Consider the following 72,089-nt stretch of genomic DNA (forward strand, 5'->3'; position numbering starts at 1 on the left):
AGTGACAGCGTTCATTGCCCTTTACAATGCACAGACAGGCCGGATACAGCTTCCCATTGTCTGAATCGTATGCTGATTTGCTGAACCTGCTTCAAAATACGTGATGTTTTTGGTGCATCGACACTACAGCAAAAAGGAAAACTGAAACATCTCTAAAAGTGACATGGATCAGATGAAAAAATGGAATTCTTGAAATTTAAATATTTTTTGTATGATTTCCAGGTCAGTGGGCATACAACGCACTGTTGTTCAAAATAGTCATGCCGCTCCGCGATGTGCGCATTGGGGGCGTCAAATTGACGTCAGTTTGCGAATCACGTGCAGTGCAGTCACGTGTCGGCACGCGGTGGTGAAATTAGGAACCTGTTGACAGGAGAATTATAAGTAGCTGCATTTTACAAATACCGAACATTAATACACAGTTTCTTCTATCAAAGGGCTGAAACAAGAAAGCTTGGATGTGAAGAGAATTTATTAAGACAAAACATTTATTGCAACTATTTATTGCACCCAGTGCCTCTTAGGCAGCACCAGCGGAATGTTTGGTGCAGGTTAAACCAGTGCATTGTCAATTTATAACGCGTTGCTGCAAAACGCCACGGCGTTGTTTCACGTTGGACGCTATTTACATGCAATCACATTATGCAGGATTCTCCAGAAAACATTCGGACCTCGGATAACACATCAGTTTTTGCTCATCTCAATCACAAGCCCCCCGCAAATCTGATCCCAGTGTGAAATAACGCTGTTTGGTGCAAGTGCGTTCTGTACTGAATCTCCCGTCCTCGCCTTTACTTTTCGCAGCGATACGTGGTGCGTGGAGCTCAGCTACCGACACGGGAAGGTGAAGGTTGTGATCTGAACCTGTCTGTTGGGAGATGAAATGGGGGTACCCACCACCTATGTGATGCTGTGAATGCTTACAGCGAGACTAGAGACCATGGTCTCATGCCTTGTTTCTGCGTAGGCCTAGACGTAAGAAGTGTTGTGAGGTAACATCCACATATGTAAGGCAGTGCATGCTTACAGCGAGATTAGAGACATTGCTGACAATTCGGAGCCCTGTACCGCTTTAACATTGCCGTTTGACTGGAGCCATGTACCGCTTTAACACTGCCGTTTGACTGGAGCTCTGTACCGCTTTAACACTGCCGTTTGACTGGAGCCCTGTACCCCTTTAACACTGCCGACTGACAGGGCACCTGTTCCCCTTTTACAATGCAACTGACCGGAGCCCTGTCCAGATCTCTGCCGTCCTCCCTTTAACACTGCCGACTGACCATATCCATGTCCCCTTTAACACTGCCGACTGACCAGATCTCTGCCGTCCTCCCTTTAACACTGCCGACTGGCCAGATCTCTGCCATTCTCCCCTTAACACTGCCGACTGACCATATCCATGTCCCCTTTAACACTGCCGACTGACCAGATCTCTGCCATCCTCCCCTTAACACTGCCGACTGACCATATTCCTGTCACCTTTAACACTGCCGACTGACCAGATCTCTGCCGTTTCCCCTTTAACATTGCCGACTGACCAGATCTCCGCCGTCCCCACTTTAACACTGCACGACTGACCATATTCCTGTCCCCTTTAACACTGCCGACTGACCAGATCTCTGCCGTTTCCCCTTTAACATTGCCGACTGACCAGATCTCTGCCGTCCCCACTTTAACACTGCCGACTGACCATATTCCTGTCCCCTTTAACACTGCGGACTGAACAGATCTCTGCCGTCCCCACTTTAACACTGCCGACTGACCAGATCTCCGCCGTCCACATTTTAACACTGCCAACTGACTAGATCTCTGTCCTCCTTTAACACTACCGACTGACCGAATTCCAACCCCCTTCTTAACAATATCTAATGATAAAATAGATACGTCTTAGAACGAGTGAGATTTTGAATCGCAATTAGCAGTATTGACCGGAGCCCAGTCGCATTTAGCAACAATGTCGCCATATATCATTGTAACCAGACTCAATTCTTCTACAGCACCACCCAGGGATCTATTTAGTGAGTCTCTTCATCTCAACCGATGTCCGTGTTGTGGACTCCAACATTGAATATTGAAGAACTATTTTAGGAAATATGACAGTTGATGATTCCTCTTATGATACAGGTACTCTAAACTACGGTTATAACGAACTAGTTTTAGTTCGTTATAACCGTAGTACGCATAAATGCATATATACAACAAATATACAGCAAATGGCCGGGACCAAAAAATAAGTTCGTTATATCTGTAAGTTCGTTATAAGCGTGTTCGTTATAAACGTATTTTACTGTACAACGTTTGAGTTCGAACCAGACACAGCGTCTAGACTCCCCCTCCCCGACTCCCCCTGATTCTGGGATATCCTCATAACTTTGCATTCTTACAACGTGTAACAAGATAATTTTCAGCTGTAATTTTACAACCACTTACACATGGTGTAGGGGCGGTCGGGTAGCCCAGTGGTTAAAGCGTTCGCTCGTCACGCCGAAGAACCGGGTTCGATTCCCGACATGGGTACAATGTGTGAAGCCAATTTCTGGTGTCCCCCTCCGTGAATACCCCACTCAGACAGAGTATACTGACTCAGAGCCGACCAGTCCTTGTTTAGCCCCTTAATGCCGAGCGCCAGGCAGGGAAACAAGAAGAACCAGCTTTTAACGTCTTTTGGTATGAGGCGGCCGGGGATGGAACCCGAGACTTTCCGCTCTACGGGCGGACGTTCTACCACTAGACCACGGAGGCGGTCTATATGAGAAAGAATATGAGGAACATAACAAATACTTCTAATTGTGCAACAGTCAGAAACTGATGTACATGGTATGTTGCAAGGATAGTATTTCATGCCAAACAAATGGGACTTACCAAACAGTTTGGACCACTGAGCGTGAGGTCTGTACTTAGGGTACATTCTGGGAAATGCTTCTTTCGCCCAGTCCCCGAAGAAGGAGAGGTTGTACTCGGCGAGGGAGTCACTCCCGCACTTGCCATTGCCGCGCTTCGCCCGTCGCCCTCGGCGACAGTCCACCACCGACAACACCACGAACACACATACTAGCGTCTTCACGTAATCCAAACTCAGTGAACACTTCATCGTCAGTGACTTGCACTAGGTTTCGCCATAGGGTAGCAATACGTCACTTGGGTCACTGTTCAGTGGGGCCAGAATTGCAGTCGTGTGGTTTATATAGAGCGGACTTAACGGCAGGGCTCCATTCCATTGGTCTGTTCTGGTTTCGTGTTTTTTACTCGCTGTACTGGAGGTGTGCGTTTGATTTTTCACAAACGGTACATCATTGTCACGTGATAAGGCAGATACGACCAGCGAGCGCGGGAAGCAGCGGTGATCTCGTGCCGAGTGTTTTGATCACGTGGTCAGGTTGACCTCGCTGAGCTCTCGCAAAGACGGGAATCTTGTCTTGGCCTGGGTATCTCGATGTATTGTTTGCACTGATGCTGAGGCCATGGAAGCTTGATTACCATATGCAGTAGAGACGCCTCGAGGATGGTGGTGATTACATCGTCTACACCTCCATCCACTGCATCACGGTTACGTGGCTACCAAGGTACGAATGAACCCACCTCATTGTCTGAAGTGAGTGAGTGAATTGCGTTCACGTCACTTTGATTTGTTGGTTTGTTGGTTAACGCCGCACTCAGCAATATTCCAGTTCTATGTCAGCGGAATGTAAATAATCGAGTCTTGGTCAGACAACCAGTGACTGACATCATTAGCATCGATCTCCGCAATTTGGATACGATGACATGCATCAACCATGTCAGCGAGCCAGACCACCCGATCCCGCAAGACGCCTCTAACGACAAGCATAGTCGCATCTTACGACAAGCATGGGTTGATGATGTGCCATTCTAACCAGGATCTTCACGGGTTCTCGACGCTTTGAAAAGTATTTGAGTTATAATGTAGAAGGAAGGCCCACATTGACGCAGTAGGAAGACAGACGTTTACCTTGTAAACCGTCTCCGTGGTCTAGTGGTAGAGCGTCTGTCCGGAGAGGGGAAGGTCGGTGGTTCGATCCCCGGCAGCGTCATATCAAAATATGGTACTTGTTGATACCCTTCCTGTGTCTGAGTGGGATATCCATGGGACCACAGTGTGCAAGGAAGCAAATCTTACAAGGAGAGCAGGGGTCCTTATTTACCGCGGCACGTCCACGGGGCTAGACTGTACCATGTTGAGCGTTGAATACCATTTACGCTAAAAGATAATCGTATAGTTTGAGACGTTAGGTAAGTCATAAAGAACATGTTACGAAGTAAGCATCGTGCACCCCCCTCCACCTCCCACACCAAACAGTAACACCACAGCCACCACGCCCCCCCCCCCCCAACTTAAAAAACCCAAACCCCAACAACAAAAAAACTCCAAAATACCCCCCACCCCACCCCCCAAAAAAACCCATAGAAAACAAACCCACACAAACAAACCCAAACCCCCCACAGAAACAAAACATATATGAAAAAATAAATTCAAGCAGTGTCTCGAAATATGTGTGATTGTCATGACCAAAGTAACAATTTTGACAGAAGAACTTTCAAGATCATCATGTATCTCCTAATGTTTAGACAGAATGTGTTCTCGGTCACTGCTTCAAGATATCCAACATTTGTCATCTTTTCTCAGGGAAAAATATTTTTGAATAACAAGTGACCGACGTCTTGGTAGTCTTACACAGACGTGTTGAGCGACCTCGACTAACCTTGCCCAGGCTGCCAGCTGGCTCGATGAGAATCCCCCTTTAAGATATCATACACACGACAAGCAAGAGAAAAAAAACCAGGTGGGCACTTGAAAGTTCACAATACCATACAAGCATACGTCGATCCTTTCGTCCGAAACATGGAATCTGATAGCACTGCATAAATATTGTTCAACATAGGCCAGGGAGTTTACCTGGGTTTCACAATTTATCGCTGACCAATAATCTTTCGTGACCCTTCTCTTGTGTTCTCCTGGCAGACATACAAGAAAATATTGATGTAAGGGAACAGTAGTTTCTGAGGGGAGGGGCGGAGATTTTTCTCCCATGACTGTACAAAAGCAGTGACCCTCCCAAACGCTTTATTTTTTTTACGATCTTTCGAAACATTGTGTAGTGACAGCATTTTAAATACTATTTTCTTTTTAATTTTTAAAAATATATTGCATTGTTGATATATTCGGACAGTTTGACTAAATTATTCTTCCGATATGCATAAACTTGTACATTGTATGTTGTTTTTTTTAGAGGCAATCGACATTGGCGCGATCTTGGCTTATTTTTGGCGTGGTACACAGAATTCATGTACACACTGGCACAAGAACGTAACCTCTTGAGCAAGCGAAAGACACACATGCATAATTAAGGCATTTCTTCGTTTATTGTTACGTGAAAAAGTTTTATTTTTACAAAAAACTATCGTTTATTTATTCAAGGTAACCAGTTTGGAAGTCGGACGTTATTTAACACTGTGACGTTAAATTTATGTCCACATTGTTAGCAAGCTTGTAGCGACGGTGGGGGTAGAGTTAGTTCAATGTAAGCAATGCGATTGTTAGCCGTACATATTCGCCACGCATGTCAATGGATTTGATTAATTCCAACCTCTGTAAAGTAAGGGGCTCAGCGCACGTGGATGTTTTGTATGAAACACACATATCGTCATGAATCGAGCAAATATCGCCGCTTGTGCGGCACTCGGAAGGGTACACTTATGCTTGTAGTGACACTGACGCACTGGTGTTTTGTGTGAAGAGCACGTCTAACGCTGCCCCAGTCTTTTGATGGGGGGCACCATGGATGTGACAATCCCCCCAGGGGAACACTAAATGTTTGTACAAACTAATGTGTAGGGGGGTCAGGACGGGAGGGGTGAGATTTATCCGGGTATTCCGTTCATCAAGTCCACCCGCAAAATGTTAAGACGTGCTTTTTTTCGTTCAGTTTGCCATAAAAACAACCAGATTTACATTATTGAGCTAAGTACATGTGTATTTGAAACTAACTCCCTCGGAACAGGGGGTTTGAGTCAACAGTGAAACATAAATCAGAATGCTTAAAATTAGTCCCAGAAAATTTACTGATGCTAGCTGCCGTTTTTATTCAATTTGCAATTATTTCGTGATAAATGGAAAATTGATTACTGACTTACACCTAGATGTGTATTTCAGATCTGACGCTGATAATGATAAAACTTGAAGCCGGGCTGTTTATTTCGTTAAAAACCGTGTGGATTCTGGGTTAGAATTGGTCCTTAGCAACCTATGCTGGTCATTCAAGAGGTGCCTCAATGGATCGGGTGGTCAGGCTCGCTAACTTGATGGATGGCGTGTTCGTTTCTCACAATATCAATCACCTGATTGACTGGATTATTTAAAGAATGTCACATAGCTGGAGCATTGCAGAGAGCGTCGTTAACTATGGTATTATGAACCATAAATACTACTCATAAGAAGTTAAGGACCACCTGATTCTTTCATATTATTATAGTAATCTATCATGGCATTACATATTAACTATAGTAATATGAAAGAATCGGGTGGTCCTTAACTTCTTTTGAGGAATATACACGACGTGGACAGACGGACAGCTCAGTCTGTTCGCTTCCGTTGTTTAGGGTGTTTCAGTGGGTTGTCATGCACAGAGCACGGTATAAATCATCGTCGATTATCCAGGGAATTATATCTCCATTCGATTACGTTAAATGCCCTGGACCCCGTTCCACAAAGCGATCGTAGCGCAGAAAGTAGTAAGTCTATGTTAAACTATGGGAGTAACGATCACCTTATCGCTACAGTAGCTTTGCGGAACGGACCACTGGACCTATTCACTACCATAGCTTTGTTTCGTCACCGCCTGTATCTCGCTTATTTCTAGCAAAGAATTTCTTTCGCTCGGGACAGTAATTTGATTGGACGGCTATTGTTACCGACGAGTCATACGAATGGGGCCCAAAACAAATTGATGGCAATAGAGTACAGAGAAGTTATCATAATAGGATGGAGATAGAATACACTGGTTAATCGAGGATGGGTATGAATCTTGGGTTGCTTTTTGACCAGTTTCGTAAAAATATGATAGATGTTCTTTATACAAGTGTTTTTCATGTTTATAGGTTTCTTTCATTCCATTCACGTCAATGGAGCTTATAACAATAATTACGTTAATCCGGACAAAAGCATCCTCAGGCAATCTTTCGAAATAACAAGTATCCGGACAAACGGAATTGTGGTTATCGAGTAATGTCATGTTGTATTTAGACAACAGACACCAGTGATATTGTGGTTATCGAGTAATGTCATGTTGTATTTAGACAACAGACACCAGTCGGAAGGCGGGGGTCTTGGAACTAACGGGATCAGGGCTAACGGTGGAACTAACGGGATCAGGGCTAACGGTGGGGCTAACGGGATCAGGGCTAACGGTGGAACTAACGGGATCAGGTTTAACGGTGGGGCTAACGGGATCAGGGCTAACGATGGAACTAACGGGACCAGGGCTAACGGTGGAACTAACGGGATCAGGGCTAACGGTGGAACTAACGGGATCAGGGCTAACGGTTGAACTAACGGGATCAGGGCTAACGGTGGGGCTAACGGGATCAGTGCTACCGGTGGGGCTAACGGGATCAGGGCTAATGGTGCGGCCAACGGGATCAGGGCTAACGGCATCAGGGCTAACGGTAGGGCTAACGGGATCGGAACTAGCAAGCCTCCGCTGTTTACTGTTCAGTCAACGGACTGACGTATTCATGCTTAAGGAAATTTGGGGTTTCATGCTAACTAATCAAATGGTTATACAAAATACTTATATTCGCAAAGAAGCTAATTTTTTTAGACAAACGCCTTTGAAAAGCTTTCATTGACTGCAAGTGGGGATCACAAAATTGACAAATTGCCCCCAGACTTTCATGACTCATTCCCGATTGTCAAGAAACATGCTATACACTGTGTATTTTCTCAGTGCAATTTTAACGGTGAGACATGCACATAATGAATATAACATGCTCTTGGTGCACATGCTACTTGGTCGACAACTGTTTCTAATAGTGTCAAACACCTGTGTACGTCTGGCGATCACGGGATGGAATATCAATAAACACAACAGCTTTGTTTGTTTGTTGTTTAACGCCTTACTCAGCAATATTCCAGCGATATGACGGCGGTCATAAATAAAATTAATAATCGAGTCTGGACCAGTCTAGTGATTGATATCATGAGCAGCGATCTACGCATTTGGGTCACGATGACCTGCATCAACCAAGTCAGCGAATCTGACTAGTAGTACCCAATCCCGTTAGTCGCCTCTTACCACAAACAAGGACTCCAGAAGACCAATTCTAACCCGGATCTTCACGGGAACACGATCAGGTGACGATGCCCTTATTGTCCTTGACCTTCTTTCGAGCAAGGGAAATAATCGAACAACACACAGGTGTTGAAATTGGACAATATTAACTATTCTTTCTCTTGTTAACATAAATATAACCCAAAATGACCGATCAGGTGGCTGTTTCATCCCGATCACCATTGTTTATGTGAATCAGTCGTGAGGAAATGCTGACGTGACTTGGGGCCAGCGCTCCACGATAGTTTCACCGGAAATGAGCTTCATTCGATAGGGAAGTAGGGCTCTGTACCACCCATTACATCCACACACACCCGGAAATAGCCGCCCGCTCGCTGAGCATGCCGGGATAGGTCCAGACCTATGTTCCTAAAACAGATATACACAGTGTTCTTTCGTGTCCTTGTAGACTAGCACAATAAACCACGACATTATGTATACAAACACGGCGCTAAAAACAGAACACGTACATGTAGACAATGGCGTTTGCCAATCACGGAACCTTTTCCTGAAATCTCCCTCTTCTCGCTCGATCACATGTGAAAGGTTTTGCACTGGATGTGTTATAAGTTGTCTATTTTTGTATCTGGTCTCTTGAAAGGGTCTTTGAGGTGGAGTGGGTGACGTATGCGAGAAAATGGCTTCCTCTGGGATCAAAGTAAATATATATAACACGGAGAATAATACCACTTACGTTTGGGATTTGTTTTTGTTGTTTGAAAAAAGAACCATGTTGTTTGCACGTTTCCAGATGCTGGTGTGAAGTGTTGAGACTGGGTACCTGTCTGTGTTCAGCGTGCAGCCCCCGAGGCAGCTCTTGAAGAGACTGTCGCTCGTCCCCTGTTTCTAACAGTCGACTCAAATGAGGATCGGATGGTTACATTGTGTGATCATTGTACCGTTTCACAAAGCGATCTTAGCATTAAAATGGTTGTAACACCCATTCATTAACATGAAATTACGACATTCATAGCGCTAAGATCGCTTTGTCGAACTCTGGTCCCCGTGTCACAAAGCGATCTTAGCATTAAAGTGGTTGTAACACTCATTCATTAACATGGAATTACGACATTCATAACGCTAAGATCGCTTTGTCGAACTCTTGTCCCCGTTTCACAAAGCGATCTTAGCATTAAAGTGGTTGTAACACCCATTCATTAACATGGAATTACGACATTCATAGCACTAAGATAGCTTTGTCGAACTCTGGTCCCCGTTTCACAAAGCGATCTTAGCATTAAAGTGGTTTTAACACCCATTCATTAACATGAAATTACGACATTCGTAGCGCTAAGATCGCTTTGTCGAACACTGGCCCCCGTTTTACAAAGCGATCGTTATCGTAACTCAACAACCATTTTAGCGCTATTTAGTTTAGTGGAACGGGGCCCAGGGCTTTGCGCTATGATGATCGTAACTCCCATTCTTTAACGCAGGCTTACTACAATCATAGCACTAAGATCGCTTTGTGGAACGGGCCACAGGACTGTTTCGCGATCTTAGCGCTACAAGTGTCGTTATTCTATGTTAATGAGCAGGACCCTTGGCGCACATTGTAATCTTCCGATACAATACTTTTACACAAACACACGAATGGCAAGATGGCTTTGGTGACCCCTTGGCCCCCATTCACTAAGCGATCGTAGCACTACGACTGGCCTAACTCTCACACATTAACATAGAATTACGACTGTCGTAGCGCTAAGATCGCTTTATGGAAGGGTCATGGGAGATTGTGTATCGTGGCACGTAGACAACGTGCTGTCGCTTCATCAATCACCGGTTTGCCTCACCTAGACTCGACTAATTAGATGCTGTGCCGCGATTAACTACATTCACTCACTCACTTGTCTGTAGGTAGATAGGGAGGCGACTAACGGGATCGGGAGGTCAGGTTCGCTGACTTGGTTGATGCCTGTCATCTCAATTGCGTAGATCGATGCTCTTGATGTCAATCACTGGATTGTCTGGTCCAGACTCGATTATTTACAGACCGTCGTCATATAGCTGGAATATTGCTGAGTTCGGCGTTAAACAAGAAACAAACAAACAAACAAGACATGGATAATAGAGTTGTATCTCTTAGCCGTGAAACGATCCCCTTGTTCTTATAAAATATTGAACCCATCATTTCATTGAGGACTTTCCTCTCACATTAAGCTTACACTTGGCCATTTTATGATCGAAAGTATTGTTCAATACTGCGTTAAACCGTACTCACTAGCTCGCTCTCCTGTTCGATAACCAAAGACAAAAGATAGGATATCGAACTCGTGTGGTGGATGATAGGGCTGGGACGAGTCCAGATGTGCTATCCGGGTACCCACCCCCCTTTTACGAAACCGTACCCAGGTAACCATGGCTCCGGGTAGTCCTGTGAGTACCAACCCGACCCGAGTACCCGAGCCCTAGTGGATGACCTAAATGACTACACTTCGGAAGGCATGGCCACAATGGCAGCTGAGAAGGGATAGATAATACATGCGACCACCTTGCAAGACCAACTCTTAGCTGCCAGATTGTATACATTCGTGCCCCCAGTCATACCCCATCGACGTTGACCGCATCTTCCCGAGGCAAGAGAGTCAACTGACTTTAAAAGTCCAGTTTCCACTCTTGCCGAACAATGCTGGAATTCCTAGCTGGATCGTGGCGCCACCAGGGGCTATTACAAGTTATGTCCCTTCTATGCCTCTCCTATGGACCAATCAGATTCCACCTCTCGTATTACTTGCATTTGCTTCAGACAAAACGACGGCGCCCAGTCAAGACGATCTGATCGATAATCAAGATCTATATATTGTGATAAAACGAGTCTTACATCGCGAAGTGCATCAAATCACGTGAGCACCTTGATTAAAAACATGAAAAGATTTAGAAAATATCTGTTAGCGGTGCACATGCTTTGCAAATCCTCCAATCGACCGGGGGCGGTCGGGTAGCCTAGTGGTTAAAGCGTTCGCTCGTCACGCCGAAGACCCAGGTTCGATTTCCGACATGGGTACAATGTGTGAAGCCAATTTGTGGTGTCCCCCGCCGTGATATTGCTGGAATATTGCTAAAAGCGGCGTAAAACCATACTCACTCACTCACTCACTCCAATCGACCGAAATCTGCATGACAGTTTAGGAACCGGATTTCGATTTCGGAGCGCGATTTTGATTGGACAATGCATAGACTCGTTAGTCCAGCCAAAATGTAACTCCATAATACCAGCCTAGTTTGGCAAGGGTGGAAACTGGACTTTTATAGTCAGTTAACTCCCTTGCCTCGGGGAGATGCGTTGGCCGCTGCTCCAAAGAGAACAAGGTGTGACTAAGCATAGTCATAGAGTTTGGTTTAACGCCGCTTTGAATAAGTACATTAGGGCGTGTCAGCTTCATGTGTGAGGAAAGCCCAAAGTTTACACAGACCCTAGAACTTTACCACTTTAGAGAAACGCGAAGCATCGAGTAGTAAAATAATCTCATTTCTACGTCCTTCGGGGGACCGAGCGAACTAAGTCTTGCATTAAATGGCAACACTCGACACCATCAGTCCTCGCCAGCTGTGCACATGATCGTATGTATGAAGACATAATTACATTTCTTAATACAGTAAACTACGGTTATAACGAACACGCCTATAACGAACTGACGGATATAACGAACTTACTTTTTGGTCCCGACTACGTGCTGTAGTCATGCTGTATATGTACTAAGTTTTATAACGAACTACGGTTATAACGAACTAAAATTAGTAGTCCCTTTAGTTCGTTATAACCGTAGTTTACTGTATGTACAGATTGCTGTTCACACTGCACACGGTGAATGTTTTAGTGAGGTTGGTGTCAGCCGTCATTTTACGGCCAAGATGATGAATATTTATCTGTAATACTACCTGAAGAAAATTCCTCCGTCATCCCCTAGTAAATGTATAGTGAGTGATTGGGTGGGTTTGACGCCGCGCTCAACTGTATCCACCCATTGAATGGGTTGTTTGGGATCGGGGATTACACCTTCTGTAGTAGTGTTACTATGAGAATAAAACAAATCTGGCTCATAGAATTTATTTGTTCAAATTTACATTTAACAAACATTTGCCATATGGGAGCAGGGGTTGAAGGAGCTTGTCGAAACAGAGAATAATAAAGTTAACTTAATTTAGTTTAGGATAGGCTTGAAAAGTAGTTTGTTTACTCTATTTTCGAATTTTTAAGTATAACGTGCAGCCCCAAATAAACTTAGCTGATCTTAAGTTTCGCTGAACTTTTAACACACCTCCTTAAACATTAGAAAAATGGACCACGTTGTTTGCACGTTTCCAGATGCCAGTGTGAAGTCTTGATATTGATAATCTGTTGCATACAAGGTCTTGCCCCCGGGGCAGCACTTAAATAATAAGTCCCTAGTACCCAATAGAGGATCGGATGGTTACAATGTATGACCATGGCCCGTCCCACAAAGCGATCTTAGTGCTAAAATGGTTGAAACTCCCATTCATTAACACAGAATTACGACAGTCATAGCGCTAGGATCGTTTTGTAGAACGGGACCATATATATCGTCACACATAGAAAACGTGCCAATAACACCAGTAATGTGAGATGAGAAACTTACGATCGTTTATTTGTTTGTTTGTTTATTTGTTGTTTAACGCCTCTCAGCAATATTCCGGCTATAAGACGGTGGTTTGTAAATAATCGAGTCTGGACCAGACAATCCAGTGATGGATATCATGAGCATCGATCCAACCAATTGGGATACGATGACATGCATCAACCACGTCAATGAGTCTGACCACCCGATCCCGTTTGTCGCCTCTTACGACAAGAATAGTCGCCTTTTGTGGCCAACTTGGGCTGCTGAAGACCGATCTTCACGTGTTAACGATCGTGGTACTATGAAACAATAACACAACTATATTTCACAGCTGAGAGTTGTGTCAAGGGAGATCTATAGGAGATCTGTACAGGAGCAAGACTCATTCTTCTCAGCACAATCACAGTCATAATATATTGAATTGACAGTACTTGATGAAGGACTTGGGTCGATACTACGGGCGAGTGCCAATACCATTCCAGCTACCCAGTTCTTCAGCCATTGTGAGAATTCAGACTTCTTGGGACTAGCTGTGTCCAGCATCATGTACCTCAACGAGTTTTTGGTTCTTCTTTCAAAGTAAAAACCATTCTGAAATCAAATATTAAGAAGAATATCCAAGTCCTCTAGTATTCCGAAAGACGAAATAATTCTAGTCTTAGTGAGTGAGTATGGTTTTACGCCGCTTTAAGCAATATTCGAGCAATATCACGGCGGGGGACACTCGAAAAGGGCTCCACGCATTGTACCCATGCCGGGAATCGAACCCGGGTCTTCGGTGTGACGGGCGAACGCTTAAACCACTAGGCTACCCGACCGCCCCTCCAGCCTCAGTAAAAGTAGTATCCGAATTGCGGTGTCGATGGGGTCACCTAGTAGTTAAAGCGTCGTCTCGTCACGTCGGGTTCGATTTCCGAAACAGTCCTGTGGCCCATTCCACAAAGCGATCTTAGTGTTATGATTGTCGCAAGCCTATGTTAAGGTATGGGAGTTCCGATCATCTTAGCGTTAAGATCGCTTTGTGGAACGGGGCCCTGGTCCCCTTCCGAGGCATGGCCGAACTAATCCCGTCCCACGGAATGACCGCACTTGGTTGAGTACAAACCTGCTACCTAACACAATGGTATATTTCAAGGTTTCACCTTAAAAAACTAGTCGTATTCAAATGCTTATTCGAAATAAAAACAGAGAATACATCGACAGTTCATCCAGCCAGATGGTTTTGCTTGAGCCGAGCACTGAACCTGTTTATTTGTTGACATACGACTCGTATTGATGATGTTGCAGACCGCGGCGCCGCCACCACCCCATGTGCTGATTAATGGCAAATAGACCCAGACAGGGAATTACACCACGATGTAACAAGTTTATTTTCCATTGCCTAATGTGTTACTGGGTAATAAAGGTTGCTGCATGAATAAACATTGACTTGCCGGCCCGCCATTCTCTCACCTGGTCTTACTCACCTCAGCGCCACCTAGTGCGAAGTTTTCGTATTATTTGAAATAACATTTTAAGATGTTTCAATATTGATAAAATGTGTCTAAATAACTGTTAGTTTCACGCCCACTCGGAAGGTTTGGCTTTGAGCCATTGTTTGATTCGGAGGCCACATTAGAGAATGAAAACTTAAATCTATGTGTTTAGCACGAACGTGAGTTCAATTTTAATCCCAGACACGGAAACACGTTTTTAACCAGCAATCGTGCCGTGTTTTTTAAAGCAGTGATCACACCAACACGTATTTGGCAAGGAAGGTATATTTTTCTGTGTTATCGGGTGTGTATTAATTAACCTTTCGTTTCATCGTTTAAGCAAGATTAATTTTGTAGACGCGATAACAGTTCAATTCAAAGCTGGTGCTTCATGTCCAAATGACGTCTTTATATCTTATGGGAACGTCATGTTTCCTTTTGTTTTGAAAAACCCAAATATTTAAGTTGTAAAGGATCTCGGTTGATAACATATATACCTACGTCAAAGGCGACATATGGAGTGTAACTGTTGACACACGAACCGGATACATTTCCCAGAGTGACCAAGAGGAATTAAGTGTTCTGTAATAAAACTTAGCATCACCAGACGACATGCAGCCTCTTTGTGAAAGGTCTCGCGTGTAGCGTGACGTCACATACAATCACGCGTGAGGATCACGTGACTGACATCTATGCTCTAATTACTCAAGCCGACGTGCGCGATGGAGTAGCATTAAAGATCATATTCACCGTATCGGATATTGCACGATGGTTTTACTGAATGAAAAACAGGTTTTAAATGTCAACAGCTACTTTGCTTTTTTCCGTTTGACATAACACAGGGGGTGTAATTTTTGCATCGGTAGTGCAGGTAATGTCATATCGATGTGTACCTGGAGTGAACCTTGAGTGTACCGAGCCAAGACGATAATGACATCCAGGGTTGAAGGGCAAGCAGGATGCCGCAGCCGCGATTCGGAGGCTGGGGAAAGATGGAAAGTGATTTTTAGTTTTGGGTCGTTGTTGGTGGTGGTATTGCGTGTGCGTGTGCGTGCGTGTTCTAACATTAGAACCGATGCCAAAGCTGTGTTTAAGGTCTTAATGAAGTGACAAAGTGATATTTTGGGTTTGATTGTGATAATATTTCTTCAGGTACGTTCTAGGATTCTTACAATATGTCCCCTGTGTTGGAAGTGTATCGTATGAGTCATGTATAATGGAGAGATGGCTTGGTTGCGTGGCCCCAATGCGCCCACCAATGCTCTTGCTATTAACCATTGGTTTGTCTTGTCCAAGCTCGACAATGTGTCATTACAGATGATGCAGACTACATGCATTGTATCATAAATAGTCAAATTGGCAAAAATATGTTAAATGAAAGTTGCAATGCACGGCATCAATTAAAATAGAATTATATGCTTTTCAAAATAACAAGTTCACAACGGAATTAAATACCACCAACCTCGCTGTGTTTTGGAAGCTATGGATAGTAGTTATATAAATAGATATACATAATTATCTAATTCACAATAATAGCTGCTTGATACTAATTTGTGTTTATTCGTTAACTTGGGATGATTTCAATGCTTCACTTATACCCAGCTCATCCACGCATTGTCCGTAGTGCAAGAGCGTAATACAAACCACGTGATCATCTGCATCCAATCAGCGGCGCTATCAAAAACAAATCTGTAATGTTATTCAACGTGTGTGCTTGACTGACCTTTACCTGTGCTGTTATTGCAAACATATCCCTGACTGGGACTGGAAAACAAGTGAACGACCTCTGTGTGTTCTTGCGAGATCTCACGAGATTCAACGAGTTGATACAATACCGCTTCAGTCCCAGCATCAAAAGCACGGCGGCCGAGGGTCCAGGTGCGTTCAAGGTCGATATAGGGTAGCCTAGCGGTTAAAGCGCTCGCTCGTCCCACCTAAGACCCAGGTTCCATTCTACATCTGTGCAGTATTAAACCCATTCGTGATGTCCCCCGCCATGATATTGCTGGAACATGACTACAAAAGACAGAATAACACACCTACTCACTCACTTGCGCGTACGAAGCGTAGAAAAGTTTATATGGCTCTCGTCATGCAGTATAATCACTTATTTCATATTGGAAAGGGGCGGTGAAGCCCATTTTTGGGGGTTTCCCCGGCCGTGATATTGCTGGAATATTGCCATACTAAATCAATCATACTCAAAAGCCCATGTTCGCTGTGCAGAGTTGCGTTCCTTGGCATGACAGGATCCACTGACTGGGATCGAATCCTAGGTTCCCTGATTATGATCCTTGGTTTGTTCCCGTTGTGGTCAGATGCAGCGCTTTGGGTTTTCATCTACATATCAATGGCAGCATTCGCTATTTGGATTACAGATTACGAAAGTCTTTCGTTCTTGCTGTGACTTTAAGCTTATAATGAAAACAACCAATCTAATTAGGTGAGTGGGTGAGGGAGTTGAGTCATACGCCGGTGTTAGCAATATTCAAGCAATACCACAAATAGGCTTCGCACATTGTACCACTGTGGCTAATCAAACCCGGGCCTTCGGCGTGACGAGCGAACGCTTTAACCATAAGGCTACCCCACCTAATTAGGCGAATATAGGACTGGAAGACGCCCTATGGCTATTTATTCCATTCCTTCTTTTCGTGTTTTCACTTATGTTTACAGTATCTTGATTGTGATTATTATGTATATAGATAATATATAACTATTGAATATATATATATGATTTTTTCGTACGTGCGTAAGTAAATCCATGTCATTTAAAACTTTTGAAAATTAATTGTTTGAAAGATGTTTAAATGTAAATGTAAATGTATTTGCTTTAAAGCGATTTATACAATAAAATTAAAACATATCGTTTTGAGTGTTTATATCAAAGGAAAGTTTCGTTTTGTTTGTTTTTTGTCTAACGACGCACTCAGGTATATAGTTGCTGTATGACGCCGTTCTGTAACTAATCGAGTCTGGACCAGACAATCCAGTGATTGACATCATGAGCATCGATCCCCGAAATCGGGATACGATGACAAGTATCAACCAAATCAGTGAGCCTGACCACCCGATCCCGATAGTCGCCTCTTACGACAAGCATAGTCGCCTTTTACGACAAGCATGGGTTGAAGAAGAACAATTCTAACCGGAATCGTCATGGGTTTGTCGAACTACTTTGTTTTTTTTTAGTATTTACTCAAGTTTGTAAACGGACAACAACAACAAAATATATATTGTTAAAACTGCAATTGTATTATTACGCATTGTACTAGATAACCTGCCTAAGAATATCAAGTTCTCAAAACTAAGATTGGACAATATGAACCGAATTACCAGACGACTGATGCGTTGTTTGAATGCCCCGATTCATTTCCTATGAACTTTGAATTGTCGTATGATAGCAGAAGCACCTTATGGAATATTTTTACGCACCTGAAAAGAATCATTAATTCAATCTTTCATGACGCATACAGCACGTGTAGGTTAGAACGTCAGACATACAACCTTGGTCCTTTGACGTGACCTTGACATCACGTGCACAACAGACGTACGCCACGTTTAAACGGAACAGCCGAGGAAACACGATAAGAGATTTGAAAGTTTAACGCGGGGAATCGGCTAAATAGACATGTCTGCTGAAACCTGTCATTGTTTTTGGAACTGCGCATGCGTTACTTGAGAGGCCCGTGTCTAGACATTTAATCCAAGTTGTATGATGTATATTTGGACGTCGGTGAGTGCCTTTGTGATTCTGCCAGCGATATCGGAAGTGTTTGTTTTTAAACAGTTATCAAAGCTCATCAATTCGCCGCACAACTGGACTGTTGAACTTAGCTTGAGGCAATTACTGTGTGTGGCTTCTGGCTTACAGCTCCGATGTTGTGTCTGCTGTCATTGCATCTATAATAGTGGAGATGTTTTGAGACAATAGTTAAGTTATTTGATGGCGTGTCAGCTTGATGTGGGAAGAAAGAAAACCTGCAGGTCGTTTACTTTCACCACTTTGGTAAAAAACATACATGAATATGGGTGAGTGAGTAAGTTGGGTTTAACGCCGCTTTTAACAGTATTCCAGTTATATCGCGGCGTGTCAGCTTAATGTGGGAGTGAGTGAGTGAGTGAGTTGGGTTTAACGGCGCTTTTAACAGTATTCCAGTTATATCGCGGCGTGTCAGCTTAATGTGGGAGTGAGTGAGTGAGTTGGGTTTAACGCCGCTTTTAACAGTATTCCAGTTATATCACGGCGTGTCAGCTTAATGTGGGAGGAAAGCCCGAAGTGACGCAGGTCCTAGACGTTTACCACTTCGGTGAAACCCACGAGCACGGGTATTGTGCTGACAAACCTAGAAACATAATCGTGGCGAATCTTGATTCGAACCCACAATCATAGATTTCTGGCGTGCCCAAGGGACGCAACTCTGCACAGCTGGGCCACCAGGGGCCCCACATGAATATGGTACTGACAGCCTTAGATATACAGGACTAGAACAACCGATAAGCGGATCCTGGCAAGACAAAGGGACGCAATTCCCTACAACGAATAGTGATATCGCTAAGCCCCGAGTCATTGACGCCATCTCCTTATTTCCAGTGTTAACAAACAATGAAGTGGTTTACAAACCTGGAAGGATCGTAAATGAATGTTATTTTGTTGTTTAACGCTGCACTCAGCAATATTCCAGCTACATGACGGCGGTCTGTAAATAATCGAGTCTGGACCAGACAATCCTGCGTTTGACATCATTAGCATCGATTTACGCAATTGGGATACGATTACATGCATCAACCAAGTCAGCATCTTGCTATAAGCATAGTCGCCTTTTGAGGTTGCTGAACACCTATTCTAACACAGATCTTCACGTGATTGATAATATCATGCGAAACAGACTCACCGGAACTAGTTTAGCTGTCGTTGGGAGAGTAATACGACAATCATGCAAGAAAAGCAGCGGGGGATCATATGTTATGTTAACTTTGGGGCAAAACATTAGCGTCTCCAAAACATTTCTCGAGTATAACTGGATTGACTTGTCTATGGGTCATGACTAGAGACACGGTGACATTTACTGAGTTTGTCAAACCATCCACGTCGTTATGTAGTCGGTCCGGGTTCGATTCCCTAAAGGGTTACAATGTTTGAAGACTGTTGCAAGAAGCGGCGTAAAACCATAGTCACTCACTCGTGGTTTAAGCGGTCGCTCGTAACGCCGATGAATCGGGTTCAATACCCGCAGAGCATATGTCGGACACAATATGTGAGCCCGATACGATATTGCTGGCATAGTGTTGAACGCAGCATTTCATCTAACGCTAAAAAATGTACCGAGGCTAACTCCCACTGATTCCAGACAACGCCAGCACCATGTTCTTCCTCCATCCATGAGTGAGTGAGTGTAGATTTACCCCCGGTTTTAGTAATATTACAGCAACATCATTGCGGGGGACTCCGGAAATAGACTTCGCACATGAAATTTCCCATGTGGGGAATCGAACCCGGACCTTGGAACATTAACCTATGTGAGTGAGTGAGTTGGGTTTAATGCCGCTTTTAACAGTATTACAGTTATGTCACGGCGTGTCAGCTTAATGTGGGAGGAGAGCCCGAAGTGATGCATGTCTCGGACGTTTACCACTTCGGTGAAACCCACGATCACGGGTATGGTGCTGACAATCCTAGAAACATAATCGGGGCGAACCGGGATTCGAACCCACAATCATAGGTTTCTGGCGTGCCCAAGGGACGCAACTCTGCACAGCGAATCGCGGCACCTTAGACGACTGGGCCAACCGTGCCACCCATTAACCTATGAGCGACCCAACATCCTGCAATCACCAATGAACACGCAGGTCTGCTGTGCTGTGTACTGAAACTTTTAATCGACCAATCAAACCAACGTCTGATTCATGTGAGATGGGTGCCAGAGTAGTGCTCTGACCAATGAACGCTCAGATGACATCGGTTAAAAACAAAGATGGCGACCCCGCTGTTGAACGGAGAAGCAGAGAAACTTTCTTCACAAAATCTATTGGAAATTCAAACTGACAAAGCAATCCAAATGCTTTCTGAAAAGACTTTATCTATGTTTAATGCATTTAAACCCTGTGACCATGTGTTGTCCTAAGTGGTGACTAAGGGGATCGGGTGGTCAGGCTCGCTGACTTGGTTGATGCACGTCATCGTATCCTAATTGCGTGGATCGATGCTCATGGTGTCAATCACTGGACTATCTGGTTCAGACGCTACTATTAACAGACCGCCGTCATATAGCTGGAATATTGCTGAGTGTGGCGTTAAACAACAAACAAACAAAAAGCTGTGTCGCTGGATTGATGGCTTGGAGACAGTGTGCTGTGTCTGGGTATCAATGTCAAACTGCGGCATGATATTTCAGTGGGCTCGCACAACATAACCGGCAGTCGTCTGGACTAGCGCAAGCAGACAGACATACACACACACACACACACACACACACACACACACACACACACACCATTGGCTTGTTGAAACGCATTACGTATCATCCGACCCCAGTGGATTCGGAATTAATAGAGCGTTGCTAATACCTTCAGTCGTTGGTTTGCCTGTTTCAGACTCGATTATTTACAGGCTGTAAATCTGCTCTGCGAATTGTGACACCTCAGACGACAGGGCCACCTGTGTCACTGACACTCACGTGAAATGTTTGTCAGTTCAGTGACAGTCGAGCTGCACGGGCTGTATCTGCTAACCTGCCACCGGCACCATCTGCAGTGTGCACGCACTGCATGCAGTCTAACCCAGCAGCACGTGCAGGCAGTGCGCGATGACGTAACGATCTTGATCACGCGATAAACACCTTAACAGTTTAAATACGTTACCTGTCAAGGAGTTGTGTTGAACTCGCCGTAATATGTAGACCACAAAAATATTTACCTCTTCAAACGTTCGCTGTCCACGACAACGCCCAACGCTGAGATTTGCAGTGAAAACATTGCTGTGTCTGAACAGGGGAGTACAAGCAAGGGTCAGCTTTCGACTGGGTCAGTTTCCTTGTAATTGTGACGCATAATGTGTCCCAGAAACGATTTAAGGCAGGTTGGTTGGTTGGTTGGTTGTTTAACGCCGCACTCCAATATTCCAATATTCCATATATGTGACGGCGGTCTGTAAATAATCGAGTCTGGACCAGACAATCTAGTGATTAATATCATGAGCAACGATCCACGCAATTGGGATACGATGACATGCATCTACCAAGTCAGCGAGCCTGACCACCCGATCCCGTTAGTCGCCTCTTACGACAAGCATAGTCGCCTTTTACGGCAAGCATGGGTTGCTGAAGACCTTTTCAACCCCGGAATCTTCACGGGTCGCTTATTAGGGTACCCTTGTGGCAAAACGTGTGTCACATTTCACCTCCAGGTTCGATTTTCTCACCTGGTGATGTATACCCATTCTTTGTGTGTATATATACATATTGGCATTTCTGGCCCAGTCGCCTAAAGTGCCGCAATTCGCTGTGCAGAGTTGCGTCCCTTCGGCACGCCAGAAACCTATGATTGTAGGTTCGAATCCCGGTTCGCCACGATTATGTTTCTTGGTTTGTCAGCACCATACCCGTGCTCGTTGGTTTCACCAAAGTGGGAAACGTCTGAGACCTGCATCACTTCGGGATTTCCTCCCACATTAAGATGACACGCCGTGATGAAACTGGAATACTGTTAAAAAGCGCGTTAAACCTAACTCTCTCACACACCCTTCGTGTCGGTGGGGGTAGCCTAGTGGGTTAAAGCGTTCGCTCGTCACGCCGAAGACCCGGGTTCGATTCACGACATGGGTACAATGTGTGAAGCCCATTTCTGGTGTCTCCAGCCGTGATATTGCTGGAATATTGCTAAAAACGGCGAAAAAACCATACTCACTCACTCCCCCCTTAGTGTCGGTAGGGGTAGCCTAGTGAATGCTGAAGACCCGGGATCGACTCCGCACATGCGCACAATGTGTGGTCTCCCGCTTAAAGCGGCCTAAAATCATACAAACGCACTCACGTCCCTCAGGTTAAATTATGAAGGTGACGACAATATATATGCCATGAAGCCATTTCTGGGGTCTTTCCCTAATTTCAATGCAGACTAAACTTCACTTATGTTTATGCTGCTTGATTTTGCGTACATCTTGATTATGAATCGGCGGAAACTTTGTTTTGAAGGAATGATACGTGGTTCTGTGATATGGAAAAGGAGGATTTTACAGACGATTCCGCTGCTGAACGAAGATCAAAATTATTTGAATTCTATTTTTCTGAAATACCCAGCGCCCGGTTTGAAATATATGTCGCTATTAAGAAAAAACAGTATTTACCCGGTAATGCAAACTCAAAATCGGAATTACTGTTGAATATCAAGATCGCTTGTAATTAAATTCAATATCAGAAACTGTTTAGAGGAATTCGAAGATGCTGGGATAAGCCATATGCCTCAACTTGCAACTTGAAGATCAAAGAGATTGACCCACAGTTTGAAGACATAGTGTTTATATATTCACACGAGATGAGGTCGACATATGTCTGACACATTTTTGTATTAGTTATCCAAATACTGTTTCCAGTGTATCTATTTTGAAATATTTACATAAAGGGTTTAGACAATATATACAATATCGTCCTTTCAGGTTAATACTATTTTCATCATAGGTGATGATAGTCGGGAAGAGACATGACGATTATTCAGCGTATTTCATAATGCTCAGAAGTAAGAGAACACCTTTTTCACATGACCATAGTAAATCTGTAATGCCATGATAAATTAGATATTGTAATATGAAAGAATAGGGTGACCCTTAACTTATTTTGAGTAGTATATATGGTTCATAATATCATTGTTTAACGCCACTCTCGGCAATATTCCAGCTGTATGACAACAGCCTATAATTAATCCAGACAATCCAGTGATCAATATTGTGAGAAACGATCAAAGTCGTCGGGTACGTTGTCACGACATCCACCACGTCACTGAGCCTCACTATATCGATTATTTGGTTGTTGTTTAACGCCGCACTCAGCAATATTCCAGCTGTATGACGACCCCCGATCCATTAAGACACCTTCATTGCAACACACAGCCTTCCAATTGTGGGTGTTCTTTAACTTGTTTTGAGTAGCGTATATCCGTTCTATTATGACACTTGACAAGCGCCTGTGGCATACATCAGGACTATGTCCTTATGCTGTTCAGAAAGATTTCCACGGGAGAATTTCTTTCAAATGTGTCAAACCCAGTGTCCTCAACCGTTATATTACTAGACTATTTTTAAAGGCGACGTAAAACCCTCTTTACTCTTACTCAAGAGTGAGTGAGTGAGTTGGGTTTAACGCCGCTTTTAACAGTATTCCAAAAGCCCGATGTGATGCAGGTCTCAGACTTTTACCACTTTGGTGAAACCCACGAGCACGGGTATGGTGCTGACAAACCTAGAAACATAATCGGGGCGAACCGGGATTCAAACCCACAATCACCTTAAACGACTGGGCCACCCGTGCCCCCCTAACTCAAGCGAGGCACGGTCACATTGATAAGCGTCTGACATGGCGAGTATGGTTTCGCGACTTTCAAGTTTGAGGCTCGAACAAGTTCTTTGGCTGAACGAGCAAATGCCCTATCCACCTGCCCCCATCTTGCTCTGTGTAATATCCTTTCTTTGTCCTGTTAGACTATTTGTTTGTTGTTTAACGCCGCACTCAGCAATATTCCAGCTATATGACGGCGGTCTGTTAATAATCGAGTCTGGACAAGACAATCCAGTGACTGACATCATGAGCATTGATCCACGCAATTGGCATACGATGACGTGCATTAACCCTATCAGTGAGGTTGACCACCCGATCCCGTTAGTCGCCTTTTACGGCAAGCTTTGGTTGCTGAAGACCTATTCTACGCCGGATGTGTAATGTCAGTTTTTGTTTTTGTTTTGATGCTTGTCGTTTAAGGTCGCGCTTAGTATTATTACAGCTATATGGCGGTGGCCTGAAAATAATCGAGTCTGGACCAGACAATCCTGTGATCGATATTGTTGGGGTACGATGACACGCAAGTAATCGAGCCTGACCACAAGACTCATTTGGCCGCCAGTTACGACATCGGCAGCTTGTGACCTGCTCAAACCCAGAATCCCCAAAGGGAAATGCCAGTTTAAGACAATTTTACACATGTATGAAGTAACACATGCATTGTTATACTGCGAGGATTAGGGGCAGAATTTATACTGGTTACCCATGACTGAAGGTGGCTTCAGTGTGGGTCCTGACTGGTCGACGGGATTGATCTTTGTTCATGCTATCAGTCACTGGTTTGTCTGGCCCAGACTCAATTATTTTACAGGTCGCCGTGATATTACCAGAATTGTCTGCGGCGAAAGATAATACCCATTCACTCACAAAATACTCCAATTCCAATTGTTAAGTAGAAACGTTTTTATTGAAATAACAACTGATGTTTGTCACGTTTACAAACAAATATACTGGAATCGACCATACAATACAATATTTCAACACTTTTATTAACAAATATCACAGAGCTAAACACAAACAATATGGCACATTTCTGCAGCACGGCTATCACAGGAAAAACATTACGTCACACAGATGGTACTAAAGTCCACAATAACGAAACTGGACACATCTATATAGCACACGCAGGCCTCAAGGGGCCACAATTTACCATGCAGGGTTGCGTCCCTTAAGCATGTCAGGCATCAATGATTCTGGGTTCAAATCCATTCTTTCTATATGAGGGCGGTCGGGTAGCCTAGTGTTTCAAGCGTTCGCTCGTCACGCTGGAGACCCGGGTTCGATTCCCGACATGGGTACACTGTGTGAAGCCTATTTCTGGTGTCCCCCGCCGTGATATTGCTAAAAGCGGCGTAAAACCATACTCACTCACTCACTCAGTTGATTACTGGGTCATTCGTACACATATCACAGCTCCGTTCCACAAAGTCTATGTGCTGCGGCTAAAATACACCCACAGCTGTAAGGGATAGTTGCAGCACTGGGTCGCGAGTCTGCGATTGTCGTAGGTCAACGATTTGCCGAACTTTACGACAGTCGTGGCGTTAATATTAACGTAGATTTACGATAGTCGTGGCACAAAGATTATGATAGTTGAAGAACTAAGTGAGTTTGGTTTTACGCCGCTTTTAGCAATATTCCAGCAATATCACGGCGGGGGACACCAGAAATGGGCTTCACACGTTGTACCCATGACGGGATTCGAACCCGGGTCTTCGGCGTGACAAGCGAACGCTTTAACCACTAGGCTACCCGACCGCCCGTTTGAAAAACTAAGCTAAGCGGAGCGTAAGGGTAGTGTAGCACATTGGTTAACTTTACGACGGATGAAGCATTGAGTTCATCGTAACTTTAAACACATCTGAACACGATTATTTACGTAAGATAACGAGGTTCATAGCGCAAAGATTAGCATAGCTTTACGCTAATCGTACACATATTTACTCAACGTTTCGACACTTGAAGCACTAAGATGAGCGTAGCTTTACAATAAGCGTAGCATTATGATTTACGGAGATTCGTAGCGCTACGATTTGCAAAACGACGATGGTCGTGTCGCTACGGAAGGGTATCTCGGCCAGTGTAGACACAAGGAGCTACGTACGTGTCAGGCTGACAGTCATCTTATCCTTGGGTCTGACACCGGGGAACATGGTGATGCTAGAGTCCTTCACAATGTCAACACTCCACGTCCTCATCAGATTAATAACGAACACGCGTAGCAAGATGTCGGCGTATTCTTTACCCGGACAGACGCGGGAACCACCCCCGAAGGCCAGGAACGCAGGCTTGATATCTTTACTGAGCCATCGGTCGGGATCGAACCTCAGAGGGTCGGTGAGAGAAGGGTCGTGTTCGTGAGTCTCTCTGATCCCAGCGATCACTCGCCAGCCTTTAGGGATGTAGAAGTCCTGAAACAGATGGGTTTAGTATACAGATACACGTCACATACATATGTCAAGGTTGTAGATGTGATCCAGGTTTCCCAGTACCTATGCTTGGCGTGAGAACCGACTATATAAGAGACTGGGAGGCTACAGTGGTATTGCCCTGCAGGGCTCCGTCCCACAAAGCAATCGTATTGCTAAGATGATCGTAACTCCCATATAACCTTTACTACAGTCGTATCGCTAGGAACGCTTCGTATACATGGTCCCTGGCCAATTCGGCGTGGTCATTGCTCAGGGTGCCATCTTCTGGTTTGCTTGGCCTAGGTTCGATTATTTCGGGCCGCCTGATCTAGCTGGAATATTGCGGCGTAAAATAACATCTGTTCATTCACTCCGGTACGATGCCAACGGAGCATGTGGGTGGACTATATATGAATTGGTAATTGCTGGATGTGTGGTCATCGCTGAAAGTCTACCCATCTCTGTACACGCCATCATAATGCACTGCGGAACACGAACAAACGTAGTTTGATTTCATGAAAATATGCAGTAAAGAAGAGACTATTACGCGCTCACGGCAATAAACGTCAGTATAATTAATGTATTTAAAGGGACCTCAAGCCTGGGAAAAAAAGCAGCCCTGGGGAGTTGTATTCTTCGTCTACTAACATACTGATTTACCTTCTCAAATGTCTCACGGGGACGGGCTTGCCGGAAGGGAAATAATACTTTTCAGGGACTGTGAGACAGACTTAAACAATCACTGTGACTAACTCATTTGGTGGTATTTTTTCAACAAAATTACACAGTTACTAAACTCGAATTTTTTTATATCACGAAATTCCCTCCTTTTCCAAAACATCTGCATCCGTGCTTGAGGAGTATCTGGTAGTGATGTAGAAGTATTCTAAACTTCAACGGTTTCGTGTAGACTTGCACCAGCATCTATATCTACTTTAAACTGGTTATTCTGCTTCACTGCTACGGCAAAGTACATTCGACTCTGAACTGGGTGCTGTGTTTTCCCATCTCTCACTCTCAACGCATCACTTTCTAGGTTAAGGTGTCAGGCTACACTAAGTAACCATGGCAAAGTACACCTGGTGGCCTATATATAATCACTTGAAGTACTAGATGCTGCTGGCCGAGACCACCCAGGAGGCTTAGGTTGGGGAGACTTAAGGATACAGGTTATACTGGGCTATGTCAGGTCGTAGCGGGTCATACCGGGTCATGTCGGAACACCTTGGGTCAGATTGGAGCACACCGGGTTGAGCCGACACTCCTCGGGTCACAGGTGACGGTGACCGTATGAAAGTGGGTGACTGCCAGCAAAGCTATATATATATTTAGCGTGAATGTACGTACTTGGGTTATCGTGTATCCCGGTGTTTATGTGAGTGAGTGAATGTGAGAAAGTGAGTGAGGTTTAACGTCTTTCAAATATCAATTTCGTAATATCACATATTGTCGGAGGAAAGGCATAAGTCACTGAGGTCCTGGACCTTAACAACTCTGTTAAATATTACGAACATGAGTAAGGTGCTACGAACGACAAGATTCTGGGATTCGAATACGACCAGCAGATTCTGAACATTACACGCCGTGATATGACTGGAATACTGTTAAAAGCGGCGTTAAACACAACTCACTCACTCACTCATTCACTCACTCACTGAACATAAAAGGCCAGCTAACACATATCAGCCATGGCAAATCCGCTCTGTTTGTCTGCTAACTCGGATTTGATTTGAAGCAATTAATAACTGCCCAATTTGCACAATTATGGAGAAGAGACCCTTTCTAATAGATCAAATTATTTAAAAACTGCGTGCATTTTATCATTTGGTTGGTTGGTTTGTTGTTTTACGCCGCACTCAGCAATATTCCATCTATATGACGGCGGTCTGTAAATAATCGAGTCTGGACCAGACACTCGAGTGATGAAATCATGAGTATCGATCCACGCAATTGGGATACGATGACAAGCTTCAACCAAGTCAGCGAGCCTGACCACCCGATCCCGTTAGTTGCCTCTTACGACAAGCATAGTCGCCTTTTACAGCAAGCATGGGTTGCTGAAGACCTATTTTCCCCGGATCTTCACGGGTGGCATAGTATCTAATCACGTATTAGTTATGTATACAGTTCATGCAATTATAATGTTATTATGTTAATTCGAGCTCATGAAACACTGAAACATCGTGGAATACTAACATTGATTGTGAAGGCTTCTGTGACAGTTCTGTAGAAACCGCCGACCGGGGGCATTAATCTCATAGCCTCCTTCACCACTGCCCGGATGTAGGACAGACCGCGCACCTGCTCCAAAGTGAGGTCCTCATGGGCGTGGTCTCCTACAGCCCCTCCCAGTAGGCCCGCCTCCTCAAGCTCCACGTGTATCTTGTTGACAACCTCTGGGTGCCGGGCAAGAAAGTTGACTATGGCGAACATCCCCGAACCGTTATTGTCGGCCCCGACAAACAGCAGCTCAAAGAGGGATTCCAGCATCTCAAGTTGGGTCTGGGATGCGTGCAAGTCTGTGGTTGGCTGCAACGTTTCTGTGAGGACTGATGTCTGCTTGTTGCCAGGTCTCTGGGTTTTGGAGATATTTTCTATAATTGTCAACAATCGTTTCTTTGCGTTGTAGGCCTAAAATAGAAAGGTCAAAATAAATTGATGCTATTTAGTGTCATCGAATAATGGCCAAAAGTAAACATAGACAAACTTTAAACATTTATTGATACATATTGATGAGACTACACATGCGCGAGTGGCCAAGTCGAGTAAGGAGCCGCAATCCGCTGTGCAGTTCCGTCCCTTGAGCACATCAGAAACCTATGACAGTGGGTTCGCCCCGATTATGTTTCTAAGTTTTTCAGCACCATACCCGTGCTCGTGGGTTTCAAGGTGGTAAACGTCTAAGGCCTGTGTCACCTCGGGCTTTATGCCCACATTAAGCTGACACGCCTTAATATAACTGGAATATTGTCTGAATACTGTCATGATATCACGGCATGCCAGCTTCATATGTTTTGTTTTGTTTCAATATTCCAGCTATATGACGGCGGTCAGTTAATAATAGAGTCTGGACCAGACAATCCAGTGATTGACATCATAAGCATCGATCAACGCAATAGGGATACGATGATATGCCTCACCACTCGATCCCTCTTACGACAAGCACAGTCAGCCTTTTACGGCAAGCATGGGTTGCCGAAGACTTATTCTACCCCGGATCTTCACGGGTCGCTTCATTAATACAGGACCGCCTCCGTGGTCTAATGGTAGAGCGTCCGCCCGGAGAGCGGCAGGTCCGGGGTTCGATCCCCAGCCGCGTCATACCAAAAGACCTTTAAAGATGGTACTTGTTGTTACCCTGTCTGGCGCTCGGCATTAGGGGCTAAAACAAGGACTGGTCGGCTCGGAGTCCGTATACTGTGTCTGAGTGGGGTATTCTTGTTAAACTGTGGCATGGTATCCCAGTTTGCTAGCACTTTAAATCGGCATCAGTCCGGACTAGTGCAAGCAGCCACAAACACACACACATACACGTACATGCACGTCGCTATATAAGTGCAATAAACTTGGACGCGACGTTAAACCCCATTTCACCTCACCTCATTAATACAGATATGAGAGCTTGGCCACTTTCGTGGACCCTGAACCCTTGGAATGGTGCTGAAAAACAAGGATTACAAGCACCCATTCTCGTATACAAGACAGAATGACGATGAAATACCTTATAGTAGCTCGTGCCTGGGAAATACACTGGAAAACAAAACAAATTGTCTGTGAACTCCGACAACAGACTTCTGATCTCGTCAAGCTGGGATGGCGACAACTCCATATCGAGAAGGAACCGTGACGCAACTTCCGCCGACAGAGCTTTGCATGCTGGGTATATATCTATGACTTCCTGTTTGTTCCATTTCAGAAGATGCTGACTGACAACGCCGGAGAATAGTGATACGTGATCTTGGAAGAAGACGCGGGACAGATATTGAGTGAGGTGGCGCTTCCGTTCACGATGATGGGGTCCAGATGAGGTTGCAATGGAGTTGTCACCGAGGAGACGTCTGACTGATACGGGGTAAAAGGACCTCAACTGGTGTCCCTCCATTTGTATCAGCTGTTTGATGTTGGCCTCCCCAGTGACCCGCACTGCCGGACACCCGAACAGGTGCGTGCGGAAGATGGCGCCAAACTGTGTGCGACGTTTACGGAAGAAGTCGTCCTGTAAAGTTAAAATCATTTGTGAATAACAACATGCACGAGAATCAAGTCCTTTTAGTTGAACATTACTGAGCGAGCGTGACTTCGCTTCTAGTTATCTTCAGGACGTGAAATTCAGAAAGCGCATTTAGCATATTGCATGTGGAAAAACCCGGGTCTTTGACTGGATGTCCGAACATTTTCCACAAACCCTAAACTTTACTTATAATCGACACGTGATGTCCTCGTCTTTCAGGGCTGTTTTAGCGCTAAGACCCACGTCTATATTTGATCTATATTTGAAATTGTACTAATTACATACGGTTCGTATTCCAGGATGGAATCGGGGGCACGGGCGGCCCAGTCGTCCAGGGCGCTGTGCAGAGTTGCGTCCCTTGGACACGCCAGAAACCTATGATTGTGGGTTCGAATCCCGGTTCGCCCCTATTACGTTTCTAGGTTTGTCAGCACCATACTCGTGCTAGTGGGTTTCGCCGAAGTGATAAACGTCTGAGACATGCATCACTTCGGGCTTTCCTCCCACATTAAGCTGACACGCCGTGATATAACTGGAATAATGTTAAAAGCGGCGTGAAACCAAACTCCTTCACTCACTCTAAGATGAAATCGATTTTGGACGCCTTATGAGGTCAAACATACATGTCGAAAGGAACTTCTTTTTTAAGGGCATCAAAACTGGATATCGATGATGACTGTATACTCCGTAAAACATGCCAATAGTATCATAAAATCAATTTATTCGATTTTTTACCAATTTAAACATTAATTGAATATATATTGTATAGCGCATAATTATGGAAAATATTCGATTGGCAAAATTCAGACAAACCTTTTGTGAAGCAAGCAGATGGGTCTCACCAAGAAACGGCAGGCCGTTATTCCCCGGGGGAAGGGATTTACCATCCCGGGGAGAGAGGCACTCCAGAGACTCCCGGTGCCTGTATACTAGCAGGGACACAGTCATGAGGAACAGAATACACATGACGAACAGCGACACAAGACCATCATCAACGTGGGTGGACCAGGCGCGAAGAAACACGGATTCCATATTGTTCTGGGTGTGTTTACAATGGCCGATGCTGTTACCGGTGTTGTAAACTTTTTAGTCCATACCAGTATATATACCGGTAGTATTGCCGTCATCAATCACATGACATTACGCGCCAGTACTCCCCATTTACATAAATTAACCATGCATAGCTGTAGCTGTCATAAAGGTCTACAATGGCCATCGTACAGATTTGTACATACATAGCATCAGTCGGTCAGAAAAGGGAGGAGTCGTAATAAGCCACGCCCTTCCCCTCCCCCTTCTTGGTTGATGTATCGACAGTTAAAGGATTTTTGATTTGTAAAGTAACGCGGGTTTATTTAGTAACATTTGTTATATACAGCTATTCCTTAACCTCTACAGAAAAACAGCTGAACACTGTCATGGATTAAATATTGGTGATGAAACATAACGAAAGGTATAATACTAGTAGCAAATACTGAAAAAAATATAATTTTAAATTCAAGAAAATAATTTTGATTTTCCACGTTTCAAATTTCCAGAAACAATGGATGGTAAGTAATACATATTAGTTTTTTGATTATTAATAATCATGTCTTATGGCTAATGTTTTAGGCATTTTATTTCGCCGCAGTGATATACTCGCAATGACATATTGCAACTTTGCGGATGCGGTGAAATCGCTGTTATTTCACGTTCAATTTAATATTTTATCAGGTGCAGTTATTAAGTTTTATTTTTATGTTTGTAATGGAAACTGTAGATAGGCGAATAGTACAATTATATGACGCGTGTTTCAAGGAGTGAAATCAACCAACAATAATTCGGTCATGTTGATGATTCACGTTTAATGGTGAGAATGTGTTGACAGGTCTTTCAGAATAAATTACAGATTAAGGCCTCAAGTCACTTTAATTTGCTGGTTGTACTATTCCCCTTCCACATCCACGACTAATAACAATACAGGGGGATGCTGGGACGTGGAAAGAACGTTGAACTGAGGAGGACACCCTGACCTATATACAACAAAGCATATATGTGTAAATAGGTAACTCCGACCCAGTTACCACAAGAGTTTATATCCACCCAATTTTATGACGTACGCTTTTGTGTGTTGTTTCGGTTAGACCTGGACGTGTGGCGTTACGGTGGTGAACGTGACGTTTACAGTATTCAGCAATGATGTTCTTTCAGAGATGAAGATATTGACTTAATAAGTTCACTGTTGGGTTCATGACTTCCCTGCCAATGCATCAGACCCCCTTGCGTTCTTGAAATGAAGTTTGTTTGTTGATTAATGCAGCACTCAGCAATATTCCAGCTCTATGACGGCGACCTGTATAAAAACGAGTCTGAACCAGACAATTCAGTGATTGATATAATGAGCATCGATCTACGCAATTGGGAAACGATGACTGCATCAACCAAGTCAGCGAGTCTGAACACCCAATCTCGTCAGTCGCCTCTTACGACAAGCATAGTCACCTTTTAGCGGGGTGTATGGCATTCACGAGCTGACGTTCTTGTACAATTCCATTCACCTCGTAATAATCTCGTGCATCCAACTACTGCCACTTGTAAGTTATAATGATGCTTTGAGCAATATTCCATCCTGAAACAAAGAATTACTTTAACACATCGGACCCTTGTTTGTTTGTTTGTTGTTTGACGCCGCACTCAACAATATTCAAGCTATATGGCAGTGAGTCTGGACCCGACAATCCAGTGATTGATATCATGAGCATCGATCCACGCAGTTGATACGATGACATGCATCAACCTTTTACGGCAAGCATGCTTGCTGAAGACCTATTCTACCCCGGATCTTTACGGGTCGGATTGGAATCGAACCCGACTCCAACATGACTAACCGATGCTTCAACAGCTGGAAAAGGATCAGACGGACTTCAGTTATGCAAATCAATTGCGTGTTACTGTGACGTGCAAAGGCGCCAGGTTTGTCTACCACACCCTGCCAAAGATTTACGATGGCGTTCCAGACTGCCCCTGGAACGGGGCGATGGGCCCATACGCCCAAAGCGAACACAGCACTACGACTATCCTTACTTCAATAAAGCGTAATGACCGCTATGATCTTGGGAGAATCCCGAAATTACATGAAATAAAGGTTTTTACATTCTACTTTGAGGAGATTAATGAAATGAAACTCCAGGATGTTTGTGTGATTAGAACTTTGAGATACATTGTGGGTAAAGCATGTTGGAAGCGAGGCCTTCTGTGGGCGAGTCTGGCATTTTCAATGCAGTTTCAACCAGGTTCAGCAATGTGTTTTCGGTCATCTTTAATAGATGATGATCTAAACACAGAGATTAATGTTCTTGACATGACGTAAAGACAAGACATCTAGGAATTGAAGAGCATTCCATCTCTCTCAATGAGTGCAATCTTGAAGGAAACTCCGTATTCAACTCAGACATAGAACATGAGCAAGTTTGGGACACCGCTTCGTTTTTTACAATGAAAAGTACCTCCATGGTTACGTTCCTTTGTGAATAGGAAATTCGGGAGACGTTTTTATAAAGTCAGTTGAGTCGCTCTAGTTTTAAGACATATGCAGTGACATGCAAACTCGAAGGCCATCGGGTAACACTATTTACTGTCATTGTACCAACGACCGCCTCCGTGGTCTAGTGGTAGAGCGTCCGCCCGGAGAGCGGAAGGTCCGGGGTTTGATCCCCGGCCGCGTCATACCAAAAGACGTTAAAAGATGGTACTTGTTGTTAACCTGTCTGGCGCTCGGCATTAGGGGGCTAAAGCAAGGACTGGTCGGCTCGGAGTGCGGCATGGTATCTCAGTATGCTAGCACTGTAAATCGGCATCAGTCCGGACTAGTACAAGGAGCCACATCTACACACACGTGCATGCACGTCGCTATATAAGTGCAATAATCTTTGACGCGACGTTAAACCAAATTTCACCTCACCTCACCTCATTGTACCAACAGACACATGTTCCCATAATGGTCAAATATCGATAACACCGACATTTTCTGTACTTCGAGTTAACGAGACTACACTGGTAAGACTTAAAACACCCTAACTCTGTTACAAGAACAACCTCATTTTTGACACAACATATTACTGGCAGTACAGTATTAAAAACGCTTAATGATATTGATTTACAAACCTATCACCGTATTACCCCTTATTGTGTTAGGTTCCTGACAACCTCGGGTAAACCTTATAACCAGCTCATCCTCTAAACCTAGGTTTTGAAATGGGTCACTTTATATTATCTCTTGATATTAACACAATTGAGCTTGATGATTGGTTAAAAGTCACAATTTGTTTAAATGAAAGTTCCATGACTTGAATAGATCCTGCAGCCTCACATATCATGTAAAGTTTTGTAACCCACTGTCTTCCCACTGAGCTACCGGGGCAGATGATGAGAAGTTGTTCAATTTTACATGTCATGACTCCAGCTGGTCCATGCTGCACGTGTTTTTTCTCTCGCACGATTTGATCAAATGCATTAATTTTTATACCGCAACACATTGTATTGTTTCACTATAAGGTATGTCGATGTTTTCTTAATATTTTTTTCTTGTATTTCTTGCATTAAGACGGTTCATAAGTTGGATAAATCGCGTCTCCTCGGTAAATCGCAAAGAACAATGAATAACGAAGCGTGGTTTATTTCACGATAAAACATGGTTCTATCATGACGTCATTTCTGGAGATTCAAACATGCACTCGCATGGCGAACTTCATGACGTCCTAAATATTTTTGGGAGGGAAGTGTCTGGAAAGTTGTTCCCCATGAATGTAGTTGGACAATGTAGAAAACCGCGTTTACATTTTACTAACATCCTTAAATGGGCTGTACGTAATGTTGATATTTCAGATAAGAAAAATACGACTCGTGGTCGCTGCTTATCGTACAATAAAACACTGCAGAGAGAATAAACCACCCTGGGCTGCTGTATGATAAAACAACTCACACTCATCGTGTTTTTCTTAATTATACACCTGCAAAAAAGTTAAGCACCCTTCTTATATATTTCCGTTTAAAATAACCATTATTTTATATTGTATCCAGTATTCATTTTCTGACGAAACACATTTGTTTTTTATTTCAAAGAGACACCGCAATCCTACTGACATACAGAAACCTAAGGCCTGCTTTTACCTGGCCAATGGCAATAGCTATTTGACTACCTTTTCCATTGGTTCTTTTGCTTCTTAGCATCATATGATATGACCTTGTGGCTATCTGGAGAAACATATAATGTTATTGTACCTCTCATCAGCAAGTACTTGTACTACCTTAGACATATAAGAAATTAGATCAATGCCATATGTAAATATTTGGAAGTGTGGGGAAAATGAAAATGAATGATGCTTGAGTGTATTCAAGGTGTATATAAACACTGTTAAGAAATAGTTTACAAGAGCTCTGATGATGTTCTATTCATCAATAATAATTCAGGAACAGTCTGTCTCCCAGGCTCGAGTGAATACATTAAAAACAAATCCAGCTAGAGTCTAGAATCATTTGGCATGTCCAGATTGCCTCAGCTCTGAAATTAACAATTGTTTTGGCCACAGTAGGATTTTATTTTTAATTTGTAGATACATGTTTTTAAATAAGATAACTTTATTTCTGGGTCTTAATGTTAGTCTAATTCAGGAATAAAATCTATATATTATATACTAATTTCACATCGGGGCAGTATGAATATAGAATAAGTGCGTTTCACTCTCCCTCGACCTGCAGCTCTGCACAGCGTTTAACCATTAAAACTATTATCAATTGATCGGTCATTGCTCTGAAGGGCTAAACATATTTACAGCTGGGAATAAATTCATAATGCTTCGTCCCATGAACGCCCAGCTTCGGTGAGTCATTTATAGGAATCCATTATTAAACCATTCCAAATACCTCAGTTCTCCGTACCTTCATATAACAAATACGTCAATTCATGTTGTATTCAATTACCTCTTGGTTCTTCACCGGTTATGTACAACGAAATACACAAGTACACATCCCCGTGGCCCCAGGTCACCCCTGGTCTGTTCCACTGCCCGGCGTCTGACCCCCCATACAATGCTTCCCTCGTTACGCCGACTTGCGTGCACGCGTCAATTACCACCTGGTAACCCCAGGTAACCGGTCGTTGTCGTGTCGACCTAGACCTGGAGTTGCCGAGGTCGCTGTCGTATCTACCTGATCTTGGAGGGGTCGATGAGGGGTCGGGTATAGTTCAGGTAGACGGAGGTATACATATATATTCAGCACTCTGCTTATATTGCCCATATATATATATTAGATACTGACTACAATTGTTCCTGTCCTATATAGTCCTTTGATAAAGATATCAGTTAACAGCATGACAACGTATGTTAAATGACAAACTATACACGAAAGTCATGCAAATGTCAAATAGTCAAGATCTATTCAGTATTGCAGACCTCCGGCCTAAGTGCATATTTGAGGTGAGGTGAGGTGAGGTGAGGTGAGGTGATGTGATGTGATGTGATGTGATGTGAGGTGAGGTGAGGTGAGGTGAGGTGAGGTGAGGTGAGGTGATGTGATGTGATGTGATGTGATGTGATGAGATGTGATGTGATGTGATGTGATGTGGGGTGAGGTGAGGTGAGGTGAGGTGAGGTGAGGTGAGGTGAGGTGAGTTGAGTTGAGTTGAGTTGAGTTGAGCTGAGTTGGGTTGAGTTGAGTTGGGTTGGGTTGGGTTGGGTTGAGTTGAGTTGAATAGAGGTTTACCGTGGATACTCCACTCAGACACATTATACTGAGCCGAGACGACCAGCCCTGTCTTTAATGCCGAGCGCCAGAAAGGATAGCAGGTACCACCTTTTAACGGTTTTTTTAAAATATAGCCAGGGGATCGAACTCTCTGCGCCGAGAGGTATCGACATGGCGTGAAAAACAATAACCTAAGTTTTGACAAATTAATTTTCAATCAATCGGCATTAAGGCGGGAAGACGCTCGAACCACTACACCGCGTAGGTGGCTACAAACTGGAAGAAAATCCCCTTATACATCTTTGACAATTGCACATCTTCCCCATTTATGACGGCAACACAGGAGTAGGTGTAATGTTAAGAAGGGGTATAAAAGCTTGCATCACTGTCTTATTCTGAATTACTTTGAGGCTGGATTGTTTGTTTTTGACTCGATAGGAACAAGGAAAATGCATGTTGGTTAAACTATGGTGGGTTGAGTTAAACACAAGTTTAAGAACACGGAGCCCACTACGCAAGGACGCCAGCACGACATGCAGTTTTCATTCTTTTCTAGTAATAAGGAAGAGAATGTATGGATGTCAACTTCTTTATACAGTAGACTACGGTTATAACGAACTCAAAGGGACAACTAATTTAGTTCGTAATAACCATAGTTCGTTATAAGAATATATACAGCATATTTACTTCAAATGGCCGGGACCAAAAAAGATGTTCGTTATATCGGTCAGTTCGGTATAAGCATGTTCGTTATAAACGTTGTTTACTGTAAAAATAAGTTGATATCCATAAATTCTCTTCGTTATGCGTATCGCTTCTAAATGCCTTTCAAAGACTTTTCTAGTAATTGTCATTTGATGTTTTTGGACAGCTAATGGCTAAATAACTATGTTCTCTGCTAGTACAACATATCCCATTAAAAGCAGACTTACTAGTACTCCTCTGGCACATCTGCGTCATGGCAGATTAAAGCACGGGGCGTTATTACCATTAACCGGTAGTACCTCTAGTCATGGCATTATCTGATCATTAGGGTGAGAATCAGTGAACTCGAGTGTGCGACCTACTGCCCGCTGCTTGACCCCACTGAAGCTTTGTGATGTGACATTGCATGAAATTACGTCTCAGGACACGCCCCCTTAAGCCCCGCCTCTCACTAACCACGCCTCCTAATGTAGACAGCCTTGTGTGAGATAAACACTGGGTCTCTGAGCCTAGGAGCATCTGAGCGTAGCCCTCGTCTTTTGTCCTGATGCAGTCCGTATGCAGCGCTTTACCAACCGAATGAAACTTTGCAGTGTTTGAATAGGATTGTCCACCCGTTAATATCTAATCAAGAAATTTAACTCATTAACAATAATGTCATAGACAAAAGAAACATGTTTGCATGTTTTCATTTATTTTGTTGAAATGACAACAAAAATGTTGTGGTACATTGAAAGACAGTTCTCTTACAGATGTTAAAATCCCATACTCTATATGCAACTCCACTATTTATAACTATTGTTGATTATATATATTTCGCTTTTTCAGATTCCTACCCATGATTTTATTGTAGGTACAATATATATCTACGTGAGTTTAAACTAAATATCGGAATAAAAATAGTAATCTTCAACAAGAAAAAAGACAAAATTTGCGTAATACTATTCTCAGAGATATTGATTACAGAGACTATAAAAAAATACATTTAACATGGGCCATAACTCTTAAATGTCGTAAATATGAATTATTAATCGATCAATTCTTCTAAATAAGATAGCTACGCGATACATCTCAAAGAACAATGAAGAACGAAGCGTGGTTTATTTCACGGTAAAACATTGTTCTATCATGACGTCTTTTCTGGAGATTCGAACACGATTTCGCAACTTGATGACGTCGTAAATTAGACGACGTTAATTTTGAGAGGGAGTATTTTGTGAGTTGTTCCCCATGGATGTAGCTGAACAATGGCCAACGATCAAACTCAAAAGTGGGAGAGATATGACAATCGGTATAGGGAGAAAAGGTACAGATGATCTACGTTGAACTTGATGGAATCTAGGAATTACCGAACTTAACCCCCCTGTTCATAAAATGAACTTGTCCGACATTGCCGAGGTCGAATTGTATTCAGGGAGTCATCATTATCAAACCCCGGGTAAATAGTTTTAAAAGCGTGTACATTCGATTAACATCCTTAAAGAGGCTGTACTAAATGTTGATATCTCATATAAGAATGTCTTTCAGTCATCTATGACGCATGATATATCGTGTTGAACGGGAACCTATGACGGTGAAGGACGTAAGCTTACTATAACCTGTTGTTAATGAAACAAAGGGACAAGAACGTCCCCATAACTACATCTTCTCATGTTATCCTAAGAGACAGCAGCTCCGTCGTTGGTAAACATCGCTGATAGGGTTCACGTTACCTCCAAACAGATCCTTTAGTGTCCCCCATGAACGCATGCCCGACCCCCAACCCACTATGTCCTCCCACGCCCTCGCGTGTCAACACAAAGTCTTGTCACAACAATTCCTGATGAGACGTATCCGTTCTGTAAACATGAATACACTGTCTCTGGAACACCCGGTCGTGGTTAACAGGGTGAAGTGTATCGGTTAACAACTCGTGGCTGTTTCCATTGTCTACACCCCTCCACCCTCAAACCCCACCCCCTCCGTGTCCCTGTGGTCACCCAAAAGGTGTGTGTGTGTGTGCGGAGATGAAATGTGCTTATTGCGCAGATTCATACCTACCTACCTATATATCAACAAATATAGCCCCCTCGAACATTCACCCCCTCCACACACACGCACACATACACGCATACACACACACACACACACACACACGCACGCAGGCGCGCACGCACGCACGCACACACACACACACGCACTCACGCCCACGCGCGCGCCCACACACAACTGCTGTTTTAATTTCTTATTAAAGCTACTATTGGACACTTTTTTGCGAATAAAAATATTTCGACCCTGAATTATTTAATCCACTAAAGAATAAAAATACATAAAATAAAATGCGAAAAGCAGAGATAATGTGTTGGTGCCCAAACTGCTTGTCGTTAATGTTTAAAATTGATTAAACTTTCGTTATTTACAATTGCTTTTAACAAACGAGGTGTATGATGACTGGCAGTGATGTTGTTACTGATACATTAATCGCTCTACAGACAGAGCTAGGTAGACAACAAACTATCTGTGATAATATCGATCAAGGGAACCAACTCGTTTCAGTCACAGCAGGACTATCTACTGCCAAGCATATTTATTGATAATTATAAAGCCAGCCGCACAGCGATCCAAGGGAGATAACCCTACAAGCCCGAATGTTTCAAATTGTGGTGTGTCAGATCAGTAAGTACTTGAGTGTGAGTGAGTGAGTTTGATTTAACGCCGCTTTTAGCAGTATTCCAGCAATATCACGCGGGGGACACCAGAAATGGGCTTCACCCATTGTACCCATGTCGATAATCGAACTCGGGTTTTCGGCGTGACGAGTGAACGCTTTAACCACAAGGCTACCCGACCGCGCCAGTGATCACTACTTGAAAGTACTCGTCTCGTTAATAGAATTTAATAAGAAATCGATTGAGGTTTGACCGTACAATCTTAGCGGTTAGATTTTCATTATGACTCATTGAAATAATTCAGTAAAAAAAGTATTACAACCTTTAAACTGGTTTGAACCGGATAAATGAGAAAATAGCAGCAAGGAGAAAATCATAATTTTCAGGTGAGTAAATGAGGCAAATTGAGACTTTTTAAGTAAAATAATTCTGAAAAAGAAACACTTCTCTGTGGATCTGCAAGTATATTGATAATTGAAATAATAAACTACGAAGTTATTGAATGAAGGAAACGTTAATGAAATACAAATGTAGTTTTGTGCTATTATCATCAGAGTTTACCGACGAAAACCACCCGTGAAGATCCGGATTAGAATAGGTCTTCAGCAACCCATGCTTGTCCTAAGAGGCGACTAACGGGATGTGGTGATCAGGCTCGCTGACTTGTTTGATGTATGTCATCGTATCCCAATTGCATGGATCGATGCGCATGATGTCAACCACTGGATTGTCTGGTCCAGACTCGATTATTTACAGACCGACAAGCACAGTCGCCTTTCACGGCAAGGATGGGTGGCTGAAGATCTGTTCTACCCAATCTTCCCGAGGCAAGTGAGTTAACTGACTATATAAGTTCAGTTTCCACCCTTGCCGAACGAGGCTGGTATTATGGAGTAACCAGTTACATTTTGGCTGGACTAACGAGTCTATGCATAGTCCAGTCAAAATCGCGTTACGAAATCAAATCCGGTTCGTAGAGTGATTTCGCTCGACTGCAGGATTTGCAAAGCATGTGCACCACTAACTCGTTGTCAACAGATATTTTCTAAATCTTTTCATGTTTTTAATCAAGGTGCTCACGTGATTTGATGTATTTCGCGATGTAAGACTCGTTTTATCACAATATAGATCTTGATTATCGATCAGATCGTCCTAATTGGGCGCCACCGTTTTGTTTGAAACAAATGCAAGTGATACGAGAGGTTGAATCTGATTGGTCAACAGGAGAGGCATAGAAAGGACATAACTCGTAATAGCCATTGGTGGCGCTACGATCGAGCCCAGGAATTCTAGCCTAGTTCGGCAAGGGTGGAAACTGGACTTTTAAAGTCAGTTAACTCTCTTGCCTCGGGAAGATGGTTCTACCCCGGATCTTCACGGGTTGCGAAAATAAGAAATTTCGATATTCGCTTGGGTGGATAAGGCAACATTAGAGACTTAGTAACAAAGTGTATAATTTGAAATATGCTTTTAATCATTGCCTACGTTAAATATTAAAGTGAGAGCCAAAAATCAGTTTATATCTATTTCCAACATCAGTAAATCTATGACCCGAAACGTGCGATGAAAACAGTGTATGCTCAAATCAAATATTGAACGCAGTAAACCACTTGTTATGCCAAATCAGAGTAGTTTAAGTGAGTGAGTGAGTATGGTTTTACGCCGCTTTTAGCAATATTCCAGCAATATCACGGCGGGGGACACCAGAGATGGGCTTCACACATTGTACCCATGTCGGGAATCGAACCCGGGTCTTCGGCGTGACGAGCGAACGCTTTAACCACTAGGCTACCCGACCGCCCCAGAGTAGTTTAAGAACCGTGACACCGTTCCAAGGCGCATCGGCGTCTGAGAGAAGGTCACACGTCACGACTTTACATGTGCTGTACTCTAACGGAGGAGGGAGATACCAGTCATTTCACCAAAACATGTGTAAAAACACATTAATCGCTATCTTTAATTAATCGGCTACCTCAACACTCTCGAAAATACCCAGTAAAATATTTTGAGTGTTGGAGCTGAACGAATGATGCGGCTTTAACAGATAAAACCATTAAGTATTACCTTCTCATATGTCATGCTTTCCACGAAACAGATAAAACATAGATCACACATCTTGAAATATAAAATACGTTTTTTGTAAGTTTTTCCTTCACTTGCGTCTTTTGTGTAAGATTTGAACTCACGTGTTGCCGACTAACTTTGAACTCGATGAATTATTTCACAATTTCTATAGGGCGACAGAAGTTGTCTCCCTTGATCTTTCATTTGATCAAAACAGCCCGACAGATACATCTGTTCCGGTCAGGAGAATCTAATAACATGTATGCTCTCCAGCTATCATGTTGGCAGTGGTACTGCACGCATCGCTCGTAATTACGTAGACACACGAAATTTGATACTACGAAACGGCCATCACATGAACGACGAAGTTCACTTCCGGATATAACGCCCTCCAGGTCCTGGGTGAAAGTTGATCGTCAGCTGGCAGTGGACAGTAACACAGTGATCAGCTACAACGTTGTCTCCGACGATGGTACAGAGTCCGTACACACTGTCACCACTGAGCACTCTCCCTATACCGCCAGCTACAACTACTTCCGAGTGTTGAATGCGGACATGATCAGCAGGTAGTGGCTCAATGTTTACACTGGATCTTACATGTATTGTGTGTGTGTGATGGCAGTGTGTTGACATGCTGTGGTGATAGCCTGTCCTTTGATAAGCAAGCTGTTGTCATTTTTATCTGATAGTGATTTTGATAATGGATGACAGTGACGTATCTTTTCCACAGTACTGTTTGTGTTGTTAATTGGGTCACATGTACCGAACATCATCCAAAAGCGTGTATCCTTTGAAATAATATGGTGAGACACCCCTCCCCACCCCCCTCTCTTCAAAATATATATGAAAAAGTATATAACTAGTCAATGAAGACATTTCTTTAAAACAATATGATTTTTCTTGTTCTTGTTTGTTGGTTACACATGCATTATATCGGACATCATGTTTGTTTGATGGCACTAATAATGTAATGTATTGTGTATCTACTATGGTAATTAAAGATTTCACAAGAACATTTAATTCAAGCTTGAGTTGGGGGCAAGCCCCCCAAACCCCCTGTTGTTTTAGCGAGGCGACAGAAATGGCGCCTGAAAAACATAGAAACAGTTACTAAGGGATGAACTCGTGCACATCCTTACCAAAATGGCGGAAGGTGTCCGGTATACTGCATTGTTATTGTTTAACGCCGCACTCAGCACTATTCCAGCAATATGACGGTGGTCTGATAATACTCGAGTCTGAACCACAGGCCCTTGTGTCGTTGCTTAAATAAAAAAAATAAGGACAGTGCATTTCTGACACTGGTGATATTAATTGATCTAGAAATATTTAAGCAACAACACAAGGGCATGTGGTCTGGACCAGACAATCCAGCGATGGACCTGTGAAGATTCCGGAGTAGAATAGATCTTCAGCAACCCACACTTGCCGTAAAAGGCGACTATGCTTGTAGTAAAAGGCTACTAACGGGATCGGGTGGACAGCCTCGCTGACTTGATGGATGCATGTCATCGATCCCAATTGCGTGGTTCGATGCCCATGATGTCAATCAATGGATTGCCTGGTCCAGACTCGATTATTTACAGACCGCCGTCATATAGCTGGAATATTGCTGAGTGCGGCGTAAAACACCAAATAACCTAACCTAACCAATCCAGCGATGGACATCAACAACGTCTATCAACGTAATTGGTATACGATGTCAAGTATAAACCAAGTCAGCAAGCCTGACGACCCGATCCCGTTAGTCGCTTCTAACACGTGACATCCCCGCCAAATTTTAATTAAAATGAGTCAATAGTCATTGACTGCAAACTGATCTGTTTGGAAAGGCCACAACGACAACAATGGTCCTATTTCAACTTATGAGAGTTTTAGCACGATAGATATCTAAATATCTAAAAGATAACCAAAAACTCTGTTTCCGCGAGAACACGGTGTGTGTAGCCCCTGCGTGATGCACGTGAAAAATGTTTTTTGGCATCTCGCGCTTTGGCGCGTCCATGTTTTGCATGTCCCTGGGGAAAGTGTGCAATTCATTTAGGATCAACTCGCGCACATTTATCAGTTAACTGATGATTACTTTACCTTGAAGAATGTTCTGTTCATGAGAAAACAAAACATTGGTGAAGAAAGAGTGTATTTTTCACCCTAAGTGTTCGTTTCATTCAAAGAAAAGCTACTAAACAGTACGGATGCTCAATGTATAGAATAACCACTGAACACACTATCCCTGGGCTTAAACGGATAATCATTCACTTTTGAATTGTTTGATAGGCATGACTTAGAAGTTGACAAAGTCGAGATCATTTATGGATAACAACTTCTTTGTTTACCGTAAACGTCGCCTTTACAGTAAATATAGAAGTTGTAAATACATATTTTATTGATGTCTTCTATGGCGCCGTGCAAAACTCTGTACTCGATAGCTTTCCGTATGGATTTTGCGTGCTGGAGTCCCGATGGCGCCTGTCCTTCTTCAAATTGTTCCATCGTCAAATTAAATTGTAGACAAACGAAGTAACGTCATCGACAAATAGGGTTTAACAAACAATTCAGTTAGTTAATCCCCGGGTTAAACCAAATGAGCCATGCTTTAGTGATGTATATAAAAATGTTGTAAAATGTTTGTTTTAATTTGTGAAATAAGAAATTACATTGATTTTGGTAATTTGATTTTGCTTCTGTAAAACATGAAATTAAAACAAAACACCTTGTGATTTAAGCCGAGAGTCAATGTAGAACCATGATGAAGGACGCGTAATAACTGTCCCTTGTTTCTCTTTCATTCCGCTAGGTGGCGTCATGGCGATGTCGCGAATCCAGGACGAGGTACTGCAGTGTACAATCTGCTACGACACGTACGAGACGCCCAAGACCCTACCTTGCCTCCATACTTTCTGCGAGCATTGCCTGGCCGACTACATCAAGGGGGTGCAGGGGGCCGTCAAGAAAGATGGCTTCTCATGCCCAGTGTGCCGAGACTTTATCAAGGCTCCAGATCCAAAGCGGCGCCCCCAAGAATGGGCAGCCTTGTTTAAGACTAATTTCCATTTGAACAAATTGATGAAAGCTCTTGAAGAGAAACCCGGATCTACACCACCTGGGGAAGGGCCATTTTGTGCCGAACATTCTCAGAAAGAGCTGGACCTGTTCTGTGTCCAGTGCGTTAAGCCAATATGTCATTTGTGTGCCGGGATAGCCCATCGTGGCTGTTCCCTCGTAGTGACGTTGGAGGAGGCAGCAGACGACAAGCGGGTACACCTTAATGCGATAAGAAGACAGATGAACGAGACTCTCGTTCAGTCGCGAGATGAAGTGGCTAAGGTCAAGAAGCAGTTGGACAGGATCCGTGGTTTGAAGGATGAGTGTACGAGTGACATCAAGAACTACACCGAGTCATTGGTTGCTGTGATACGGAACCGTGAAGCGGAAATGTTGCAGGACCTGGAGGAGAAGCACGAGACACTGAACGAAACAGTTGACCTGAAGATCGACACCTTCCGGGACCAACAGAAGGCATCGAACCAGGCCTTGGTTCAATTGACGGAGCTGGTGTCTCAGGGAACAGCCGCTGATATCCTCAGAAAACATTCCAGTTTTAAAAACGTTGGTTCTGTTGATGTCCCGGCTATATCTTCCCTCTGTGGGCAACTTCAAAGAGTCGACCTCAGATTTATGGGCGGAACGTATTTAAAGAAACTGAACCACAACACTTCCCAAATAGGCGAGGTGGTTCTGGAACAACGGAAGAAAGAAACGGTTGCGAAAAAGCCAACAATTACACCTCGCCCGTCTCCGGATAATCAGCAAGTTACTCTAAATGCGAAACGGAATCAGAGTGGGACAGCACAATTCCGAAGGAGTCGATCCCAAACTATCGCAGATCCCGTCCAATCACAGCCCACCAACAAACCAGTGAAGTTGAAAACTATTTCGGGTAAACACAGAGAGGATGATCAGCCTCCGAAACTTAATGACATCGTTGTTCTAACTCAGGCTGGAGGTTCACACGTCAAAATCGTCATCGTGACAGACTGGAACAACCAATGCGTGAAGGCGTTCTACAGCAGACGTGACCGAGACAGTCGTCTGCTCCTTGGCGGGAAACCCTGGTCCGTCACAGCCCTGTCTCATACGACGATCGCTGTGACTATTCCTCTAGCTCAGCAGATATGCGTTCTCAAGGTTGGGTCGTCAATGATGTTATTGTCTTCCGTTGTCGCAGAGAAGAAATATTCAGCTCTTGCCGCCCTTGACAGACACACTCTGGTAGCCAGTGGAGGCAGCACCCCTCCTTCCGTTGACATCATCAACGTGAGCGGGGAGGTGCTGCACTCCTTCTCCCGCGATGCATCAGGGGCGCCTTTATTTACCTACCCAGCATACCTGTGCTCCACACCCAAGGGGCATATTCTTGTGTCAGACAGAGACGCTGGAACCCTCACGTGCTTGACACGAGAGGGGGTGATTGTATGGTGCTTCCACCCCCAGGGGGCGCTGAAGCTCGAGAACCCCGGTGGCGTGTACTGTGACCCCCAGGGACGGGTTGTGTTCGCGGAGAGTCGAGGTGTGCTAAGTTTGTTAGATGGGGGGCAGTATAAAGGGGCGTTGTTGAGGACAATCGATGGGGTTGACACACCTCGAGGTGTGTGGGCGGGGGGAGATGGGACAATATACCTCACCCACAAACAGGATGAAATTTGTGTTTTTAGCGTCGGCAGGGTCACGACAAACACGTCTTAGAATTGAGATTGAATGTTTCAAGAACTTCCGTGTTAATAGACGATCGGGTTATATATTACGTGGTGTACAATTAACCGTGTCAGCTTCATAAATGTTTTGATCTCCTAATTAAATCCGCGAGAGGAGTTGGGACACGGGTGGACCAGTCGTCCATGGCGCCGTGAATTCGCTATGCAGGATTGTGTGCTTTAGGCGTGTCGGAAACCTATGAACCTGATTATGTTTCCAGGGCCCCGTTCCACAAAGCCATCTTAGCGCGAAGGTGATCGTAACTCCTATACTTTAACACTGGCTTACGACAATCATAGCGCTAATGTCGCTTTATCGAACGGTGCCCAGTTGTATTATAGCCCCGTATCACTGCACGTGGCTTCCACCAAAGTGGTCTAAGACCTGCCTCACTTCGGACTTCCTCCCACATCAAGCTGACACGCCGCGTTATATCTGAAATACTGTTCAGAGCGGCGTCAAACCCAACTCACTCACCCTCTCCAGAGGAATAAGGCGTTTGGAAGTCGGAGCAGAATTCCAATGCCATATACAATGGCACCCCGTTAATACGGACTTCGTTAACCCAGCAGCCCCGCTATCTGTACTGTTAATATTTTTTTTATGCAAATGAACGAATACTGTCTGCTGAAATTTATTCAGTATTTAGGACACATGCCTATAATACATATCTACGTCATTTAGTATGCACCCAGTATGCTTTGTATAGAAGCAGCTATCAAGTATTGTTCAAAGACTTTGTTTTTACGAAATTATGATCATCATTGTGATAATAACTGTTTGAATAAACATGGCATTTCCGGAGATAATGGGAAATTTCTTATGTTTTGGACCTGAACATTCAATACACAGCACTATATCAGTACAGGACATTATTTGAATGAAAGTCATTAAGGTACGATCTTGTATTACATACGGTGGGCAACATTTTTGTTCACTACTTAAATACTTCTTTGTACATGTGATTCATAAATCCGGAACTTTGTGAATCTGGACGTTTTGTTCGGAATAGGTGGCGGTGGGGTAGCCTCGTGGTTAAAGCGTTCGCTCGTCACGCCGACGACACGGGTTCTATTTGTGAATGTGTGAAGCGCATTTCTGGTGTCCCCCGTCGGGGACTGTTGATGGAATATTCGTATAAGCGGCGTAAAACCATACTCACTCATTGGGAACAGTACGCCGGGTTAACGTGGGTTCACTGTACCTAGTGATACTTCGTTTAAGGCTCGACCGCCTCCTTGGTCTAGTGGCTAGAGCATCTGCCCAAAGAGCGAAAGATCAGTGGTTCGATTCACGGCCGTGTCATACCAAAAGACATTAAGAAATGGTACTTTTTGTTCCCCTGCCTGAGAATAGAACAAGGACTGGTCGACTCGGAGTCAGGATATTTTGTCCGAGTGAGGTATCCGTGTTAAACTGCAGCATGGTATCACAGTGGGCTAACTCTATTAAAGGAGGGCACGGGTGGCCCAGTCGTCGAAGGCGCAGTGTTGTGTCCCTTAGGCACGCCAGAAACCTGTGATTGTGGGTTCGAATCCCGGTTCGCCCCGATTATGTTTCTAAGTTTGTCAGCACCATACCCGTGCTCGTGGGTTTCACCGAAGTGGTAAACGTCGAAGACCTGCATCACTTCGGGCTTTCCTCCCAGATTAAGCTTGCACGAGGCGATATAACTGGAATACTGTTCAAAGCAGCGTTAAACCCAACTCACTCACTCACTCATGTTTCGAAGGTGGAGGAACTTGTGACATGGGCCAGTTGAATGCGAACTTTACGGTATCAACTAAGTCCTTTTTTTGGTTGGTTGGTTGGTTGTTTAACGCCACACTCAGCAATATTCCAGCTACATGACGGCGGTCTGTAAAAAATCGAGTCTGGACCAGACAATCCAGTGATTGATATTATGAGCATCGATCCTCGCAATGTGGGATCGATGACATGCATCAACCAAGTCAGCAAGCCTGACCACTCGATCCCGTTAGTCGCCTTTTACGACAAGCATAGTGGCGTTTTATGGCAAACGGTGGTTGCTGAAGAGCTATTCTACCCCAGGTCTTCACGGGTCTGTCCTTTTGAACGTTATTGTGGGACTTGAAAGCTGTATCCAGCATGCTACTTATATTATGAATAAATGTAAGGATCAAATCACAGTGCTGTTTCACTGCTTCACATATGTTTGATAACATTTCACAGGTTAATCTGGTATTTTGTTGCAACCACCTGACACCCATTGGCTTAAAAAAATAACGTACAGTGAGTGAGTGTGTTGTGAGCAGGGTGAACATATAGTGCTATTCTGTGAGGCTGCTCGTGTGTGTGAGATGGGGAACAAAGTTATCTCAGGTGAAGTTGCTCCAGTGTGTGGATGAGCTAGATTAAAAAAAACATACCCCCCAAATCTTTCTTCTCTCTCTTTCCCCAACGCGCATCGTTGACCGCATTTCAAATACATAAAGGGAGCTTACTTTTGTAACCTTGAACGCCCCCATGCAAGTGAACAGCTTGCTTGAAACCCGAAGAATTTTGTGGGCTGACTTATTATCGACGGACACTGGGGTCAGGGGTTTAGGTGTCTGACAACGCATGATACGCATGCGCGTGTATTACCTGTGCAAGTGGAGATAATCACGCTTTTTTTTATATCTGAAGAAGTTTGGTCACTTAATTCTCGGCCCGGCACAATATATATCGTCGTGAAACAAAAGAGACATGGTGAGGTGAGGTGAAGTGGGGTTTAACTTATGTGTGTGTGTGTGGCTGCTTGTACTAGTCGGGACTGATGCCGATTTATAGTGCTAGCCCACTGAGATACCATGCCGCAGTTTAACATGAATACCCCACTCAGACACAGTATACTGACTCTGAGCCGACCAATCCTTGTTTTAGCCCCTTAATGCCGAGCGCCAGACAGGGTAACAACAAGTACCATCTTTTAACGTCTTTTTGTATGACGCGGCCGGGGATCGAGCCCCGGACCTTCCGCTCTCCGGGCGGACGCTCTACCACTAGACCACGGAGGCGGTCAAAAGAGGCATGGCCATCAGCTAATACTATATTCATCAGCACTGATCGTATTAAGAATTCTCTACGAATAATATACGTGATTCCGCGAATATAAGGCCAGGAGTCCGTCTGTTCAAGTCGTGCTTCGTTGGCGGCACTACGCTCTCGGTAATTAACGGGCGACGTCACCAACTGATTCGCGCTTCAGTGAATTGGGAAACCTTCGCATGATGCGTTCGCTCGAAGCCCGGGTTCGATTCCCCACATTGGCACAGTGCGTGAAACACATTCTTAGTTCCAAGTCGTGAAAGTGCTTGGCTATTGCTAAAAGAGGCTCACTCACTTATTTGTGGAGCCCGTTTTGTGTCAATCCGCTCTAATAACATCTCTGTACCCCTCACTCACTTACTCATAACGTGTGGCGCCCGTTGTCTCCCTTCCTGACTCCCTCCCTTACTTGCTCAGTCACTCAGTCACTCACTCACTCGTGTGTGTCTCCACCTCTCACTCACTCACTCATACTGTGTGGCGCTCGTTTTCTCAATCCCTCACCCCTCACCCTTCCCTCCCTTACTCAATCACTCGTGTGGCGCCCGTTGTCTCTTTCCCTCACCCTTACTCACTCACTCACTCATAATGTGTGGCGCTCGTTTTCTCAATCCCTCACCCCTTCCTCACCCCCTTCCTTACTCACTCACTCACTCGTGTGGCGCCCGTTGTCTCTTTCCCTCACCCTAACTCGCTCACTCACTCATAATATGTGGCGCTCGTTTTCTCAATCCCTCACCCCTTCCTCACTCCCTTCCTTACTCACTCACTCACTCGTTTGTCGCCCGTTGTCTCTTTCCCTCACCCTTACTCGCTCACTCACTCACTCAAACTGTGTGGCGCTCGTTTTCTCAATCCCTCACCCCTTCCTCACCCCCTTCCTTACTCACTCACTCACTCGTGTGGCGCCCGTTGTCTCTTTCCCTCACCCTAACTCGCTCACTCACTCACTCACTCAAACTGTGTGGCGCTCGTTTTCTCAATCCCTCACCCCTCCCTCTCTAAATCCCTCACTCACTCGTGTGGCGCCCGTTGTCTCTATCCATCACCCTTACTCACTCACTCACTCATACTGTGTGGCGCTCGTTTTCTCCATCCCTCCCCCCTCCCTCACTCTCCCCCTAACTCAATCACTCGTGTGGCGCCCGTTGTCTCTTTCCCTCACCCTAACTCGCTCACTCACTCACTCATAATGTGTGGCGCTCGTTTTCTCCATCCCTCCTCCCTCCCTCCTCCCTCCCTCTCTCTCCCCCTAACTCAATCACTCGTGTGGCGCCCGTTGTCTCTAACCCTCACTCACTCACTCATAATGTGTGGCGCTCGTTTTCTCCATCCCTCACCCCTCCCTCTCTAAATCCCTCACTCACTCACTCGTGTGGCGCCCGTTTTCTCTTTCCTCACCCTTACTCACTCACTCACTCATAATGTGTGGCGCTCGTTTTCTCCATCCCTCAACCCTCCCTCTCTAAATCCCTCACTCACTCACTCGTGTGGCGCCCGTTTTCTCTTTCCCTCACCCTTACTCGCTCACTCACTCATAATGTGTGTCGCTCGTTGTCTTCATCCTTCAGTCCCTCCCTCCCTGACTGACTCGCGTGGCGCCCGTTCTGTGTGTCCCTGTGTTCCCTATGGAAGTGCTGGACTGAGAGTTAAAACCCGGTCTATGACAACATCGTCGTTTAACACCTCAACGATCTGATAAAGAAAACTTCATTCAAAAACATGCCCTAGATCACGCATCGATTGTTATCGAACGCTGATATTGAATTAGGCACAAAAGGGATTATTCTTAAAGCCGTGTGCCCGTGAAGTTCTAAAATCAATGCACTCTGAGGAGCACAGGCTTTCTACGTTCCGTTATATCTGAACCGTCACAAGGCAAGGAACAGAGGCTGTTCTCGAGTCTCCGGGAAATGACTAGTATAGCAATGTGACAGTACGCCTTGTCACACAATAGGTGTTTGTAATAATTTACACATTGCATGTCATTGAATCAAGTTAAGGGATTTAATGTACCTGTGTTGCTTTCCTTTAACGGAATTTCCTTAAGAAGATATATCGATATATGCACATCCTGGATTAATTTTGAAACACATTTTATTGTTTGGCGATACTTTGTTTCTGAAAAGCTCCACTAATATGTTAGTACGCGTTGCTTGAGATCTTGGAAATGTATCAAAACTCATCACAAGGCAGTGATGGCGCACCCCCTAGAGACTATCATCAAGGTCGGGCATCCAAGGTTTATATGTTTCTATTAACATTTAAAGATAACATCTTACAGAATATTCGCATTCAGTGTGCTATAATATATTTTCAGGGATATCTGATCTAAAGGGTGTTTCGTTTAATGATATGTACACGGATATTGATGTGAAATGGTTGAAATATACGCGAGTATTAGTAGTTGAGTGAGGCGGTTGGTGTGTACAGGGAGATCTGTGAGATGGTTGATGTGTACAGGGAGATCTGTGAGGTGGTTGATGTGTACAGGGAGATCTGTGTGAGATGATTGATGTGTACAGGGAAATCTGTGAGGTGGTTGGTGAGTACAGGGAGATCTGTGTCAGATGGTCGATGTGCACAAGGAGATCTGTGTGAGATGATTGATGTGTACAGGGAGATCTGTGTGAGATGATTGATGTGTACAGGGAGATCTGTGTGAGGTGGTTGATGTGTACAGGGAGATCTGTGTGAGGTGGTTGATGTGTACAGGGAGATCTGTGTGAGGTGGTTGATGTGTACAGGGAGATCTGTGTGAGATGATTGATGTGTACAGGGAGATCTGTGTCAGATGGTCGATGTGCACAAGGAGATCTGTGTCAGATGGTCGATGTGTACATGGCAATCTGTGTAAAGTGTTTGAAAAGCGCATATAGACATCTGTGTTATATGGTTTAAATACGCACAGGGAGATCTGTGTTAAACATGTACATCGGTTCTGTGGGATTAGTTGTTAATCCACACGGGGACTACCATAGGTTGGTGTGAAGGGTTGAAAATTGTGCATGTTGTTCAATTATACCACAGAATGTTGAAATGTGCAGGAAATTAAGGAGTTCAAACGGAAGTAGATTGACAGAACACTCTGATGGATATGAGGGTTAACACAAACTATATCATATCATTTGCCATGTTTTTTATATTAATCAATACCTCGGTGGAAGCAGATATTACATTTATTTAATTTTTCTTCAACTCGTTTTTCCCAGTGACTTGCAAAGTTCTTCAAAGCGATTCATCATTTTCTTTTAAATCCCGTCGACATCACCGTTGAGGTATTTCATAGGAGGACAGGACAAACATAAAAAGTGCACTGAAGTTTTCGTTTTCATTAATTCCAGCTGAGTCCACAGAAAGGTTCTGATCTCTGCCCTCTGGGTCCTGTGGATGAAAAGCAATAACAGATTTTTACAACACGACAATCAGCGCCGCTCTTCGCGTGTAACAGCAAAAATGGCGTAGCTTCCGGTTCTCCCTTCTTGCCGAAACGACTCTAAGCAGATCGGGTTCAGAAATGAATCAGTGACTCTAATTTACCGGCTAGGGTGCATTTATTACGAAATGCCCAGGTTCTTTATGTAAGAAGAAGAGATATACACTTATTTGAAATGTGTTGTAAATAGACTCATATATAGAACTATCTAACATAGGATTAGTCCACCATACATCTGTAGTTGCCGTCATTGGCCACGTGATGACAGCGGTGCTGATCTTGCGTATCGAGTCCTAATATGAACTTCGCGCCGAGCTATGTTTGAGGTACTATAGAACAGCTACTACCTGTTATCAGTGTACATGTTTGACGTACAACAGAACAACTACTACCTGTTATCAGCGTACATGTTTGACGTACAGCAGAACAGCTACTACCTGTTATCAGTGTACATGTTTGAGGTACAACAGAACAACTACTACTTGTTATCAGTGTACATGTTTGAGGTACAACAGAACAACTACTACTTGTTATCAATGTACATGTTTGAGGTACAACAGAACAACTACTTCTTGTTATCAGCGTACATGTTTGACGTCCAGCAGAACAGCTACTACCTGTTATCAGTGTACATGTTTGAGGTACAACAGAACAACTACCACCTGTTATCAGTGTACATGTTTGAGGTACAACAGAACAACTACTACTTGTTATCAGCGTACATGTTTGACGTACAGCAGAACAGCTACTACCTGTTATCAGTGTACATGTTTGAGGTACAACAGAACAACTACTACCTGTTATCAGTGTACATGTTTGAAGTACAACAGAACAACTACTACTTGTTATTAGTGTACATGTTTGAGGTACAACAGAACAGCTACTACCTGTTATCAGTGTACATGTTTGAGGTACAACAGAACAACTACTACCTGTTATCAGTGTACATGTTTGAGGTACAACAGAACAACTACTACCTGTTATCAGTGTACATGTTTGAGGTACAACAGAACGACTACTAGCTGTTATCAGTGTACATGTTTGAGGTACAACAGAACAACTACTACCTGTTATAAGTGTACATGTTTGAGGTACAACAGAACAACTACTACCTGTTATCAGTGTACATGTTTGAGGTACAACAGAACAACTACTACCTGTTATCAGTGTACATGTTTGAGGTACAACAGAACAACTACTACCTGTTATCAGTGTACATGTTTGAGGTACAACAGAACAACTACTACCTGTTATCAGTGTACATGTTTGAGGTACAACAGAACAGCTACTACCTGTTATCAGTGTACATGTTTGAGGTACAACAGAACAGCTACTACCTGTTATCAGTGCACATGTTTGAGGTACAACAGAACAACTACTACCTGTTATCAGTGTACCTGTTTGAGGTACAACAGAACAACTACCACCTGTTATCAGTGTACATGTTTGACGTACCATAGGATGGTACTGTGGTGACAGTGATAATATAGAGGGCAGGATGGTACTGTGGTGACAGTGATGATATAGAGGGCAGGATGGTACTGTGGTGACAGTGATAATATAGAGGGCAGGATGGTACTGCGGTGACAGTGATAATATAGAGGGCAGGATGGTACTGCGGTGACAGTGATGATATAGAGGGCAGGATGGTACTGTGGTGACAGTAGTGATATAGAGGGCAGGATGGTACTGTGGTGACAGTGATAATATAGAGGGCAGGATGGTACTGTGGTGACAGTAGTGATATAGAGGAAAGGATCGTACAGTGGTGACAGTGATGATATAGAGGGCAGGATGGTACTGTGGTGACAGTGATAATATAGAGGGCAGGATGGTACTGTGGTGACAGTGATGATATAGAGGGCAGGATGGTACTGTGGTGACAGTGATGATATAGAGGGCAGGATGGTACTGTTGTGACAGTGATGATATAGAGGGCAGGATGGTACAGTGGCGTCAGTAATGATATAGAGGGCAGGATGGTACTGTGGTGACAGTGATGATATAGAGGGCAGGATGGTACTGTGGTGACAGTGATAATATAGAGGGCAGGATGGTACTGTGGTGACAGTGATGATATAGAGGGCAGGATGGTACTGTGGTGACAGTGATGATATAGAGGGCAGGATGGTACTGTTGTGACAGTGATGATATAGAGGGCAGGATGGTACTGTTGTGACAGTAGTGATATAGAGGGCAGGATGGTACTGTGGTGACAGTGATGTTATAGAGGGCAGGATGGTACTGTGGTGACAGTAGTGATATAGAGGGCAGGATGGTACTGCGGTGACAGTGATGATATAGAGGGCAGGATGGTACTGTGGTGACAGTAGTGATATAGAGGGGGCAGGATGGTGCGGTGGTGACAGTGAGGATGTAGAGGGGGCAGGATGGTGCGGTGGAGCCAGTGGGGGTGTAGAGGGGGCAGGATGGTATTGTGGAGTCAGTGATGATGTAGAGGGGGCAGGATGGTGCGGTGGTGACAGTGAGGATGTAGAGGGGGCAGGATGGTGCGGTGGTGACAGTGAGGGTGTAGAGCGGGCAGGATGGTGCGGTGGTATCAGTGATGATGTAGAGGGGGCAGGATAGTGGGGTGGTGACAGTAAGGGTGTAGAGGGAGCAGGATGGTGCAGTGGTAACAGTGAGGGTGTAGAGGGGGCAGGATGGTGTGGTGGTGACAGTGAGGATGTAGAGGGAAGGATGGTGTGGTGGTGACAGTGATGATGTAGAGGGGGCAGGATGGTGCGGTGGTGACAGTGATGATGTAGAGGGGGCAGGATAGTGGGGTGGTAACATTGAGGGTGTAGAGGGGGCAGGATGGTGCGGTGGTAACAGTGAGGGTGTAGAGGGGTTAGGATGGTGTGGTGGTGACAGTGAGGATGTAGAGGGGAGGATGGTGTGGTGGTGACAGTGATGATGTAGAGGGGGCAGGATGGTGCGGTGGTGACAGTGAGGATGTAGAGGGAAGGATGGTGTGGTGGTGACAGTGATGATGTAGAGGGGGCAGGATGGTGCGGTGGTGACAGTGATGATGTAGAGGGGGCAGGATGGTGCGGTGGTGGCAGTGAGGGTGTAGTGGGGGAAGGATGGCGTCGTTGTGTCAGTGATGACGTAGAGGGAAGGATGGTGTGGTGGTGGCAGTGAGGGTTTAGAGGGGGCAGGATTGTGCGGTGGTGTCAGTGGGGGTGTAGAGGGGGAAGGATGGCGTCGTGGTGTCAGTGATGATGTAGAGGTGGCAGGATGGTATTGTGGTGACAGTGAGGGTGTAGAGGGGGAAGGATGGTATTGTGGTGACAGTGAGGATGTAGAGGGGGCAGGATGGTGCGGTGGTGTCAGTGAGGATGTAGAGGGGGCAGGATGGTATTGTGGTGACAGTGAGGGTGTAAAGGGGACAGGATGGTGCGGTGGTGTCAGTGGGGGTGTAGAGGGAAGGATGGCGTGGTGGTGTCAGTGGGGGTGTAGAGGGGGCAGGATTGTATTGTGGTGACAGTGAGGGTGTAGAAGGGACAGGATGGTGCGGTGGTGTCAGTGAGGGTGTAGAGGGAAGGATGGCGTGGTGGTGTCAGTGATGATGTAGAGGGGGCAGGATGGTGTGGTGGTAACAGTGATGATGTAGAGGGGAGGTTGGTACTGTGGTGTCAGTGATGATGTAGAGGGGAGGTTGGTATTGTGGTGTCAGTGATGATGTAGAGGGGGCAGGATGGTATTTTGGTGTCAGTGAGGGTGTAGAGGGGGCAGGATGGTGCGGTGGTGTCAGTGAGGGTGTAGAGGGGGCAGGATGGTGCGGTGGTGACAGTGAGGGTGTAGAGGGGGCACGATGGAGCGGTGATGACAGTGATGATTTAGAGGTGGCTGGATGGTGCGGTGGTGTCAGTGATGATGTAGAGGGAAGGATGGTGCAGTGGTGACAGTGAGGATGTAGAGGTGGCAGGATGGTGCGGTGGTGTCAGTGATGATGTAGAGGGAAGGATGGTGCGGTGGTGACAGTGAGGGTGTAGTGGGAAGGATGGTATTGTGGTGTCAGTGAGGGTGTAGTGGGGGAAGGACGGTGCGGTTGTGTCTCAGTGAGGATGTAGAGTTGACTACCAACACTCGACCATCTCTGACTATTCTCCTTCCCGAAGACCCTAACAGAATCGTGTAAGTATCACGTGGTTATATGTCATGAACGACCTTGCAATACTTCTATTAGGTATAGGTTACAAAAGGAGAACTCCTTTCATACATATATTTCCGGATGTCACATTTGAACAGTACTTCAATACATACCGTACTTACACAAGTCTTCTATAAATGAATATATGGCCAACTACACTGCCTACGCATTTCATTAGTCAAATTCCGGTTGATGATTTAGGTTTTCGTCTTTGATCCCGCCAATGCTGTCGTTATCATCGACGAAGCATCACTCGGTTGATACATTGTCTACACCTTGTCTATGTCGGGCGGAGCACAATGGTTGCGTCCACATCAGATCCATTGTGACTTTGCAAAACACAGGTACATAAGAAAACGAAGGGAGATCAAAAGCTTCGTCTTGCCTTCTACACGTGCACAAAGGAGACGATAATTACTTCGGGACTTTGTTGGGCTCAAAACATGGGACAATTGAGAATGGACGAGAAAAGCTAGCTGTTGCGACAGAAGGTCAATACTTAATGTATAACGCTTTTGTTATTCGTATCAGCGACTTAAGTTGCAGGTAATTTTGTCTGCGCCCACATATGAGATAAATGTTTTTCTCTGTGAGACTAAGTGGCATTTTCCATATCGCTTTGGGCTAAGGTGGCCTTATCGTGTAAATATAATGAGGAAATGTTCGATATATTTTCAAGGATGAAACACATAAACCGAGAATTCGATAATACTGGTTCTGGCCCAGCTAGACAGTCTGGTGCCGGGACAAAATGTGAGGCACTTCGGTATTTAAGCAGGTTTGATATCAAAGGCCCGGATGTCGATCACGTGACACTTCATAAGCTCCCCTTTTTTTGTTTCTGAATTTGTGTTGTTGATGTTTGTTTGTAAAGGACATAGCTGCTCTTTCCAACCACTTAATGAAATGCGGATTAAACACATTGGTCGCTCATCTGCTATTTTTTTCTGTTCAACAACATGCTCGAAAAAAGGTCCTTGCGTAATATGTGCGAAATAAAAGCTGTCGAAAACACACGTGGGATTAAGTGGTCTTGTCGATGACTGGTTCGGCCTTTAGATGTCTCTTGAAGACTCCTTCTTTGACTTGACATAACACACATGCAAAGAACTGGATTAAGGTTGTCGGTCGGTCAGCCGCTTGTTCCTGATTTACCGGAAGTTGCTCCGTGCGGCTGGTCGTTACGTACAGCGACAGGATTTCATAGGCTATTCGTGGGTTGTGAAAACACAGAACTTGCCGACAATGCCCGAGTGATGTGTAAACACATGTTGTAAAATGAATCTATAAGCGAAGAAGGAGAAGTGTTGGACATAAAGTATAACTAAGACTTTTATAGGAAGCATTCTCCAGAATTTCTTTTTTGAGGTATATTTCCACGCTGGCAAATCTCGCATGTATCCTAGTGAGTATACAAAGGTCATACAAAGTGACACCTTGACACACACATACATACTGAGACATACTTACAATACAAACAGGCTTATAGAGACATACACACAATTCACATAGACATACAACATACAGACACACAGGCATACACACAGCACAGACACAGAGACATACACACAACACAGACAGATACACTGAGACATAAACACAACACGCACAGACATACACACAGCATACATACATACTTACGTACATACATACATACATACACACACACACACACACACACACACGCACGCAAGCACGCACGCACGCACGCACGCACGCATACATACATACATACATACATACATACAGACAAACAGACATACACATAACACACACAGACATACACAGAACACACACACCACATACATACACACAACACACAATACACACAATCATACATACACACAGTACACACAGACACACGCACAACACACAGGGACATACACAACACACGGACACACACGAAACACACAACACACGCAAAGATACAACATACAGACACACACATAGCACACACATACATAGACACAATATGTACAACACTTAAAGACACACACTGATACACATTAGCTGTAACCATTTTGCAATATAAACAATCAATTAATTCTCTTCTCCGGAAAGAGTTGGAAGTGCGAGCCCACGGCAATCGAAACACGTGCAAACGTATTTTGAAAGTGTTGTTTATTGCTAATATATAATTCAAACTACTTAACCAATACTTGTGTGCAAATACAACCGGCTTAAGTAAAATTAAGCCTTTTGTTATCCGCAAACTGAATTTTTTTGCAGTTTTGTACGGGAGTTTATCCCCAGGGTGTATGTGCGGTGGACATGAAAAGACACAACACGAAGGCGAATAAGACATCAGACGTGTTGCAGGATTAGACACAACACTTTGATGTGGTCACGTGATGCTGATGTATTCCCTACAAAGTGCATCCGCAGTCTTCCCTAGACACAAACAGTATTCCACACACAGTGACACCAACAGTATTCGCAACACAGTGACACACAGAGTATTCCCTACTCAGTAACACACAATATTCCCTACGTAGTGACACACACGGTAATCCCTATCCAGCGACACACACAGTATTCCCTACACAGTGACACACACATTATTCCCTACACAGTGACACACACATTATTCCCTACACAGTGACACACACAATATTTCCCACACAGCGACACACACAGTATTCCCTACACAGTGACACACACATTATTCCCTACACCGTGACACACACGGTTTTCCCTGCACAGTGACAAACACAGTATTCCTTACACAGTGACATACACAATATTCCCTACACAGTGACACGCAGAGTATTCCCTACACAGTGACACACACAATATTCCCACACAGTGTAGTATTCCCTACACAGTGACAAACACAGTATTCCACACACAGTGACACACACAATATTCCCTACACAGTGACACACACGGTATTCCCTACACAGTGACAAACACGGTATTCCCAACACAGTGACACACATAGTATTCCCTACACAGTGACACACACGGTATTCCCTACACAGGGACAAACACAGTATTCTACACACAGTAACACACACAATATTCCCTACACAGTGACACACACGGTATTCCCTACACAGGGACAAACACAGTATTCTACACACAGTAACACACACAGTATTCCCTACACACTGACACACACAGTATTCCCTACACAGTGACACACACAGTATTCCCTACCAAGTGACACACACAGTATTCCACACACATTGACACACACAGTATTCCCTACATAGTGATACACACAATATTCCATACACAGTGACACACACAATATTCCCTACACAGTGACACACACAGTATTCCCTACACAGTGACACACACAATATTCCCTACACAGTGACACACACATTATTCCCTACACAGTGACACACACAGTTTTCCCTACACAGTTACACACACAGTTTTCCCTACACAGTGACACACACCCAGTATTCCCTACACAGTGACACACACTCAGTATTCCCTACATAGTGACACACACAGTATTCCCTACACAGTGACACACACGGTAATCCCACAAACAGTGACACACACAGTATTCCCTACACAGTGACACACACATTATTCCCTACACAGTGACACACACAATATTCCCTACACAGTGACACACACATTATTCCCTACACAGTGACACACACAATATTCCCTACACAGTGACACACACGGTATTCCCTACACAGTGACAAACACAGTATTCCCTACACAGTGACACACAGAGTATTCCCTACACAGTGACACACAGAGTATTCCCTACACAGTGACACACACAGTATTCCCTACACAGTGACACACACGGTATACCCTACACAGTGACACACACACAGCATTCCCTACACAGGACATGCTTGATTGTACCTAACAGATCCGAGCAGCTATTCCGATTAATATGCATAAAGAAACAAATCAGCAATTAAGGGGAGCACACCTGGTGCCATGGGAATGCCTGCTTTCTTGCCTGCATGGCTGACCGCCAAATGTTACCATTGTTATCATTGAGGGAGTCAAGCATTTCTCGTTTGCTCAGTAAACTTCAGATTGGTTTTCCTTTCAGTTTTGACAAATTGTCGTGAATCTCTGAAGACAGACATGTAACAGTCACTATATCTAAGGCTCCCACGTTTTGAAGCACAAGCCAAGGAATGAAGTTTTTCCTTAAGTTTGTCATGTGGGAAAGTGGTATACAAAGTTGAAAAATCAAAGGTTTTGACAGAATTGAACTTGGTTCTTTTCTGAAATTGCAAAAAGTCAAGCAAATCCTTTGAGTTTTTTAAGAATCCACATGGTTTTAATTCCACTTGTCTCAAATACTTTCTGTCAACATAAAGACAGTCCATCCTTGATTGTATTTATGATTATGGTTAATCTTTGAGACAGGAATTTGGTTGTACATCTGCTGGACCCAGCACTAATATCTCTCTTTGTTCGGATTAGTAAGGAGCTTTGGAATCCAGTACAAACAAAAGTGGACATGTCTTCAGGTTTAAAGTTTGATTGCCAAAGAGACGGGAACTGGTATCACCTGGCTCGGGGGACACGGGCACGGAGAGACAGTATGGGTACAGTCACCTGGCTCGGGGGACACGGGCACGGAGAGACAGTATGGGTACAGTCACCTGGCTCGGGGGACACGGGCACGGAGAGACAGTATGGGTACAGTCACCTGGCTCGGGGGACACGGGCACGGAGAGACAGTATGGGCACAGTCACCTGGCTCGGGGGACACGGGCACGGAGAGACAGTATGGGTACAGTCACTTGGCTCGTGGGACACGGGCACAGATAGACATTATGGGTACAGTCACTTGGCTCGGGGGACACGGGCACGGAGAGACAGTATGGGTACAGTCACCTGGCTCGGGGGACACGGGCACGGAGAGACAGTATGGGTACAGTCACTTGGCTCGTGGGACACGGTCACGGAGAGACATTATGGGTACAGTCACCTGGCTCGGGGGACACGGGCACGGAGAGACAGTATGGTACAGTCACCTGGCTCGGAGGACACGGGCACGGAGAGACAGTATGGGTACAGTCACCTGGCTCGGGGGACACGGGCACGGAGAGACAGTATGGGTACAGTCACCTGGTTTGAAGTGGAGAGAAACCCAGTACTATCACAAGTTGCATGGCTATGGTTTTAACAACATTGTTTAAAGTATGATCAGCTTTTATGTTCAGAAAACATAACGAAAACAAAATATAATTGTAGATGTCACTGTTCGGCTGTAAATGGATCAATTGTGACCTAACGACTACTGTGAAATACTGAACTGAATTCATCTGATCTAATTCAATTCTTTCTTCATGTACATGTGTAGGCCAGCGGCCCATGGTACAATATTTGGCCTATCATACACATTTATAGGCTTAGTGTTTGGAGTCTAACATTCATAGTATGGTATATAAAAGTTGCAACATTTCTAATAACAGTTTCATTGTTTACCGCCATAAGCATATTGAATTTAGCAAGAGTAGGATGTACAAAATACTTCTGTGGTAAATACTGAAGACGAAGTTCATCATAAGCGTTACAAATTAGTAAAAAATGATATTCATTCTCGACATATCTTTGGTTGCAACTATTGCACAATCTCTGCTCTCGTGGAGTATTAACGTATCTACCAGTCTCAATGTGGAGAGTGTGGGAGCTACAGCGAAACTGGGCTAGTGCAACACGAAATTTGTTGATAGTGATAGCAGACAAATACAACTCTAGGCGAAATGAATTTTTGAAAAGTGTATAATGGAAAATTTTAGAACTATTTGCTAAAGACCAATGCCAATCCTGTTCGTAAGCAAATTTTAATCGCTCTTCACTTTCGGAAATACATGATTCGGGGCAAATAACATATTGGTTCTCCCATATATATCCAAATCCAAGGCTGTATAAAAGAGTTTTGACTTTTGTAGCCCAATTAGTTTTACCATGTTTGGCTAGCTGAAATAACATATCATAACTTTTCTTAGGATATCGTGAATTTGGGAGGGACATAAGTTTACACCACTATTTTATACAGCGTTTACACGCAGAAATGTACAGTGGGTATCTTCCACACTCTCCTCGCACAACATGATTGGGAGTAGACGTTTTAACACCTAGCAGACGTTTACAAGCAAGTACATGGATACTTTCTATTTCTTTACAGTTTTCAAAACTCCACATTTCAACCCCATATAACATAATTGAAGCAGTTTTAGTATCGAATATTTTAAAAAATAGTTTCAGTGGAATAGGTTTAAGTGATGAAAGGGATTTTAGAACCGAGAACAATACCCGTTTAGCCTGTAATGAAGCATTGTAAGTATGTTTCGACCATGATAAATTCTTTTAAAATACAACTCCCAAATCTAATCTAACCTCAACTAAACTGAACTGAACTCCACTAAACTGAACTTGTTACTCTCAAGGCTACAAGACAGCATATCCTTGTGGCCTAAAGACTGAACTAAAATACTGAACTGAACGTATCTGAATACTGAATACTGAACTTATTATTTGCAAGGCTACAATAAAATACTGAACAATACAGGTATGAAATGTAATACCTAACCTTATTACTAGCAAGGCGACAAACAGTACATTTTGTCAGTGATAAAGGACACAGTCATAGTAAATGATGGCATATACAGGGTTGAAAATACAAGCGTCTGTGCCATCTTCGCTAGCCAGGGTTCAATTATCTAAAAGGGTACAATATGTGAAGCCCATTCGTCGTGTTCTTTGTTCTTTGTACTCCGATTAAGATTCTTGGTTTCACAATAACCATGCTCATTGGGTTCAGCAAATTATTATTATTATTATTATTATTATGAATACTACTTATTACTTGAGAACAGACATGGCTGCAAACCATTTGGCGCTATGACATTAATGGGACGGTTCACTCAAACTATATATTCCTAAGCGGTTCCAAAAGTGACTATACTAGTAAATATCAACATGGTTTTTTTTGTTCTTAATATCAACTGCCGGGCAAAAAAATCTATATTCTTTAAAATTGGACCAAACTGTTACTAATGTTATCAAAACGTTACTAAGCTGCAAACTGCCGAAACGCTGCAAAATGAAGGCCCAAAGTATATTTGATACCCGTATCAAATGCATCACCATCAAATGACCATTTCTTGTTTTTTTTTCTATTTTAGCCATCATCAAACATGGATGAATACTTTCGTTTGCCGGGCAGTTTATAATATTAACGATAAGAAAAGCTTACACACACTAATCTATATTTTAAAACTCAGGTAGCTAATATATAACGTAGGTCAATCAATACTTAACGGATGAACAATAGCTACGTATATACATATAATCAGTCCATCTGGCCAGAATAGAAAACTTCAAAGGTCAAAGGTAAACAGATGAAACGGTTTCATGTTACTGTAACTACAACACATACTGGGATGTTGCGGGATGTACGCTTAGATAAAGCTGCAAAGATGGAATCAATGATAATATTTGGTATTTTATATCTCAATATCTTATATTATAATTATTTTAATTCAGAAATAAGTAATTACCATATAATATATAGATTATTTGTTTGTTTTTTGTTTCTTTGCGTTTTAACGCTGCACTGCATATTTTTTTCCAAACGGTAAATAGTCGACTCTGGACCAGACTATCCAACGATTGACACCATGAGCATCGATCTATCAAATGGTATACGATGACACGCATCAACCAAGTCAGCGAGCCTGACCGCCCGATCCCGTTAGTCACCCCTTACTGTTACATATCATTAAAATTTAGGAGAGAAGAGGAGTGGGTGTGTATACGTGTGTATCTCGATAACATGGGGGGGGGGGGGGGGGGGGGGGGGGTCTGTAATGATGGGACCTTTACAAGAATAAAAACAATCACCAGTCTTTTTAGGGGCGGTCGGGTAGCCAAGTGGTTAAGGCGAAGACCCGCGTTCGATTCCCGACACGGGTACAATGTGTGAAGCCCATTTCTGGTGTCCCCCGTCGTGATATTGCTGGAATATTGCTAAAGGCGGCGTAAAACCATACTCATTCACTTACTCATTGCATTTAAGGTTATTCAGATATCTACGCATGTGTAGGTGTCAGTATTGGTCAAGTCAGGACGCACTCGCACGTTTCAATAACATGTTTTACGATATGTTAATATGACAACGCCGAACTGTAATAATTCTTGGGCATTTTGCCCGTTTTTTTGGTATTTGAAACGATCCACTGACAATGTGTTGGACAGTCTAATTAAATTCATTACATAATCTACATTTCATATTTACATTTTGATGCAAAATCACACATTGACGGTTTCGAGTGGGAAGTGAATGGTCCTGAGCAGCAAACAGAAAGCCTTCAGTTTCACTTTTCAGGCTAGACGTCTTCATCCAAGCAAAGGACTCTTCAGGATTGATGATCATCTCAACACTCTGTACATAAACTCGATGCAGTAGTCGTTCAGAAAGCCTCTCCGTGGAAACCTGAGTCTGGGCCGATTTGATATGGCACATCGTTTGGTTGACATTCATTTCTGTACCGTCCAGCAGTACAGAACCATTATTATCATTACACCTGTCACACCTGCACAGTGCACCTACAGTGATGAGCAACGAAGGATTCAGAGAGATGCTAGCGGTACAGTAGGACATCCAATTCGTTTCGAGAACACCTGATGCTATAATTGTTTTTAAGTACCATAGGCTTAAACTTTTTTATACTATTATTATTATTATTATTATAAAAAATGCAGCAAAGAGGGTTTGGGTGATCCTGGCACAGTCAAGCTGGTTAGGCTCATCAACAGCTCAGGGCCCTTGCCCCCTCTACACGCAGCCCAGAGAGCGAATGGGACTTCTCCCAGGAAGCGCTGCCTAGTCAAACCCACCCAGAACTTTTCGGAGAACGTGAAGACTCCCAAACACTGCAGCCTTCTGCATTACCCAGATTGTCAGAAGGGCTGTATTCCTGGTAGCAAACCCGGGTACTCTCCCAATGTCAGTCAACAAATTGGGAGGTATCAAACCTAAGGCACCGAGAACAATGGGGAGTCGGACAACTTGATACTTGGGATGTAAGCGTGACATTTCGAAATCGAGGTCTGCATATTTGCCATGTTTTTCCTAAATCTTGTCATTCAAAAGGGACGGAAAATTCAATAATATAAATGATTTCATTGGATTTATCAAAAAGGACAAGATCCGGTTTGTTGGCCTGGATACGTCTGAGGCTGTAAATGGGCCTATTCCAAAGAATTTTGTATTCAACATTATCCACGACGCCCTTTACATAATCCGGGTCGTACCATGGGTGGACCTCAGCTGTGTCAAAACCACAAGCATGGCGAAGGCGGTAATAAAATGATCGAGCCACACCATCATGTCGCTTAAGATACTGTGTTTGTGCCGAAGCTGGCCATCCACTGACAATGTGTTGGACAGTCTCATTAAATTCATTACAAAATCTACATTTCATATTTACATTTTGATGCAAAATGACATTTTTTTATTATTATTATTATTATTATTATTATTGTTGTTGTTATATTAGGCAGCTTAAGCAAAATATACAGGTAATAGTGCAACGTACTTTTGAAATTTTGCAGGTAAAATAACAGTCGGTTTGTTGCCAATTACCACACAAGGTCAAAGTACGAAGCAAAACTGATAGCCTTGACCTCTGATATATCTGGTCGCTTCGTTGCTTGAATTTCCCAGTGCAATTAACGTGGTTCTTATGGTCCGACTGCTCAATAATTGAGGGCGCGGTCTCTTAAACAAGCACAACACACACCACTTGGCACACGGCACAGGACACGCGTACGATCTTGTTGTACAGTCATTCTAAACCTGGACCAAATGTGGTGTGATCTCTACAGCGTCAAGATGACTGACGGTAACATCACGATTGAGTGGACGAGATCGATTTTGAATAATTTTAGCAATATCGATGCAGAGACATCGATAGATATATCACTATAAAATTCCTATATGACACAAGTATTTTTTTATTTGACAAACTTTTTTCGAAAATGTTGTTTTTATCCAAACATTTTTTGTCTCAAAACTCATAAGAATAATTCCACCCAATTCGTAAGCGGCCCATGTTTGGGTCACACCGATAAATTCTGTTATGTTTTAATCCCAAAATTACCAGTGCCCAAAGTCGAAGAGCTATATATCTTCATAATCAAAGCTTCACAAAGCTTGCTCGGTTGGCCTCTATATAAATAAAATAAACGCTTCTCTCCTTTCCTGACAGACAAAACAACCGTGGCTTCATTAGCGTCTTCAATCAATCTTCTATTTCTATGTAATTTTAAACCAGGATAAGACTTATCAATTTACAATTTCAATCGCCTTATCTCCAAATCTCAAACCTATTTCCAGGACAAGTTCCGAAAATAACTATTCTAACGGTAAATATTCATGAAATGCGATAAACGAACTTTAGAAGGAATTTCGGTCCTCACGAAATAAGACCGTATCGTCTATTTAGAGTAAGTCTACCAAATCGCATGTGACGTAAATAACCTGCAGCTCAAGACTCTATATCTGTTCCATCGAGGAGCTGTAATTATCCGGGCGACACAACTACCTCTTTAGTCGTCGAATTTCAGTGTGAGTTGCGTCCCTATGTCACGTTAGGAGTCGTTGTTCAGAGTGTCCATTGAAAGAATATTGATCCTCGATTATGATCCTCGAACTGTCAACACCCTTGCTTGTTCCAGCGCCACACCCTTGCTTGTTTCAGTGCCACACCCTTACGTGTTTCATCACAACAATCGTATCTGTTTCAGCGTCACACCCTTGCTTATTTCACCACCACATCTTTGCTTATTTAAACGTCACACCCTTGCTTGTTTCAACGTCACACCCTCACGTGTTTCAGCGCCATACCCTTGCTTGTTTCACAACCACACCCTTGCTTGTTTCAACGTCACACCCTCGCTTGTTTCACAACCACACCCTTGCTTGTTTCACAACCACACCCTTACATGTTTCAGTGTCACACCCTTGCGTGTTTCAGTGCCACGATCTAACTTGTTTCACCACCACACGCTTGCTTATTTCAACACCACACCCTTACTCGTTTCAGCGCCACACCCTTTCGTCTTCAGCGCTACCCCCTAACTTGTTTCACCACCACACGCGTGCTTATTTCAGCGCCACATCCTTACGTGTTTCAGCGTCACACCCTTGCATGTTTCACCACCACACCCTTACGTGTTTCATCACAACAATCGTATCTGTTTCAGCGTCACACCCTTGCTTATTTCACAACCACATCTTTGCTTATTTTAACGTCACACCCTTGCTTGTTTCAGCGCCATACCCTTGCTTGTTTCACAACCACACCCTTGCTTGTTCCAACGTTACACCCTCACGTGTTTCAGCGTCACGCCCTCGCTTGTTTCACAACCACGCCCTTACTCGTTTCAGCGCCACGCCCTTTCGTCTTTCAGCGCTACCGCCCTTACTTGTTTCACCACCACACGCGTGCTTATTTCAGCGCCACACCCTTGTTTGATTCAGCGCCACACCCTTGTTTGATTCAGCGCCACACCCTTGTTTGATTCAGCGCCACACCCTTACCTGTTTCAGCACCACACCCTTACCTGTTTCAGCGCCACACCCTTGTTTGATTCAGCGCCACACCCTTGTTTGATTCAGCGCCACACCCTTGTTTGATTCAGCGCCACACCATTATGTGTTTAAGCGCCCCACACCCTTGCGTGTTTCAGCGGCACACCCTTGTTTGATTCAGCGCCACACCCTTGTTTGTTTCAGCGCCACACCCTTACCTGTTTCAGCGCCACACCCATACCTGTTTCAGCGCCACACCCTTGTTTGATTCAGCGCCACACCCTTGTTTGATTCAGCGCCACACCCTTACGTGTTTCAGCTCCCCACACCCTTACCTGTTTCAGCGCCACACCCTTGTTTGATTCAGCGCCACACACTTGTTTGATTCAGCGCCACACCCTTGTTTGATTCAGCGCCACACCCTTACGTGTTTCAGCGCCACACACCCTTGCGTGTTTCAGCGCAACAACCTTGCCTGTTTCAGCGCCACACCCTTGTTTGATTCAGCGCCACACCCTTGCGTGTTTCAGCGCCCCACACCCTTGCGTGTTTCAGCGCAACAACCTTGCCTGTTTCAACTCCACACCCTTGCATCTTTCAGCGCCACACCCTTGGTTGTTTCACACCACACTTTTATTTGTTTGACCACCCTTGTTTGTTCCAGCGCCACACCCTTGTTTGTTTCAACGCCACACCCTTGCTTGTTTCAGCGCCACACCCTTACGTGTTTCATCACAACAATCGTATCTATTTCAGCGTCACACCCTTGCTTATTTCACCACCACATCTTTGCTTATGTAAACGTCACACCCTTGCTTGTTTCAACGTCACACCCTCGCGTGTTTCAGCGCCATACCCTTGCTTGTTTCACAACCACACCCTTGTTTGTTTCAACGCCACATCCTTACTTGTTTCAGCGCCACACCCTTGCTTGTTTCACTACCACACTTTTATTTGTTTGACCACCCTTGTTTGTTTCAACGCCACATCAATACTTGTTTCAACGCCACATTCTTGCCTGTTTCCACTCCACACTCTTTATAATTTCAACACTACACTCTTGCTTGTTTCACCAGTAACCAGTTTATCGTACTGCGAAGTAATTTGAGACAGAGAGTGTTTGTCGTTAAACTTTACTTTAGTTGGTACTTATTTTGAATAAATAATAAATAAAATAGTGTTACCCAGGTAACAGCTTGTATCACAGTCTAAACACAGGATCAACAAAAGGACACATTTATGAAGACCAAGAAAAATGTAACTGCGGCTGCCCGAATTGAAGAATGTTGACTGAGTTTCATTCAGTACAATTCTAAGACTAGAAATAAATCATAAATTCGTTCAACAAGGATGAGCCTACACCCATGACCACAAGAATTTCACTGTCTGAGAATGCACTTTAGTTTACTGTATTGTTTCTGTGCGCCGTAGTAAATGTCATTGTAAGCGTACGTTTTGGAGTGACATGTACCTTATTTTAACTTACTGTTAAATTGTTAAAGCAATGTATACTTCCTACTTAAGGAAAATACACCGGTCCACAATATTTAAGGCGAAAAAAATAGGATGCTCTGTTAGAAAAACTGACACTTAGGAACTACGATGCCCCCGTTTACCCACAGTAGATGGGTAGGCGGTAGGGGCTGGGGATGTGTGAATGTAAACTTCATACAGTTTTCTGAAATTAAAAATGGAAAAGAAATGAAAAAGAGAATAGGGCTTTCGATTTTCAGGCTACACACCGCCATTAAGTTGGTTGTGATCAGCGGTGTTATCACTTATATTGGAAATGCGACCTGCTAGACCGAGGGGACACAGGGGGTCGCCGACACGAGTTATATAGAGGACAGTTAGACATTTGGAATGGCATATTGTCGTTACTTTGTCTGAGGTCGTGTCTAGGTCGGACAGTGGCGGTTAGATATCCATGTGGTTAAACCGTTTGCTCTGCATGCCGAACAATGGGTGAAATTCTGGATATCCTCAGAATAACACCCCCCCCCCCCCCCCCCCCCCCCCCGCCGTTTGTTATTTCAAAGTTTACGCACTGGATAACTGGATATAAAGGTATGTCCTGTATGTCCTTCGTTGTGACGAGCCAATGCTTCATGGCCGAAGACAGCAACCTAGACTACGTAGACAGCTACCTAGATAACGCAGACAGCAACTTAGACAAAGTAGACAGCGACCTTGACAACGAAGACAGCAGCCTAGACACCGTAGACAGTAATCTAGAGGACGGAGACGCAATCCTGACTACGTAGACAGCAATCTAGACTAGGTAGACATCAACTGAAACTACGCAGACAGCAACCTAGACGACGGAGACAGCACCCTAGACTACGTAGACAGCAACCTAGACGACATAGACAGCAACCTAGACTACGTAGGCAGCAACCTAGACTACGTAGACATCAACCTA

General features: G+C 44.0%; 3 protein-coding genes across 3 annotated transcripts in view; 1 reads left to right on the forward strand and 2 right to left on the reverse strand.

Annotated features, from left to right (window-relative positions):
- Positions 1-3,248, reverse strand: part of LOC139452627 (uncharacterized) — a 21,613-nt gene extending 18,365 nt beyond the window's left edge. Inside the window, exon 1 of the mRNA XM_071234164.1 lies at positions 2,863-3,248. Within this exon, the coding sequence (XP_071090265.1) occupies positions 2,863-3,091 (229 nt within the window). The 5' untranslated portion in view covers positions 3,092-3,248. The remainder of the gene's footprint in view (positions 1-2,862) is intronic.
- A 22,796-nt stretch (positions 3,249-26,044) lies between these two features.
- Positions 26,045-31,622, reverse strand: LOC139451847 (cytochrome P450 26A1-like). The gene is made up of 4 exons (XM_071233147.1): positions 31,404-31,622; positions 30,081-30,575; positions 28,556-28,990; positions 26,045-26,359 (listed from the first exon to the last, which is right to left on the reverse strand). Exons 1-4 carry the CDS (start codon positions 31,620-31,622, stop codon positions 26,045-26,047), a joined length of 1,464 nt encoding a protein of 487 aa, XP_071089248.1.
- An 11,340-nt stretch (positions 31,623-42,962) lies between these two features.
- Positions 42,963-48,250, forward strand: LOC139452475 (tripartite motif-containing protein 2-like). The gene is made up of 2 exons (XM_071233966.1): positions 42,963-43,296; positions 45,528-48,250. The coding sequence occupies exon 2, from the start codon at positions 45,536-45,538 to the stop codon at positions 47,474-47,476; it is 1,941 nt and encodes a 646-aa protein (XP_071090067.1). The 5' UTR covers positions 42,963-43,296; positions 45,528-45,535; the 3' UTR covers positions 47,477-48,250.
- Positions 48,251-72,089: the final 23,839 nt, after the last annotated feature.

This window comes from Haliotis cracherodii, unplaced genomic scaffold, assembly GCF_022045235.1.
Source record: "Haliotis cracherodii isolate W230 unplaced genomic scaffold, xgHalCrac1.p SCAF_9, whole genome shotgun sequence".
Lineage (NCBI taxonomy): Eukaryota > Metazoa > Mollusca > Gastropoda > Lepetellida > Haliotidae > Haliotis > Haliotis cracherodii.

Bases quoted from the DNA above. Each gene is read 5' to 3' on its own strand.
- LOC139452475 (XM_071233966.1), top strand. From the start codon at position 45,536: ATGGCGATGTCGCGAATCCAGGACGAGGTACTGCAGTGTACAATCTGC.
- LOC139451847 (XM_071233147.1), bottom strand. From the start codon at position 31,622: ATGGAATCCGTGTTTCTTCGCGCCTGGTCCACCCACGTTGATGATGGT. The intron at 28,991-30,080 runs GTATTTCATCGT...TTTCTATTTTAG, and splicing joins CAGGCACGAGCTACTATAAG to GCCTACAACGCAAAGAAACG. The intron at 26,360-28,555 runs GTTAGTATTCCA...CATCTGTTTCAG, and splicing joins CAGAAGCCTTCACAATCAAT to GACTTCTACATCCCTAAAGG.